At 46.4% G+C, this 71,719-nt stretch overlaps 1 protein-coding gene across 1 annotated transcript; it reads left to right on the forward strand.

The window, feature by feature from the left end:
• Positions 1 to 19,112: 19,112 nt before the first annotated feature.
• On the forward strand, positions 19,113 to 50,885 carry BTC (betacellulin). The gene is made up of 6 exons (XM_075066062.1): positions 19,113 to 19,219; positions 29,130 to 29,225; positions 40,104 to 40,221; positions 46,435 to 46,581; positions 48,040 to 48,147; positions 49,514 to 50,885. The coding sequence occupies exons 1-5, from the start codon at positions 19,168 to 19,170 to the stop codon at positions 48,143 to 48,145; spliced, it is 519 nt and encodes a 172-aa protein (XP_074922163.1). The 5' UTR covers positions 19,113 to 19,167; the 3' UTR covers positions 48,146 to 48,147; positions 49,514 to 50,885.
• Positions 50,886 to 71,719: the final 20,834 nt, after the last annotated feature.

Here is a 71,719-nt window from a genome sequence, read left to right on the forward strand (position 1 = left end):
TTGCAAACCAACCAACCCCTTCCTCCTCAACTCTTTACTGGTATTTTTTTCCTCTGTTTTCCCCAAGTACACCACCAGGGAGCTGTAATGAAGGCACCTCAGGGAAAGTGTAACCTACTAACCTTGTTTAAAAAAGTACTCTCTAGACATGCAGTGGCTCTTCCATGTATTTTAATAATGGTCACTTTCCTGATTCTTCCGCATTTAAACACTCAATCTCCATACCGCATTAACTGTTCTATACAGTTACTACGAGTTTACAGCTTGGCTGGGATTTTCAGAAAATGCCAGGGTGTTACTTCATCTTGCCGGGTCTCAGAGCTGGGGCTTCATCCTGAGCCCGGACGGCTACAGAGCCCAAGCCCCATGAGTCCAAGTCAGTTGAATCAGGCTCTAAGTTGTGCCCTGTGGGTTTTTCTTTGCAATGTAGACATATCCTGAGGGCCTAACTCAACCTCCATTGAAGTCAATAAGAATCTTTCTATTAACTTCAATGGTTCATGGTTCAGGCTCTCAGCGACCGGTGTCCTGAGCCTCAGAGTCCAACTTGCTGGCACACTGATGTGGAGCTGAGACTCTCTCGCCAGCAAGAGGGGTAAAAAGCCAACCCTGAGAAAGCCATCATTGGACAGTCACAGGCCTACTGAAACCACGAGGCTCCTTCTGCCTTTCACCCCAGCGGAACCCTCAAACACTCGCATGACGCCTTCGGAAGGGTGGGTGGCAAAGCTAGCTCATTCCATAGCTTGGACTGAAGCAGTAGTTCGAAGCAGGAATGGGGGGATGCAGAGGAGGTAAAGGCTTTGCAAGCGTCATATCTCCTTTCAGTGTGATGGCACTAAATACATTAGAGCTTGGCTAGCTTCCCCGCACCTCCCGATTGATCACTCCTGCAAGTAACACTCTCTCTTTCTCCCTGGATAAGGCACCCACAACCTGGCCCGTGTTTAACTCCTTACTCAGTGATCCTGGTACTATGTATAGTCAATGGGGCTCATGACCATTCACAATCTGGCCCTAAGTTGCTTGATTTTCTCCTCAATGAGAGCAGCAGGGTGATCAACACTATTGAAATTGGGCTTCCAAATAATTTCAGGCTCCCTTTCCTGAAAATCTTGGCCCAAATTTCTGTTCACAGTTTCCTTAAGGGCTTGTCCACACAGAGCAGCAATGGGTGCGAGAGCAGCGTGATTTCTAAAGTGCACTGATGTGCTGCACGTGAACTGGCCTGGAGAAATCCGGCTGCTGTGAAGTAGAGGTTCCCAAGTGTGCACTAGCCGTAGTATTGTTGGGGAGTTTTTAGTCTGCACCAGCAGCGTCTTCTTGATGAAGTGGGCTGTAGCCCACAAAAGCTTATGCCCAAATAAATGTGTTAGTCTCTAAGGTGCCACAAGGACTCCTGGTTGTTTTTGCTGATGCAGACTAACCCGGCTACCCCTCTGATTCCTGGGTCAGTTAGTGGACAAGGTGAGGGGGTGCTTTAGAAATCCCACCCTGAATCCCATTATTACTCCGTGTAGACAAACCTGTAGAAACATGGGCATCTTTTTCCTTCTAAAGTGAAACTTGTATCCTGGAAACAGCGATGAAAACCAGGAGTGACAAACAACTACGCTGCTTGGGGGTTTTTCCCCCTCCAAGAACTTGACAAAGAGCTGCTCAGTGGCGAGGTGCTTTAGAGATGATGATGCAGCTGCCTGAGTGCAGTTGAAATTAATGTTTGATGCAGAGGATGCCCTGAAAGATATGTTCAAATCAAAGGCATGGATGCCACAGAGCCAACTACGGTAAAAAATAAAATCTGAAAATAGGGTACAATGCATTCTCAGCAATAGCCCTGGTAGAACATGGTGTTATTGAAATGCGTTGTTCTCCAATACAATTCCGTCTGGAAAATGGCACCTGTCAGAGAAGAGAGAGAGAGACAGTTCACTTTCACCTCCCTTCGATCAGCGAATCACAAAGGTAAATAAATCCCTATCACATGGCAGGGGGCCTTGTCCACTCCCTCCAGGGGTGGTTGTTGCTTCTCCTATACAAATGAAATTTAGTAGAAAACCTCCACCACAAATTAAGGCAGCCAGTTAATAAAAACACAGCAGTGGAGTCCAGGATGGAGGCTAGGGTAAGCTACTGAGGGTATGTCTACACTACGGGATTATTCTGATTTTACAGAAACTGGTTTTTGGAAACAGATTTATAAAGTCGAGTGCACGCGGCCACACTAAGCACATTAATTCAGCGGTGTGCGTCCATGTACAGAGGCTAGCGTCGATTTCTGGAGCGTTGCACTGTGGGTAGCTATCCCATAGCTATCCCATAGTTCCCACAGTCTCCCTCACCCATTGGAATTCTGGGTTGAGATCCCAGTGCCTGATGGGGCAAAAAACATTGTCGCTGGTGGTTCTGGATACAGTCTCACCTCTCCCTCCGTGAAAGCAATGGCAGACAACCATTTTGCACCTTTTTTCCTGGGTGAACTGTGCAGACACCATACCACAGCAAGTATGGAGCACGCTCAGCTCAAGACAGCACTCATGAACAGTGTAAACACTTTGTGCATTTTCTGCTTCTGGACATCAGTCTGTTACTACTCACTCTGAATCTCAATAGTTTTCTTAGCACCCGGCCACCTCTGGTTCTCAAAACAGTCCTCTCTGCCATGGCCTGGGGTGGAGCCACCACTTGGAGCTCATTTGCTGTCATTGTCAGTAGCTGGTTGGGTGTCAGATACTGCTCTCAGGAAAGAGAGCTGGTATCATCCATCAGCTTTATTTAGATGCCTTCTGGAAGGCTGGCCTGATGCTGTATGATCTTGCTGCAATTAATACAGCTGTTACTTTGTTAGATTTTAAATAGAAAGTGGCTGGCAGCCTGCCGTTTATCTCCCTCATGCAAAGGAGATAACTGTTTAACTAGCGTGTTGTCATATTTGTTTCTAATCTAGTTTCCTGGCAAATAGGGGTCTTTAAAACTACTTCAAGCTTAATTGTCTTTGGTGCAATATGCTTGTTAAAAAAGCAAACAGGATGTTAGGAATCATTAAAAAGGGGATATTGAATAAGCTAGAGAATATCTCATTGCCCTTATATAAATCCGTGGTACGCCCACATCTTGAATACTGCATGCAGATGTGGTCTCCTCAACTCAAAAAAGATATATTGGCACTAGCAAAGGTTCAGAGAAGGGCAACTAAAATGATTAGGGGTTTGGAATGGGTCCAATATGAGGAGAGATTAAAGAGGCTAGGACTTTTCAGCTTGGAAAAGAGGAGCCTAAGGGGGGATATGATAGAGGTATATAAAATCATGAGTGATGTGGAGAAATGAATAAGGAAAAGTTATTTACTTGTTCCCATAATACAAGAACTAGGGGTCACCAAATGAAATTAATGGGCAGCAGGTTTAAAACAAATAAATGGACGTTCTTCTTCACACAGCACAGTCAACCTGTGGAACTCCTTACCGGAGGAGGTTGTGAAGGCTGGGACTATAACAGGGTTTAAAAGAGAGCTAGATAAATTCATGGTGGTTAAGTCCATTAATGGCTATTAGCCAGGATGGGTATGGAATGGTGTCCCTAGCCTCTGTTTGTCAGAGGGTAGAGATGAATGGCAGGAGAGAGATCACTTGACCATTACCTGTTAGGTTCACTCCCTCTGGGACACCTGGCATTGGTAACTGTCAGTAGACCAGATATTGGGCTGGATGGACCTTTGGTCTGACCCAGTATGGCCGTTCTTGTGTTAGCACTGAAGTTTTTTGTTCTGCCATAAGTCTCTGAACTGGTGATCCTAGTGAAGCCTTGAAAGGTGTATTATGAATTTCGAATAATGCTAAAGATGGATCCATTGGATCTATAAGGGCCATGTAAAATATAGACTTCTTTGCCCTATCTCCCCTGCTTCTCCTCTCTTTCTCGCTGACTGTGCATTGTAAGGGCTTGACATTATGTGACTGAACCAGTGCATCAAAATTGCTGAACTGGCTCATGAATTGTGAGCACTATCTGTTAACTCACTGGAAGCCCATTGTGACTAAGCAGCAAATCACATGTTGTTACTTTGTGATTCAAGGTGTCGTGTGATAGTCAAGTTCCAAAACACATGAGTAGTAATCCTCTAATAAAGAGGTAATCTTATCTTTCCTTTTTTAATTAAAACACAAGTCAATATTGATTCAAGGTGATCACAAATCTCACATCTTTGCAGCTGTTCTTATATATTGCAGCTTGTATTTACTGCAGATTTTACACTTGGAACATCAATGGATCTTAAATCATTTGGGGACTTTTGAAATGTTATCCATTATACTCCATAACAGCACTAACACGTGGCCAGGAAAGACATCTCAAGCTACCTGCCTTCCCTTCTCTGTACCCAGATGGGCACTGAGGATAATGCTTAACATTTCTAACCTCATGCCATGTGGTACTGTCACAGCATCACCGGGCGATGCTCTGGAACTGCTCCATACAAAGCCGGTCAGGACACTGAGGGAGCCTCCTCTCTCTGAGCAGACTGTCTCCAGGGCAAGAAGCTTACACAGCTTCGACCTTCCTGGGTCTGACCTTGGAGCATTCACCATCCCCTTCCACACCGTGCGCTTCCCATAGCGAGTCCACTCCAGCTGGGTCCTGGGGAAACCACAGGGTCCTGCATCCCCACTTTGCAGTCAGACATGACTCTCAGCCAGCCAGTAAAACAGAAGATTTATTAGATGACAGGAACACGGTCCAAAACAGAGCTTGTAGGTACAGGAAACAGGACCCCTAAGTCAGGTCCATCTTGAGGGAGGGCCACTCAGAGGATTCAGGGGGCCTGGGGTCTTCAGTGGCGGGGGTCCTTCTGCTCTGGATCTTCGGGGCACTTCGGCAGCAGGTTCCGGAGTGAGTGAATGACCCACCGCCGAACTGCCGCCGAAGACCTGGAGTGGAAGGAGCCCTCGCCGCTGAATTGCCGCTGAAGACCCGGAAAGGAAGAAGCTCCGGGTCTTTGGCAGCGGGTCCGTCACTCGCTCCGGGTGTGTTCGGTGGCACTGAAGGACCTGCTGAAAACTCTCATGGGGGCCCCTGAAAACTCTCATGGGGGCCCCTGTGGGGCCTGGGGCAAATTGCCCTACTTGCCCCACCTCAGGGCGGCCCTTCTTGGGGGCAGGGAGGCCGGGCCCCAGGTCTGGGCCTCCCTCTGTTTCCCCAGCCAGCTCCAAACTGAAACCCCTTCCAGCCCCATCCTCTGGCCTATGTCTCTTTCCTGGGACAGGAGGTCACCTGATCTCTTTGTTCTCCAACACCTTCAGTTGGCACTTTTCAGGGGAGGGGCCCAGGCTATCAGTTGCCAGGAGACAGAGTGTCAGTCATTCTCTGTGCAGACAGCATCACACTGGCCCTCTAAGGCTCTGCAACAATCACACGCCCTTATCCCACCACCTAGATACTTAAGAAAGGCGTAGGGGAAACTGAGGCACCCACACAATATTCAGAGAAAACATTAATAACATTCCCACTTCATCACATACTGTGGCATGACATTCTTTGTATAAAATCCCGTCATATGTGGCAATTCAGTCTCTGATCCTGTTAAGCATGGAAGAACCTGGGCTTTTTCTGTTGACTGTCCATTTAGGATAACTCTTTCCATCTGTTATAAGATTGGTTTAATTTGCATTTCTGAGGTTGTCATGTCATTTCAGAAATAGGTAAGACAAGGGTCATATTTACTTCAAATTCCTCTTTCAGTGGCTTCTTGCTTTTGCTATTTATAGGTGCGCTTGAAAGCATGTTGGCTATAAAAAACTGGCTAACCAAGCTTGCATTTTAATGAGTACTGTTGCAATTGCATGGTCCTCGTTGGAAGCCCAGACTGTGCTTTATGCAACGGCTTTTGTAATATTTCTTCCAGTGGTTTGTGATCTTCCTGTCTTGATCGATTGCTGTGCAGAAAGCTAATTACTAAAACTGCATGCATCTTAAACTGATTGCCAGCATTTCTGTTTCAAGATGAGCACTACTCTGTGGTTTTAGTCAATGCATGCCAGCAGTGAACATGCTGCAGGATAGCCCCATACCCATGTGCGGTCTCATTCGGTACACTGGCGTCCCATAGAATTTCAAATCAAGGCCAGAATCTCAGTCCTTATCTTCAAAGCGCTCCATGACCTGGGCCTAAGTGTCATAAGTAGATAGGTAAGGTAAGGGTTAAGTTTCTTTTACCTGGAAAAGGTAACCAAACACCTGACCAGAGGACCAATCAGAGAACTGGATTGTTTAAAAGTCAGGGGCGGGAATTTGTATACTCGGGGTCTTTGTTGTTTCCTCGGCTATGAGTAAACAAGTTTCCTTCTAACTCCATCTTATCTCAAATATTCTACTAAGTCTGTGAGTACAAAGGGAAACAAAGTAATTCGGCTATGAGGAGCTTTGTGTTATATTTACAGATGTGGATTGCTGGGTCTTTGTTGCTTCCTCGGCTGTGAGGGCCAAGCTATCTTGCTGATTCCAATCTTCTTCTCATTCTACTAAGGGGCAGTGAGTACAAAACGGGAACAAAGTAAAATCGGCTATGATATGCTTTGCTTTGTACTTACTGTGTGTGATTGCTGGTCTATTTAAATTGGCTATTTTTTAAATCAGACTGGGTTATTCAGATTTTCTTAAGTAGGAGCCTGTATAAATGTTTATGCAAGTCATTAGTCTGTATTGTCTCTTTTTCTATATAAAGCTTTCTTTTTTCAAAACTTGTGGAAGTTTCTTTTTCTAGTAAGGCAGAGAAATTGAAACCTCTGTATCAGGTATCTGTCCCCCTCACGGGAAGGCAGGCACGGGGAAAGGCAAAGCCAAGCTGTTGGTATTTTGCATCTCAATTGTCCTGAGGGAAGAACGCTTATCTCTTGGGAAGCAGAGAAACAGGTTATCTGGAGGTCCCCCCAGGGGAGGGTTGGGGACACCAGAGAGAGGAAAGGGGGGTCAGGCCCTATCAATTCCTGACCTGGTGGCAGCCTATCAGATCTAAGCTGGAGATTAAGCTTAGAGGACTTCAAGCTAGTACCTTATATTTGAACTCTAATGTTCAAATCGAGGATTAATACTATGACACTAAGATGTCTAAAATATTGCCTAAAGCTCTGATGAAGAATTCAGGGTGGACCACGCTGCTCCTCTGGCACAATTGCTCTCTCTACAATGAAGGTAAAGCCAATCTGGGCAAGAGAAAGAGCTTTCTTGGGGACTGGTCTGAGACTGTGGAATGAACTCCCACAGGAACAAAGAGTCATCACAAACCTGGCCACCTTTGGTTTCTAGTGCAGGACCTTGCCTTCTCTAACATAAATACAGAGCAAAATGTTTATTAAAAAACCCCCAAACTTAGAAAAACAAAATCAGCTTCCCTCTGTTCCCCAACCGCCCCCCCCTTTTAATCTCCCCCCAACCAAAACAAGACACTCCACTGCACTCACTTCTCTTTCTGAGACAGGGTTGCCCTGAGGGAGGGGGCAGGTGGGGCAATTTGCCCCAGGCCCAGGGCCCCGCAGGGGTCCCCACAAGAATATAATATTCTATAGTTTTGCAACTTTTTTTTTATGGAAGGGGCCCCCAAAATTGCTTTGTCCCATGCCCCCTGAATCCTCTGGGCAGCCCTGTGATGAGAAACCAAACCACATGTAGTCATGCTGATTAATGCACTACTGGAAGGTGCTCAGATATCTCAGATCCTCTGGTGATGAGCATGGTGTGGGAATCCCTGTACACTGGCTCTCTGGTATCTGGTAAGCTGGCTTTTGCAGAGTATGTGCAGCAGAGGCCAGGAACCGGCTCTTCGAGTCTGAGAGCTGCTGCTGCTTCATCTGCAGCTGGAAAACATTGACTGGAGTACAAGTGGAAGCTACAGTGGCAATCGGACCAGGGCTGTGCTCCATGTTTGCAAAGGATTTCACTGTTTGCTGTTCCACGTTTGCACCTTCACTGTCTGGGTAGTGCCAGTCTTCTGTCAAGTCGCGTGGCAGTTCCAAAACTTTGAACTGAGGATTCATTAGTGCAGCAGGTACATAATTTCCAGATTTGATCATGTTTAACTTGGCATCATTCTGCAACTGTCCAATCATTTTTGGAACCAGAGCCAGCATTTCTTTACGGTCATGCATCGTGTCTAGCAGTAGAACTCATGCAGTTTTGGCCAGAGGCCAAATTGCATCTTTGGGGCTCTGCCAGTGGCTATATTAAAAGTTCTCATCTTCATGTTATGTTACTGTTCCCTATGTTCTTCCACTCTTCTCCACGTCCCTTCTTCACCTCCACTCCTGTGAGCAGATTTGCAGGAGGGGGGATTGAAATCTTTTTAGAGGAGTCCAGGGGTGTTCTACCTTGGGAATATTATTTGTAAACATTTATCAGGTGGTGCAGATCAAAAGTAAAAATGTGCATTGACTTCATGAGCAAAAAATAAGTCTTTGTTGGCAGGGATAAAATTAGCAGCATGCAGAGGGGGGTTCTTAGATCCGGTGGTGATGGAGGAGGCATATAAGAAACTGCATCAAAATGGATACATTGGGAGAATTCTGTCACAAGCAAGGGGCTCTCCTTTATTAATTCAGACCCTAAAATGGGTGTCTGGATACACTAGAGAAGGGTTCAGGCAGTAACTGTGTGTGCCTCAGTCACCGGGCCAGATCCTCCCTTGGTGTATATCTGCATCGCTTCAGTGGGGTTGACAATTTACATCAGCTGAGGATCTGGGCCCTTGTGTTTTGTTTATGGCAAGAACAAACCATCGTGGTTTTGGATCCTATGGGGAAGGGAAAGTATGTATTTTCTAAGTTCCAAGCACGCTTATGAGATAATCATAGATGAAATCATTTGCTTCCCTTTTTGAAATAACTCCTGCCCTGTTTCCAGCAGGGGAATCGAATAGACACTATGCAAACCCAGGCTCAAGATGACTAATCAACATACCGTATAAGAGCATGGAACATACCAGCCTCCAGCACAACAGTTATGAATGGTATATGGATATATTACAGATGGGATTTTCAAAAGCACTAGACATTAGCTTCACTCTGCTCCCAATGAAGCCAGGGAGAGTTTTACCATTGACTTCAGTGAACTGCTGTTGAAGCAGTGATGAGGCATCTGAAAAACTCACCCATAATATATAAAGTTACCAATATAACCAGCCCCGAGAGCAGCAAACACACACAGGTGCATATGGGTAAAACAACCCCTAGTGTAAGCAAGAATGTGTCTTTGCTTTGTGGGGGCTGTGTTTTTGGATGCAGAAATGCATAGATCAGTCTGTAAGAAACCAGCCCCGAACACAGTGAAAATCCACACACTTGGAGTGTGTTTCAGCTGATGAAGATCCAGACTTTCAGATGCTTCTCCAAATTTCTCCCGCTTGTTACCAAGCCTATAACACAGCAACGCAAGAATGAGAGAAAACATGCAACAGATTGTCACCGCCAGTGTTTGGTGTTCTACAAACAGAAATCATGAGACCTCTGCCCCATTCCCTCCCCCGCCACCAAAAAACAAGTTAAGGTGACACAATTGGGTGCAAATTCTGATCGTATTTGTTCTGTTGCGAATCTGGAGTAACTGCTCCACATTCAGTGGAGTGATGGTACAAGCGCCTTGTAACAGCAAGCAGAATTGTCCTTCTCTGTACTGGATGTTTTCAGATTCTAATGTAGTTAGGCCCAAATCCAGCCAATGCAGGGTCCTTCCTCAGTCACATTCGTTCCTGCAAATTCTGACCCTGTAGAGGGCTTCCATGGGTTCCTGGAAAGGAGCAGATGATGCCTTGGTAATGACTGACATCCCATTCAGGATAGGCAGTGAGAGATCGTCATGCAGGGGTCTCCTCCACACACAGATTATGGATAGGAAGATTCCCAACCTGCCGCCTCAGTAATTTGCACTTTAACCCAGTAAGGAAATGAAAGTTCAGGCAGGAAGTACCCTTGTTTTGCCATGCTTAGATGGAATGCAAGCCCACATGAACTCAGATCAATGGCCCAAGTTCACACTGCAGAAGATTTTAGTGAGAGAAATTTTTTTTCTTCAAAAATGCATTGTCCTTCTGTAGTGCAGAGTTCATCCGTGGAACTCACTGCCACAAGGTATAGGCCAAGAGCTTGCAAGACTAAAATAGAATAGACCTTTATATGATGAGTGTATTCAGAATCGGAACACTAAGTATTAAATAAACAAGCACTTTAGAGGAGATGCAGCCCCTCCTACTTCAGGGCACAAACCAATCTCTAACTATTGGAGTTAGGAAGTAATTTCCCCTAGGAATAGGTTACCCCAAAACTGCCTACTGTAGGGCTGCTTCCTCTGAAGCATCTGGTAGGTGACTAGCTGGCCCACTGGTCTGATTCAGTGTGTCAGGCTCAGATCCACAAAGGTATTTTGGCTCCTAATTTCTCTTGATTTTAATGGAAATGGGGAACCTAAATACCTTTGTGGATTTGGGTCGCGGGGTGTAATCCAGTCCCCAAAGCAATCAAATGGAGCAGCGTGTACGGGTGTGAAAGGGGGGCGCCAGATTAGGGAGCAGCGTTTGAGAACACAGACTACAGTTGGGATTCGGCACGCTATTTAAGCATGTGCCGAACTTCGAGCAAGTGAGTCCCACTGAAGTCGAGGGACTACTCACTATGGGCCCCCATTCGGGGGACTTGCTCAAAGTTCTCTAGGCTGTGGAGTGGGGGTGGGGAGCATGGCCCGACCACTTGTAAGCAGTGGTCCTGTTATAAATCAGTTTGGCAGCTGTTGGAGTGGTCCAGCTGCAGGTTTGCAATGCCACTCATATATGATACGGCTGCCCCTCTGTTCAGACAGTGGCATGGGGAACAGGTCTCCCCTTCCCCCCACCCCGAAATACCTGAACTGGCATGGCATCACTGCTACTCCCGCCCTTACAGTTAAGCAGGTACCTAAGTACCTCAGTTGGATCAAGCTAGGGTGACCAGACAGCATATGTGAAAAATCAGGACAGGGGTAGGGTGGGGGTAATAGGAGCCTATATAAGAAAAAGACCCAAAAATCAGGACTGTCCTAATAAAATCGGGACATCTGCTCACCCAAGATCAAGCTCTGTGAGAGGACAAGAATTTAATGATAGCAGCTGGAAATGACTGCAGAGCAAAATGTTAGCTGTACTGTCCAGAAAACCTCCTGGGAGCAGAGCTGCTTACCAGCATGTCTCTGAGCACTCAGCAGCAAGCTAGACCTCAGTGCCGCTGCAGGAACCTCTGGGAGCTGCAGCAGACTTGAAATGTTGTGACTGCTTCATCGGTAGTAGTGCGCACAGGATTTGACTGCATGGCCCCTGAAATTCAGTAATGCAATCCCTGCAGCAGGGCCTGTGTTTGATAGTAAATTGCAGGAGGAGCCTATCAAGAGGAGGGAAGAGAAGTGAGGAGAGCGTGTACAGGCTGTGACCTGTCGCACAGGTTACCCTCCTGCCTTGATGAAGCCGCAGCACTGTGGCTTCCATTAGTCACCCTGGGATGAGGCCTGGGTGTGAGCTGGCACCCTTGCAATGTTGTGAAAGGTGGCTGTTACAATTGCAAAGCTTTCCCCATGTCCTGGGTGTTAGCAGCCAGCGTGTGGGGAAGGGCAGACGTGGTCAGTAAATCTGATGAAGCTGGGATAGGGAGAAACAAAAGATTAAGAGTCCCCTGTTTGCCGGCAGTCCCCCACAAACCCTGGAGAAAGCCTCAAAGCTGCAACCAGGCCTGCATATTGCTGCTGTTCCTCGCCCCCCGCCCCTGGAACTGGAATAGCCTCAAGAATGACTCCCTCCTAGGGTGACCATATGGCCTAATTTTATGGGACAGTCCCAATATTTGGGGATTTGTCAGATATAGGTGCCTATTAATCCCCACCCTAGTCCCAGTTTTTCATATTTGCTATCTGGTCACCTTACCCCCTGCATAGCTTTCTGGGGCATTCCTATATCTCATATTGATCCCTGCTGTGGTGAAGAGGCTTTTAGGATACCCCTCCATACCCTAATGAAGATCAGCCCAAATGAGCAGACTATAGTGCCTAGTGGGGCAAGGGGCGGGGGGGCTCCCTGTGCCTCAGTTTCCCCATCTGTGCCATGGGGATGATGATACTGGCCTGCTTTGCAAAGTGCTTTGTGATTGATGCATGAAAAGTGCGATAGAAGAGCTGGATATTATTATTATGTGACTCTGTTTAATTAGCCCCCAAACGAGAAAGCTAACAGAAAAAACTCAACTGGAGGAGGGGGTTGTCTTATTGTTGTTTGTATGTATGTATGTATGTATGTGTGTATGTATGGTGCCCTGCACATTGGGGCCCTGTTCTCTAATTGTGGTTTCTAGACATGACTGAAATACAAATAATTTAAAAGACTACTTTCAGATTTCAGATACACATTTTTAAAGACAAATTTCCTCTGGTTGTAATTGGTAAAATGAACAAACTACCTTTGCTGCTGCTGTTCTTGAAACATTCATAGGGTTTTAATTAGCAGTTTGCCATGAATAAATCACCCACTTCCAAATGCTCTGGTGCAGGAGAAATGGCTTTTGGGGAGATGTGGTTTGGCATTGGTGACTTTAATTACAGTCAAAATGATCTACTCCCAAGATTCCCCCTTGTGACCCAATTTGACAGTAATTCGCAGTCAGATGGTCAGGCGGTTGAGGCAGTGGCAGCCTTGCAGAAATGCCTGGCGCAGGCGTAGAAGTATCATCAGTTCGCTGCTTTATCCCGCCCAACAGGCGCCGGTAACTCTCCTTGGAAAATGTACCTGTGTTCCATGTCTGTATTCCATTTCTCAATAAATGCGGGTACGCTACTGCTGCTGATCCATCTTCTGGAGCACACGGCCACAGAGCAGATGCTGATTCATTTAGGGAGGGGAAAAATCTCATCAGAGAGAAAGTCCAGATTGTAATTAAGAAATTATACAGTTTGGATTTTATTTTATTTTTTCCTACCCTATTCCCCCTGCCCGCCATGCATTACAAATCTCCACTGACATTAATGAAGCTCACACAGGGCTGGAGGCTGGCGAATTTACGGAGCTCACTTCCCACATCTGAGCGTCACATTCTGGCAAGGATGTGACCACAAAAGGAATTGATATGTTTTGTTCGAAGCCAAATAGTAAATGCCTCCAATAGTTCCTTTTTCCAAGCCCCACACCAGTGTAGGACGGACTTACAGTGGTGAAGGGAAAAGTCCCCAACCTCGTTATGTTATTCTCAGTGGGTAGAAATCAACATCCTCAATTTCCTCTCAGGTTTGTGCCAAAAAACCCAGTGTTTTATAATGAAAATGCTCCCCCAGTTCTTTCTCCGGGGTCTTGAATGGCACCTAGCACCAAAGTAGTTGAGAACCTCACAATCATTAAGGGGTTTTAGCCTCAAACTGGCCCGGGAACATAAGAACAGCTGTACCGGGTCAGACCAAAGGTCCATCTAGCCCAGTATCTGTCTACCGACAGTGGCTAATGCCAGGTGCCCCAGAGGGAGTGAAGCCAACAGGCAATGACCAAGTGATCTCTCTCCTGCCATCCATCTCCATCCTCTGACGAACAGAGGCTAGGGACACCGTTCTTTACTCTTCCTAGCCATTTATGGACTGAGCCACCATGAATTTATCCAGTTCCCTTTTAAACACTGTTATAGTCCCAGCCTTCACAACCTCCTCAGGCAAGGAGTTCCACAAGTTGACTGTGCACTGTGTGAAGAAGAACTTCCTTTTATTTGTTTTAAACCTGCTACCTATTAATTTCATTTGATGACCCTTAGTTCTTGTATTATGGGAATAAGTAAATAAGTTTTCCTTGATCTACCCACATGGATACAGTTTAGCATCAGGGCAACAGGTTGCTATAGATGTCAAGGAGCTTTGAAGTAGTTGCTATGTATCTCACAGAAAAGATTTGCAAAATATCAGAGCCCTGCAGGTACTAATTACCTTAAGAAACCTGCTGAAATAGGGAAGTGTTAAGCAGAAGAGTGGCATTATATAGGTTCCTAAACCAATCTGTACACCAGTATTCGAGATGTGGGCGTACCGTGGATTATATAAGGGCAATGAATATATTCTCTTGTTGCTATATCCCCTTTTTTAATGATTCTAACATCCTGGTTTCTTTTTTGACCGCCTCTGCACACTGCTTGGACATCTTCAGAGAACTATCCACGATGACAAGGAAAGTAGTAGTGTCCCCATTGTACAGATGGGGAACTGAGGCACTGAAAAATTAAGTGACTTGCCCAAACTCCCACAGAGAGTGGGATTGAGCGAGGCATGAGGCTCTTTTGACTCCAAGTGTTCTGTCCCAGTCGCTGCACATTCCCAGCTAGAACTTTAGTGTGGCTGCTCTAAGGACTGGCTGTGAGGGGACTGAGGACAGATGTCATGCTCTGTTAAGACCAGTCCTGCAAACTGCTCAGTGTGGACAGACCCCTGCCCCTGCTCAGGGCCCCTCTGAAGTCAACGGGGCTCTGCAAAGCACAGCGGTCAATCCGCAGTGTCACTTCCAGGATGGGGGACTTGAAGGAGAACAGGAATCGTGTTTTTTGTTGTTGGTTTTTAAAGAAGCCAACTCTCATTTCTGGCACTAATCTTTGTTACCAGTACTTGGCACTTCCTAAACCATTTTCAGAGGTGGGATTTCAAAAGCACTCAGGCTTGGCCTGACTTTGCTCCCTTTGAAGTCAAGAGGCAATTTCCTGTGGACTTTGCACACTTCATCCTCAAAGTGCCTAACAAATAATTAAACTGGCTACCAGCTCAGTGGGGGAAAACAGAAAGAAACGATGGGCTCTGGGTATGTCTAATGCTAGAAGAACTAAGTTCCAACTTCCACCAGTTGTACAGAGGTGGTGCTAGGTCATGCATGAAGACAATTTTCAGGTGTTTTACGGCTATATCATGAAAACATGCTCTGTTGTAAAATTACCCTCACCTCATCAGTGCAACACTGACACCATTGCTACCTAGTGCAGGTGCAGGGTTGTGAGAATTTCCTTAATGTAGACTGTGATCTGAAAGCACCCTAATACCAGAGGGAAAGGGCTTCCTGATATCAGTGAATCTCAGCTGGTCTGACCAGCTGGGGGTACCCCAACTCACTGTTGTAATAATCTGTATCTAAAAGGTATCATGCAAGGGATCCGATGCAAACTGGTAACCTGCTGCTCATTAATATTATTGCGTGGTATATGCAGAGCTGATATATGAAAAATGATAAATATATGATGGAAATATGGCCTTAGCATGTGTTTGGCAAGTAAGGTGGAAGTCACCCTGCCCTAGACAAAGGAATGTGGTCCTGCCTGCTTGAATGTGTCCAGCGTAAATTAAGCAGGGAGAGACAATGCAAGAACATTTACATAAAAGGTCAACAAAGCCATCAAACCAGCTAGTGGGGGAGATAGTTAAGAAGCAATCTTGACCAGGTGAGGAGACTGCACAAATTAACATGTCATCAGCTTGCTGGTGGACCTCCCAGTAGGGCTTCTTGCCTTTGAAAACAAAGATAAAATTTGGAGGCTATAAACAAAGAGAAAAAGCCACTTTGGCATTGTGATATTGTCTAATTAAAATGTAACCATGCAAATCATTATGGCTACCACTGTTATATAATTGCAATGAATCTTATACTAAGAATAATACATGGCCAGAAAGGGTTAAACAGCTTGCAGGATGAATGACCCAAAGCCAACCATTAAAGTCATGTTAGAATGGTAATGAGAGCCATTCAATGCTAGATAGGCCAGAATTTTGGAAAGCAAATCTATGTTGTTAGAAGTTAGAAGTAATACTAATTGTCTGTGTGTACTCATAAACCTTAGCCATGTGAACAGACAGTTCCTGTCTGTCACTATAACTATTAATTCAAGGATCAAAAGGAAATATTAACGTTTAGCTCAGTGGTTCCCAAATTTGGTATGTGGCTTGTTCAGGGTAAGCCCCCTCTGGGCCATGAGATGCTTTACCTGAGCATCCGCAGGTACGGCTGCTTACAGCTCCCAGTTGCTGCAGTTTGCCATTCCCAGTCAATGGGAGCTGTGGGAAGCAGCGCAGACTGGACCACTGCTTCCCGCAGGTCCCATTGGCTGGGAATGGCAAACCGTGGCCACTGGGAGCTGGGAATGGCTGTACCTGTGGACGCTCATGTAAACAAAGCATCTTGTGGCCCACCGGGGGCTTACCCTGAACAAGCCACGAACCAAGTTTGGGATCCACTGATTTAGATGAATCTTGGGTGAAATAATGTCATTGTCTGTATGTCTCTTTGAAGTTAGTGATGGACTGCCTAATGGATAAATTGCCCTATGTTAATTTATGTAACTAATTACTGGTGGTGCTTAGGAAACAGAAGGCTACATCAAAGGTCTATTGTTTATCCAGGACCGTATGGTCAAGCAGCTGCTAGAAAACTGTATAAAAGATCCTTGGGTCCTGATCCTGTCATCTCAGATTTGCTTAAGCTTCATCAGGGGAAGTTTGAGTTGCAAGACTGAGATCCCAGTTAAGCTGGAACACCCTGAATTTGATATTGATCACTGGACTATAATTTATGGACTAAATTCTAAAAGAACTCTTTGCAACTACAGAGTTCACCAGCTCGGCTAGGGATCTGAACCTCAATAATTGAACTCAGGTCTGTATATATATTGATCTTTTAACCATACTCCCTCTGTTTTCTTTTTTTAAATACATTTTAGTTTAGCTAATAAGAATGGGCTGTAAGCAGGTATTTGGGTAAGATCTGGTATATTCATTAATGTGGGAGGTGATGTTTCCGATCCTTTGGGATTGGAAGAACCTTTTCTTTGATATGATGAAAAAGATTTTCAGTAATCTTCATTATTCTTGACTTGGGTATCTGGGTGGAGACCTGAGGCTGGGAACTGTGGTGTTGGCTTCTGGGCAACCAATGAGGTAATAAAGAAACTGTTTTGTGCCGGCTTGGTAAATCTAAGTATTGAAATATCCACAAGCTTTGGGGATTGTCTGCCCCATTCTTTGCAGTTCACCCTAACTGAGTGATCTCAGCTGGCTCCACTGGGATCCTGATCACAGGCATCCTTCTCCCAAGGAGTCAAGGAAACCAAGTGCTTTGAGCTCTGTATGTTGGGTCCTGGCTAAAGAATGGACCAGCCATGCTGCAAGAATGACTGTGGTGGCAAAAACGTCTTTGGACTCTTAAGTTGTGCTTTGGTCTCAGAAGCATATTTTTACTTTTTTTTTTTGTAACCATTTATGTCCTTATACCTCATGTGTGGTATCCCTTAAACCTATGTCCTGGTTTTCCCTTTGCCATAAGCCAACACAGTGCTTTGATGGAAGTGGCGGGTTTGTCAAGTCCTGTTAGTCAGCTTCTGTGCTGTCCCTGTAAAGGAGCCAGGTTTGTGGGTGTCACAGTCTGAGGGGCTGAGCACTGCAGAGCAAGATGGTTTTGGGGAGAACTTGAGCCTGGGAGCGTGTTAGTGGCACCCTGCATGGTGTAACCAGGCCACTGTGCTATGCGCACCCTGCTGGCATCAGCTGCTCTCAGCCAGAGTTACAGGGCAGGCGGTAACAAAACCTCTGACTGGGTTGAACTTCAGAGCGTCACTTACATCCCCTCCTCCCCAATCCTTTTTTCTCTGTTCGGAGGTGACTTCTCTTTCCAGTTATCAGGTTGGCATTCGCTATACAAATGGGCCTACTGCAAACTCACTCCCTGCTCTGGATCGATGCCAAACCATCGACACGTTTGTTTTATTGCATCCTATTGACATAATAGAGATTGTATTAGGGAGTAATTAGTTGATCAACACAGCAAACCCAGAACAGTGTCAACCCCAAATAGTGAAAAGTCCAGAGTCATCCCCCCACAACTCAGAAAAATGGTTTAAACACATGACTTAATCCCTTCCAATTTTTTTTTGACTTCTGGTTTTTAGCCTTCAGAGTTCACTTGCTTTGTGTTTTAAACACTTCTCTGTAACCAGGAGTGCTAGAAGTGTATTGGTTTAGCTGAGATTCTCATGCTATCTCTTCTCTTGGCTCCAGCAGCTGGGACTTAAAAAACAAAACAAAACAAAACACCAAATCCCGCAAGCCATGAGGTAAAATCATGACGGCTGGCGAAAGAGAAGCAGAATTAAAAAGAAGGATGATGCCACATCCTCATTACTAATATCCATCGGGCGTGTACGCAATCCAACCCCCCTCTGTAGGGGACTCTAGGGTATAAAGACATATCTGCACACGGACGTGCCCCAGTTTAGCTAAAGGTGTGATTTCAAACCAGTTCTCTTTTACATGCACACACCCACACCCTGTGTCCACACTCTTATCGGTGTCTTTCATCAGCTTAGCTTGAACGGTGCATGTGATTTTGTGCCCCCCTCCAACCCGCCAAGTACAACCATCTCACGAACAGGTGTGATTTTACACCAGTTCTGTTTACACACACACACCCCGGCGCGGATGGACACAAGGGTCTTTCATCAGCTTAGCTTGCACGGTGCATGTTACACAGATATGATTGTGTGCCCCCCCCATCCCAAGTGCAGCCGTTTCACGAACAGGTGTGATTTTACACCAGTTCTGTTTACACACACACACCCCCCCCAGTGCACGGATGGACACAAGGATCTTTCATCAGCTTAGCTTGCACGCGGCATGTTACACAGATATGATTGTGCACCCTCCCCCAACCCGCCAAGTGCAGCCGTTTCACGAACAGGTGTGATTTTACACCAGTTCTGTTTACACACACACACCCCAGTGCACGGATGGACACAAGGGGCTTTCATCAGCTTAAGCTTGCAAGCTGCTTGTTCACCCCGGAGGCCCTGAGCCCACCACCCGTCCTTCACCCGCTGCCTAGCGCAGCCCCTTGAGCGCCCCCTGTTGCCTGCGGCGCAGCGCTCGGGGCGCGAGGCCGGCAGAGAATTGCCACGAGGCCCCGGGGCTCGCGACACCCGGCCCGCCCGGGAGCCAATGGGAACCGCGCCCCGGGCTGCCGGCAGGGGGCGGGCTGCGCTGGCCGCGCGGGTTCAATCCCTGCTGTGGCCGGGTTTATGTGCGCTGCGGGGCGCACGCTGCCCGGGTGCTGCTGCTGCTGCTGGAGCCGGAGCGCTGCCGCGGCCAGGCGGCTTCTCCCCCACCCCCGGGGCTCCGATGGACGCGGTGGTCCTGGGCAGCGGCCCCGGGCTGCTGCTGCTGGCGCTGGGTAAGGAGGGGACGGGCTGGGGGGAAGGAGCAAAGGGCAGCGCCCACCTGCTGCTGCTGCAATGGGAGGAGGGTGGCTCCAGCGGCGCTGCTGGGAGAGGGGAGTCGCCCCCAATTCAAACGCGGCAGATGGATTGAGCCGGCCCTTTCCGGGGTGCCCAGCGGGGGCTTGTCAGCCTGGCTGTTTGCACGGTGACCTCGCTGGTCCTCACCCTGTTTCCAGGGGTTTGAGTCTTTCCGCTTTCGAAATCTGCCCTGTGCAAGAGCGGGGAGGGGGCTATTTTTAGCTGTAGAACAAACATTTTATTTTAAGGCACTTGAGGGTTCAAGTTCTTTGTGCGTTGAAATGTTAGTAAAAGCAAACCAGCACTGCATGGTGTAGCTAGGGTTTTGTCCACCCCCCTCCCTCCCATGCCCCTGTAACTCAAAACTGGGTTATTTCTTACACTCTGGCGCTGTGGGTCCGGATCAGGGTTAGAGCACTGAGTGTATCTGGCTACAAAACGCCTGATGTGTCCTGTTTAAAAGCTGCAGTTTTCTGCATAGACCCTTTGAGAGATTTTCAGTTAAAAACCTCATCAGGTGGTGATGGTGGTGGTGATAGGGGGTGTGGGTGGGATGGCTGCTGAAAGGATGTGGTCAGAGCCGTTAGTGGTCCAAGCAGGAGATACCAGTAGACTATTGGGCTCCTTGACAGAAGTAAGTGAAGAATCAGTCACCCTGTAGATTAAGGTGCATTTATAAATGGCACGTGAAAGGTTAATAAGTGATTAATAGGTGTCTTAAACTGGTTAATCAGTTGTTATAGTCAACACCTGGGTTATAACAATCAAGAACAGCTTTGACTGATACACTTCTAACCATGTAGAACGCAGTATTGGTGTTGGTAACACACATATATAGTATCTCTTAATCCTTATTAGCCATTTATATTGAAGATATTCTTCCTAAAGTGTGGCCCCCAAATCTTCTGTGCTCAAAACATGCTCTGTTTAAAGCTTTCAGAAAACAAAAAAACCAAACAAACAACCCCCTTTAGATGTTTGATGGCTCTTAACATCTGAGAATAAATAGTAAAGGGGTTTTTGGCTAGCATGGAGGTCGGTAAGCAACGTGTAGTTTTTAACAGAATACATGTTTATCAGTTAATGCTTGAATAGCTGCTTATTAACCTAAAATGCATGGCTGAAACATCACAGCTCTTCCAGGCTCCTCTGAGTGGTCCTTCTTCCATCTTTCAAAGGAGTCATTTAAATGATTGTTTTAAAAAAACACCAAGAAAAATCTCATGAAAGGGGGAGAGAAAACCCAACCTAAAATAAGATGGAAGAAGCCTGGTAACTTTGAAATTAAACCTGTCAGAATGAGCCCTATGGTAAATCTGAGCCGCTGACTTCCTTGCAAGTATTTGAGGGATGGATAGATTTACTGAGTTGTTAGCAAAAGTGATGATTTCATGGCTCCCCCACTCTGCCCCGATATAATATAAGCCCTAAAGATGAACTGTAAAGGATTTTTACAAGACTCAGACTTATCTCCTATTTTAGTCCTTTAAGATGTATAAAGAGGGTCCAAGAGTCTTATTTAAAAATGTTTTTTGTTTTTCAACCTTAGGCTTTGTCTAAGCTTAAAAGCACTCTTACACTGGTGTCACTCTGTCACACTAGATTTTTCTTTGCTGCCTTAACTATACTGGTCTGGTTAGAGCAGCAACATTGTCTAGTGTAGACAAGGCCATCGATATGGGTAGGAGTGTCAATGCTTTCGATGGCAGAGCCAGTGGAGGCCTGGTGATGTGTGTTGCCCTCCCCCCTTGCCAAACCTTGTTAACAAGCCCAGCTTTGTCCTAATGTGTTGCAGAGTTTTTGGAGTTGCAACTGGCTAACAATCACTTTCCTTCACAATTGCTCCACTTTGCCTTTGTGCTGCCGTTTCACTGCTTGTCCGGTCATGACAATGTCTTCCAGGGGCATTGGGACCTGAAGAGGAAATCAATTTCCAACAACAAGCCCTTCAAGCTGTCTTGTACATGATAAAGAAGCTAGAAAGGGCACAAATTCATAATATTTCCCCTGTGCATGTTCTCTTCGGTGGGTTGGGTTGTCCTCACTGTCTGCAGAATTACAGTTTTCAATTTGATACGTGTGGGCCTTTAAACCTGCCATTCTGTCCAGCATTAGTGTGAGGTGTGGGGCTTTCAATGTTCATCTTTCCCATCAGGCTGAAGATCTGTTCTCTGAGTGCGTGTAATATGAGGGGAAGCTCCCCTGCATCATCATGAGGCTGTACTCCACGTGTGGTGTTAGATACGTATTTCTGTGGGCACTTGGGATGGAATTAATCCTCCGTTTCCAATCTTCTGAGGGCTCCCATTCGCAGGATCCAGCCCCGAGACTTCAGATGATCCCGGTTGGTCGTTTCGAAAATGCCTGTGCTGTTTCCTCGCAGTGCATGTCTATGGGCTGGTCTACACTACGGGGTAAAATCGATTTTAGATACGCAATTTCAGCTACGTGAATAACGTAACTGAACTCGAATATCTAAAATTGATTTACTCACCCGTCCTCACCGTGCAGGATCGATAACCACGACTCCCCATGTCGATTCCGGAACTCCGTTGGGGTTGGTGGAGTTCCGGAATCGATATAAGCGCGCTCAGGGATTGATATATCCCGTCTAGATTAGACGCGATATATCGATCCCTGAGCAATCGATTTTAACGTGCCGATATGGCGCGTAGTCTAGATGTGGCCTATAACAATCAGTATCAATGGGAATGGAGCATGTGGGTGGAAAAATAAACCCATCTCACCTGTGTTTTCATGGCAGGGACTCCATTTTAAAGGCTTTGCTTTACCTAAGGCTGGATTGAAATTTTCTCGCCATCTTGGGGTGGTGGTGAAGTAAGCTTTAAAGGTCCTGTTTTGTTTTATTTTTACCCAGATGAAAGTTGCTCTATAAAATGTTGTACCAATCTTCAGAGAAGTGCTGGGTTCCCGCCGGTTTTATGGAGCATGTGGATGCCACACAGCCTAGTTCCCTATCCAGAATTCTGGGCTTTTTACAGGAGTCTGATAACCAACAGCAGAACAGGACACTGTTCCTAATACCTTCTTAGTAACTTCATTTAAATAAACAACTATGGCATTTTATATGTACGTCAGCAGGGCGTGACGAATCCACTTAGCCAGAGAGAGATCCTGCTGATGGCAAAGGCTTCATTGTGGGAGGGCTTGGGAGGGTGGGGGTGGGAATTCATGGTCGAATTTTCAAAAGGAGTTCACTCCTAGCAGCTGCCAAATCCATCCACCGCATATAGGTGCCTTAATGTCAGCGGAGCTCTTTCTTGCCATATGTCTCCAGTCCTTGGGGTTGCCGAGAGAACCTTCAGATACAAATGTGCTGCAAACCGATGCAGCCGTGTCTGCCTGAGCCGGCAGAGAGACTGCTGCACTACCTGGTGCGGGGGCTTCTACTGGGGTGAGGGAACAGAGCTGTCCCCCATTGTTTACAATAGGATGCTGGGGAGTGGGGCTGCTACTGTTGCTTCATGGGGGGTGCACATCAGCAGAGGGTTCTGTGTAGGGGACCTATGAACTGAAACTGCTGTCACCCCAGTGCATACAGATTTATTGGCAAGGGTGGGGCATGGATAGGGGTCAGCATTCAGCTGGTGGAAGAGCCAGGTCTTCAGGGCCAAAGCAGTGGTGGTGCCCAGACACTGAGCAGGATAAAGTGTGAGTTGGGATGGGGGATGTGTGAGTGCCTCTGGGGGATTTGGGATTGTGTGTCTGGGGTACCAGTGTGTCTTTGCCTGATGATTACGCTTAGTCCGGGGGCTTGTAGACTCTGAGTAACTTTTCCAAGTTCTATATACAAGTGGTAACTTACTTTCTTTTGACATAAGGTGACCAGATGTCCCAATTTTATAGGGACAGTCATGATCTTGGGGGCTTTTTCTTATATAGGCTCCTATTAACCCCCATCCCCTGTCCCGATTTTTTTGCACTTGCTATCTGGTTACCCTGTTTTGACATAGTGTGTGCAGTGTTGTCTGTAGTTGGCTCTGATTTCTGTCTGAACATACACTGCCCCTATCCTGGGCAGGGGGTCAGAAATGTTTATTTCCTGGTATTCCTGCAGTGACAGTCTGCCAAGATTGCCAGGCAAACCTTGAATTTGGATCTGGGTCCTAAGCATTCTCAGTAGCCTTAAAACCCATAGAAGCTAATGCCTAGTGATAAGCAGGGCATTCTCTTTTGGTGTTGCAGTTTCTTTTTAGTGAAATCAGTGCAACAAATATTTTAATATTTTGCTGGCTTCGGGCTGCTTTCATCCCTACCCTGATATGCTAGATTTCAGCTCACCCATTTTAAATAAGACTTGTAAGTTGAAAGTCCATTGTTTGTACAGAGACGAGGCATGCGTTATTCCATCTACCTTTGAGTGGAAGTCTCAAAAATTGGGACTGTCCCTATAAAATCGGGACATCTAGTCACCCTAAATGGAAGGGACATGAGCCTGGCACATCTAGGTCCTTGGGGAATGCATGGCAGAGGGGAGTACTGCCTTCTCAGCATCAACCTGCTTCACTCCATACGTGCCGTCTCATTATTGGTCCGTGGGGTTTGGGCTGCATGGGTGGGGCGGGGCTCCGGGATTTCTGTGCTTTTGTGGCATCCACTTGGACCTTTAACACGCCAGCTGGGGTACAAGATGCGTTCCTATGGGTTTCTGCACATTCAGTGATTTGTTACTTCCCAGCGTAGTGTAATTGAATAGAATTTGCTCTCCTCTGGGCTGTAACTGTCCCGCAGTTTGGGTATTTTGGGACTGGCAAGCTCTGAGTACTCTTGTGTCAATAAAATTAGTGTGTGTGCAGACACTGTCATTAAGAAATTATGCATAATGTACCATATTGTTTTGTTATTGACTGGCAAGTTAAGGAAGTTCTTAGGGGGTTTGGCAGGAACATTTTTTTTTTTTTTTATTGTTGCTGGAAGGCTCAAAAGAGTTGACAACAAACTCGGTTGCTTTGGGGAACCCACACCCTCCAGCTAAAGTTTGTGGGGCGCTACCTGTCCTGGACTCCACTCATAGATGTTAAGGTCAGAAGAGACCACTATGTTTAATCATCTAGTCCAGGGGCAGGCAACCTATGGGACACATGCCAAAGGCGGCACAGGACCTGATTTTCAGGGGCACTCACGCTGCCCGGGTCCTGGCCACCGGTCTGGGAGGTTCTGCATTTTAATTTAATTTTAAATGAAGCTTCTCAAACATTTTAAAAACCTTATTTACTTTACATACAACAATAGTTTAGTTCTACATTATAGGTCTATAGAAAGAGACCTTCTAAAAACGTTAAAATGTATAACTGGCACATGAAATCTTAAGTCAGAGTGAACGAATGAAGACTTGGCGCACTTCTTCTGAAAGGTTGCCGACCCCTGATCTATTTTGATCTCCTGGATAACCCAGTAATTTGTGTGGCAGGGGGAGTTATTCTTTTCTTCTAAGTAGGTGAACGCCACTGACTCCAGTAACTTGTGATTGGACAACAGTCCTATGAAACCTGGAACCATGACCCCCTGTAATCAGCCTTTTAGAGCCCCTGTCTCTTCACGTTTACTCTGAACAGCCCTCCCACTGGCTTCTGAACAGAGGGGCAATGTCTTGCCCAAGGTGTCACAGCAGGTCAGTGGGAGAGAGTCAGCATCACCCCTCTCTCAAGCAGACTGAATTTAATCCAACCAACTGTCATCCAGGTCCTTATCTCTGCCAACCACTGGAAGAGCAAGGGACTTTTGTCATCCTAGCCAGGTGACTCGGGGGGGGCAGGACTGGGCCCTAAGCACAGAACTTAAAATGAAGTTAGTTAAACTGAAAGCTTTAAAACAGCAGTGCCCTGGTATAGACTGGGTGAGAAATACTTGTTGGGAAAGGCTTCCTGACATGGTACTGGCTCTGTATGTAACACATGGGATAGATCCTTGTCCCATCTGCTGGAATGTGATGGCGCTTGATTGCTGCTCTATTAACAATTCAGGAGAGAAGGGAGTTCTGCCCAGCTACAATTACACTGGTTTTGCAGTGGCTTTATTTTGCTATTCTGCAGTTCCTGAATTTGAGTGATATTAGACATTTAAGCCAAGATTTTCATAAGCGACTAACGGTTTTGGCTGCCTCCAGTTTTAGAGACCTAATCTGAAAGGGGCTTGATTTTCAGAAAATGCTAAGTGCTGACTCTTTGAAAATCAGGTCGCTTTAAGATGTGTGAAAGTAGGCACCCCAGATCTGTACTCAGTTGGCTTTGTAGCGCTGCAAGTGCATCTAGGATAATGATTTAGGCCCTGATCCTGCTGTCGCTTAAACTTATGCTAAACTTCACCCATGAGTAGTCTGACTGATGCCAATGGAACTGCTCCTGTGTTTGCATTCAACAGGTGGGCAAACATCAGGGGATTGAGGCCTTAGCTTCTATGTGGATAAACTGTCCAGCTGTGAGACTGAATGATCCCGGGGTGAGTGTGTGAGCAAATGTTGAATGCCAAGATTTTAAATTTGGTCTCTTTCGTTCTCCCAGTGATCTTGTCTTAGTGTTTGTTGTTGGTGATTGAGTGGAAAATATCTGTGTAGCTCTTGCTCTTTTAAAAAAAATAAAAACAGTTGGGATAATTCTGCCCCTGTGGTTCGAGCGGCTCCATTGTCTGTGGGATAGGGGAGCTGTGCCAGCAATTTGCATTGCCTCCATGAAGCTTGGCTTTGTGAGGCTGGAAGCAGGCGGGGCTGTGAGGAACCAGAAGGTATCCACCTCTTCCCCCCACTCCTGCCCGGGCGGAACGGGTGTGGGGATGCAGAAGCTACTGCAGTCTTCCCACAGGCTGAGAAGCAGCTCTGCTGGTTGAGAGGGGTGATTCTCTCCTCACCCATGTCCCTCAAAAGCAGGTGTGTGCTGCTGCCTTCCGTGCGGTCTGTGTTGCTCTGGCTGTGGGTGTGGTGGTGTGGAGTAGGTGCATGTGCTCGGAGTAGGTGCTGCTTTGCAGCCTCCTGCTTTCATGACTTCTCTCCCCACTCGACTGCATTCATTCATGAGAGGCATACCTGGAGAGGGTGTGACCTGTTCCCAGGGAGACTGAAATACACACAGAACCACCTGCAAAGCAGTAACTCTGCCCTCTGTGCAACAAGCTGGTTGGCAGACTAGCCCACCAGAACGTTTATACGCAGTCGAGACTTTGCTCTGGACGCAGTGCTGGGGAAGGGGAGGGAGCTCTCTTCTCATAACAGGTGTAACTTGTCGCTTCTCACCTGTTTCCCCTCGACTGCCCCTGGACGCTATTATGGCAGGTTTAAAATAAGGAAAAGAATTTTCTCTTGCCCTTCCCTTGCAATTATCCTAGATCAGTGACTGAGAACAGCAAGCCTGGTAGAAAACTCAGCAAGGCATGTATGTGAAATATGTGATATGTTAACTATCTGGGTACTGTATTCTGTATTTCCAGGATCATGCGGTTGGTCTGATGGATCGCTTCTCTTTCTAACGGTGGTGATCTCGGTGTGACACCCATGCTAAGTAAAAAGGAAAACAGATCTATGATTGTCTTGACTGACTTTTAAACAGTGGTATAAAACTATGCATAAGGATAACCTACTATGGGCAAGGAGCTCGGGGATTGGATTCTTCAAAGGCACTCACTAGTGATCTATCTCTGGTAAAATTCCCATTGACATCAATAGGAGCAGAGTTAGAAATACACGGAAGGGTAGGATTTTAAAAGTGACTAGTGACTTTTGGATGTCTCTGTTATTAGGAATCCACCTTTTGAGATGCTTTGAAATGGTGTCATTGTCAGAGGGTTGGCTCTCCCCATTGTCTGAAGATCAGGCTCCTTCAGGTGTCTTGAATTGAGGTACCAAAATCACTGGTCACTTGCAAAAAGCCCCCCATATACAGTCCCGCCTCATGACTTCCTTAAGGATCTGTGGCACTCCACTCCCACATCTGTTCCTCTGTGGAGAGGAGAGAAGGTTGTTTCAGTCTTGTCCTTAATTTTACAAGATGTTCAAATGAAACAATTAGGTCCACTGACACAGCAGGTCATCAAGCATCTCTAAGGATAAAGCTTGATGCATAACCAAAGGCAATTGCTCTGTTTGAAAAGCTTCATGAGCAGTCATGTAGCAATCCTAGTTCTGACTTAGCTGCTAATGGGGGATCTGACCCCCTTTTGGGTGGGACCCCTAGTTTGAGAAACACTGATTTGGGGCACCTGGCATTGCCCACTGTCGGAAGACAGGATACTGGGCTAGATGAACCTCTGGTCTGACCCAGTATGGCCGTTCTTAAGGGCTTTATGTGCTTATTTTCCATTTTTAAATACATATCCTGTAGTTTTTGTTACAACACTGTGGAATTTCAGGGTTTCTGATATTTAAATCTGAAATTTAAGACTTTTAAAATGTGAAATTTACAAAAATGGGCCCTGAAGTTAGCAGGGCCATGGTAATAAGTAGTGGAGCTCTGTAGTGCTGCTTTCTCTCTCCCTGACTTTCGGTCCCTGATCCTGCCCCTGACACAGGTAGGATGAGAAAGGAGCCTCTTGTGGGTTTCCCCACAGCAGCGAAGGGTGAGTTGAGGGAGAAGGGAAAGGCAGCTGGGCTTGCCTGCTCAGGAGAGGAGATGAGAAAGAAAAGCCTCTGTTGTCAAGGCTCTGCCTAGAGGTGCTAGGGGCTCTGGTTCCAGTAATGAAATACTGCTTCTGCCCAACCTTCTGCCTGCATCCCTGCCGCATGCAGCATTATGAGGAGCAGGGCAAATGAATGTCTGCTGCTGCATGCTGCTATCCCTCTGTCAGCTCTGAGCAGGGCAGGAGAGGGTGTGCTGGCTAGGACTGCCAGGGGGCCAGAAGCTGGAAGAGGAATGAGAGATGGGGAGACACTAGGATAGGATAGTGGCAGCAGTGGTACCCACAGGTGCTGTGCATTTGCCCTTCGGCTGTTTCTGTCCTTTGCGGTGCTGGAAGCAGCACAGACCTGTACTGAGCACCAGTCCCGTAACTTCCTGCCTTTCCCACGGGCCCCAGTGAGAAAACGTTGGGCCACAGTGGCAATCTCTCTGCCCCACAGAGAGAGCCTGACCCTCTGTTTTCTGAGCTCAGGCCCCTCTCACCTATCCTGAGCTTGAAACATTAGCTGCCTGTGTCTTTGCCTCTTGCTGGCCTTTCTGGGAGCCTGCTTCCTTGTGCCATCTCCCTGCCAGCTGAGGGGGCAGGCGTGCCAAGGCCTCTCCCTCCATGGCTTTCCTGTGTGATAGCATGGGACCCTACCCGATCGTTGCAGGGCTGGGCGTGGTGAGGCTTAAAATGTTAATGATGAGATATTTGCTGGAGTGAGCCAGGCACACTTTCTCTTGCTTGTGCAGGGGTCTGGCATGCAGGGCAGAGAGGCCGTGTTGTGCAGTTCCAAGATCACCCTGCTTCACTCAGCACGTGTGCGTTGATTGCTAGAGTTTGGGCTTAACAGGAATTACGTGGCCAAGGAATCCATCAGACTGCATGAGCCTTAAAGAGTAGTGATCTTCCCTCTAACCCAGTCGTTATTTTCCCTTCACTCGTTGGCATATCGTTGCTCTTGTCCTAAGGTTCAAAGTGATAAAAGTAGGAGACGTTGGTGAGGTTAGGTCCCCAATGAAATGTGCTGTGATGTTGCTTGGAGCTCCATTCCACTCCAGAGGTGAGCAGAGGCGATGCACAGGGGCATGGTCGGGAATGTGCACCAGATTTGTAAATTAGGCTCAGGCCTTTCTAATTCCTAGCTAGCTATCGGTGGTGGCATCTACCCCGTGCCAAACCAGAGCAAATAGAGTCCTTTGAAGACCCTGGAGTAACCTCTTTTTGTTTTAATTCAAGGCCTAGCAGTTTCCAGCTGTGTGGGTGCCGGCTGGAACGTGACTGCTGACTACGGAGTGAAGAGGTCCATATGCAACTCTCCGGAGGACTGCGCAGGTAACTCTGCATTATGACAAGATACCGATTCAGGTTAAAAGCAAACCCAGTGAGTTGAAATGGTACAGTCAGTATAGGTCTCAATGGTGCTTTCTGGCCTGGTGCTGCAAACAGCCAAGGCATTTTCAATGCTCCAGTGTCCATCCTGGGGTAGACAGACCTGCAAGGTGCAAACTGATTCTGCAACAGTGTTTTGCCGCCTGAAAATGCCTGTGTCTTTGCCGCCTGAAAATGAAAGATAATGTTAACGAGCCCCTAGCTGTCTGCCTTGGGGATGTGGCCGCACTGTGTACAACTCCTGAAATTAAGCTCTTTACGCTGCAAACTGTTCTGGATTCAGTTTTGCAAACCATTTCTCCCGGGCTCCATCGAAGAGCTAATTGTCCTGTTCCTGCTGCACATTGAGAAGGTTAACGCTGGCCATGGTGCCACTAGACTTCCTTATGATCATGCTGTTTGTTGCTGCATCATCAGAGGGAGAGTTCAAAAGCCCTTACCCTGAGCTGTCATTGGGCAGTGGTTCTGGAATGTGCTGCTGGCTTTTCAGGCCTTCTCAGCTGCATTTAGACTCCACTCACATGGATAACATGAGCTGCATCCAGGAAGGGAAATCTTTCCCCACCCCGCTTCCCCTCCGATCTGGTTGCTAGGACTGCAGTGTGCCAGAGAGATTTTCTTATGCTTTCTGCGTGTCCTTCATCCCAGATGTTTTTCAGCCTTCGGATATGTACACCTAGGCCCCATTGTCTCCAGTGTAATTTATACACCAGACCCAGGACTGTCTTAAAGAAGCATCAGAACTGCGATTGCCCTAATGTGGGTCTATTGCTTTCCTGACATGTGCGTGCCCATCTCTTGTGAGCATATATCGTAGCAATGTGGGTATAGCATCATGCTTTTAAAAATGCAGGAGACTTGAGGGAAAAATCCCTTAGGGAGTTGTCACTGCTTCCCAACTCATAGTCTGACTCCCTTAGACTTTATATATAATATGGGCAAAATCAGACATAGGAATTAATTGAATTGTGGTGACTTCCTGCCACCCAGTAAAATAGCAGAAGGCTACTTTCTGCTGGGATCAGGTCAGATGGGTACATCTTGGTATAATGTTCTAGTTCTTTTCTTTAGGTTCAGTTTTGTGCCCTTACTCCCCACCTATTTGGAACAGAGCCCCCAAATGAAATTAACCAAGATCTCCCCAGTGCAGCAGTGGTGCTGCTTGAAGATCTTGTTAACTTGGCTCTACCTGGTGTGGAAACAAGGGCTTAGGAGGGATGTCACTGACTATCATCCTGGCCGATGGGAGGAAATGGGACACGTGCAGGCAACACTTGTCTGGCAGCAAGATGACAAAGTATCAGCCACTCGCACAAAAAGGATCAATGCAGCAAAAATTTGGTATCTACTGAAAAGAGACTTTAGGATTTAAAATGGTTTATTCTTTATTTGTATTTAAAAAAATAACAATATAAAGGTGGGGTTTTCTAAAGCACTCAGCATGGGCCTTACTCAGCTGTCATCAAAGTCAGTGGGAGTCTGACCTTTGATTTCAGTGAGAGCTGAGTTAAGCCAAGGAGATGTGAAAATCCCTCCTACAGTTGTCTTGTTACAATTTGAAGAAAGAGAAGCTAAAGCAGCGTGCACACTTGAGACTTTGTCAATGGGCCACGCTTATTTTTATTGGTAATGTGTAGGAAGAATTTAGAAAGGCCTTTAGAGAAATACTGGGAACGGAGAGCAGCAGTATGTTAGAGAGGCAAGTTAGATTCGTTTCAGCCTTATAACCGACGAATTATGATGCCAGGAAACTCTGACAGTACGGAATGCATTGATAATGAGAGCCTTAACGAGCTGGGGAAACTCAGTGCATTGACTGTAATGGAATGATCTAGGATCTGATTTTCAGCCAGTTTGCCATGCCCACACTAGAATGTTTTCCTCTGGCAGCATGGGATTTCCACTTCGGACACCTGTTCTCCCTCCTCCAGTCCTGCACTCATAGCAAGATCTGGCTGCTGCTGGGGTACTGTCCTCTCTTTCAGGGAGACAGAGACGTGTGGCTGCAGTTCGGGCTGCTGTTTTGTAGGCTGGTATTACAACTTAAATGAGAGCAGCGTCCGTCAGCTGCTTCTTGCAAGGCAAACAAACTCATTTCTTTATGATACACCCAACAGTTTAAAATAAACACTTAGGCCATTCCTGATGTAAATGGGATCTGTGATCTGGTGGTGACACATTCGAGTCCAGTAGCCAAATGCAAGCGCTGTGTGTATGTGACTTCTGAATTTCAAGACGCTAAATTGAAAGAAACTGCCTGATGACACCGTGTCACTGTTGAGCATTTTGAAATCTGAGTATTTATTACCACCTTCTCCTGCTTTAGAAGCCAGATGACAGTGAAACCACTTTCATTGAATTTCAATTATTTTTAATGAAAACGTCAGTAATATTTTGTCATGGAACATAATTAGCTAGGAGGTACACGTGATGTCTGTATCAGTATACTTTGCTAATATAGCCCCGTCCTCCCCACTCGAACTGGGGCAGAAGGCATATTTTTGTACTCAGAGCGCGCTGACTTAACAAATTCTTTCATAGTCACTCATGAGAATTATTTTTCCACTCTTGAACAGTTAGAGATGCTAACATATTCTAAACCAAGCACACATCAAATACAATGCAAGAGATCCCTAAAGAAGAAATGAAGCCTAGGATTGTCGCAGGTGCAATGAACAGAGAAGTCATTGGTAAGAAGCTGGAGGTGTGCATCAGTCCCTTAAGCCCATTGAAGCACACAGAGGCAATAGTAGTCTGGCACCAGTCAATGCCAATGACGCACTTACAACTGGAATTTGCTAAATGCAAGAATTTGAACATTGCTGGCCTGCCGGGTTCTGTGACACTATACCAAGGATAGACGAGATGCTGCTGGTGACCAAAAAGCACGTACAGGTTGGTCCAACAAAGGTATTTGACACCAGCCTTATCTATTCAAGAGCGATAGGCCTACAAGCAAGTTCACGAAGGGTTGACTTCAAGAATATTTTGTCCTGTATCAATGTCAACATTCACTGACTCTGGTGACATGAGGATTGCCAGGCTAAATCTAACCTAAAGAAGCAGCTGCTGACAGAGGTATCAACTAGACATACTTCAGAAGAAGTCACCTTCGCAGCAAATGATGTGTGACTTGTCTTTGACAGGGGCAAAGACTTCAGCACAAAGAGAATCTAACTGAGCTACAGAAGCAAGCAGAGTGCGTCAGCTGAGTACAAGTACACAGCTGCCTCCACTGACAATTGTCTTGACAGTAACTGAAAATAAGAAACAGTTGATTGACATCATTTTGTGCAGAACTTGTTCAAGACAAGAAGTTTCACCAGTGACGCCCTAGCTGGTTATTGCAGGCAGACGGAACATCCTCCCAGTTGAAATAAACCAGGCAGGTGTGGCGATCAACAGAGAAGATCTATGGCCAGCTTGGATGAGGAAGCCAATGGCATCCTTGCACAACAAACAGTGCGGGTTGCAACAGAGCAACCACTGGAAATGTCAGTGTTATTAGGTGATGCTGATGTACTTGCCCTACTCTTGCACCATTAGCTTGAAGAGTGCGTAATGTTTGTAGTGATCATGGAACCTCCAGTCTGAGAGAACTGTAATGGACAGCTGTGCTACTGCTGAGCAACACTGGAACATTGTACCAGGACTCCTAGCTGCCCATGCACTCTTAGACTATGGTACAGGAGCATCCTATTTTGGCCTTGTCAAAGGCGCTGTGGTTTCCTTCTCTGCTGGGCAGCCACATGTTTCCTTCTCTGCTGGGCAGCCAAATTCATGACTGCATGCTACAGACACTCAAATTGTGCCACCGTGTCTGAAGCACGGTAGACATCATCGGCCGCACAGATTGGCAAAGGTACTGTGTAAACGCCAAAGCTCTCAGTTTCTTATCATGAGCTGTGAAGCATTTATAGGAAAACGTCAAACAAGCACATCTTCAGATGTGTGTGGGAAAATGTTTTGGCTTCTCTTGCACACTCGATCCACTTCAGCATGGGTGGATATATGATGACCGTTCCAAATCTGTTTCCAAAAATTGTACCAGACAATGTCTCACTTGCTCCTCCAGATATTCTGAAGTTTATCAAGTACTCTTGTGGGTGTGGTACCATGTAAATCTGTGAAATGTGGATATAACAGTGCCAAATGGCCTTGTACCATATTCTGTGCAGGACATGGAGGTGAAGAGTAGTGGGGTGTGTGTGTGTGTGTTGCAATTACCTGACAAAATCAGTGTTAGCATTTGCAGATGAGAATGTCAATTGACAAGTAGTGACCAGTATTGGAATAAATTGCCTAGGGAGGTTGTAGAATCTCCATCCATCAGAGATTTTTAAGAGCAGGTTAGACAAACACCTGGCAGGGATGGTCTAGATAATACTTAGTCCTGCCATGAGTGCAGGGGACTGGACTAGATGAGGTCTCTTCCAGTCCTATGATTCTATATCAGGACACTCAACTGTAGTTTGAATGAGAGAGAACCCTAGTCGTCATTTATGATTCCAAATGAAGCATTTGGGTAAAATTATTATTAGAATTATAACTTTGTGTATGTGTAATATTTGTTGACTATTTTTCACATTAAAAAGAGTGGGCAGTGTTTCAAATGAAGATTGAGGTCTGTGCTGTAAACCTCAAATCCCCTCCTCATGTACCCCTGTTATTCACATATGTATGGTTAGTGATTGATATTGCAAATGTTAAATACATGCATTTCAGGTGTTAGAAGTCTTCTACCTTGATTTTTGTATGCCCCACATCATGCAAATTCTTGCTGATTATGGGGTGGTGAGAGTGAGATGACGTGTCGATATATCAAAATGCTCAGCAGTGCTAGTGTCATCAGGCAGATTCTTAAAATGTATGATCTTGGGATACCGAACCCACCAAAAAGCCTTGTGTGACCCCGAAAGCAAGGCTGACCCAAGTGGCTGCCATGCTATCCCCCCGTAAAACAGTCTCTTGGGCTACCATCCCTCTCTTGCAAACAAGGAAGAGAGCAATTAGATTTAGGTATCCTGGCTAGTGAGAACATAATCCCATGGGGTGCTGGTGTTGTGCTCTTAAGAGTATTGCTTAGCACTAGCATGGTAAGGCTGCACTCCAGACTAATTGTTCTTTTGTACTAGAATTAACTTTTAACCCTTGTGATGATTACTTCTGGGAGGGAGGAGAGCTTCGGTTCTCTGCTACATCATTTGCCTCCTGCTCTTGGCTAGGGAATTCAGGTGTTCACAGTTCAATTTGCAGGTAAGTTTGCTTTAGTGAATAGGAGAATACAAGAGCTTGGCATTTCATGCATATTTAACACAAGTTAACAGCTGGTAAGCTCAGATAATCAGAGCCAGGTAGGACCTTCCTAAAACTCTAAGCTTGTTAAATGTTAAGAATTACACCAAAAAATTGGTGGAGAGGAAGAAAAGCTCTATAAACTTAAACTGGCCAAATAATTCACACTGAATAGCATACAACACGTTTGTGGAGTCCCCCCTGCCCACCCCATTGCCCCCATTGGCATGTTGTCCTGCAGCAGGTTATCAAATTTTTGAATGTCTGTCTGAAATTCTTCCTGAATCTCTTGAGAGAATAATGCACAGGCTGTGCAGGTTGTTGTCTGTGTTCATGGTGTTCTGAGCTGTGATGGTTCTTTCAATTTCGTGGTGATATTTCTTGTCCCTGACTGGGTGACTCATTTCACGAATGGGTGCACCCTGGGACTCTCATAACCTAAGGTACAATTAAGAAATAGGTATTGAGTAATAAATAGTCAAATAATACCTTTTCCAGGAGTACTTGCAATAATGAGGTTCAGGCATTTGAATATTCATGGAAGCAAAAATGTTCAGATGTGTCCCACAGAAATTGTTGGTTATTGCTGTGCCTTTGTCTCCCTAATCCGCATCTTCCCTGTCCATCATGCATGCCCTTTGCTCCTTTCTTCTTCTCATGTTCACTTCTGTTCCTCTAGCTTCTTCCCTCTGCCCTGTGGAGTGTGGTAGCACTTTTGTGCTGCTGGGACCTCCCCTGAAATGTCTCTGGTGATGACTTCCACTCCTAAAGAGCATAGGAAGATTAGGGGTTCAGTGCCAGTTGACTGAACTCTTGGAGGAACTCTGCAGGTGTCCGAAACAGGGGGACTCATTGAGAGAGGCCATTTTCCTGGATCACACCCGTCGTACAGTGAATTATTGAAGCGTGGAGGGTTAATTTTCAAGCACTCGGAAGAGTCCCTGAAGTGGTGTAGATGTTTTGGGGTCCATTGGAATGCAGCATTAGTGTACCGCGGTTAGTGACACTTGCTGTGGGCATGGATGGATGGATGGTACGGCAGAGGAGTGGAGAAGAGTGTGGTGTCCATCTTGCCCTGACCAAGTCTGGCTTTCATGGTATAGCGGACGGTGGCTGTTCTTTGGCATGGGTAGAAGCACAGATTGGTTCATGCTGGTAGGCAGAGGATTTATGCAGCCACTCGCTTGGCTGTTGAGAGGAGACTCATTATGTTTGGCAAGAATTATGGCCATTGACCAGCAGGAACATTAGAAGACTGAATAATGTTGTTGTCTTTTATACAGTAGTGACTGGAAAAAGGTATGCATGTGCCTTCTCTTATAGTGTAGGTGCTTTTTGAGATCAGTCAATGTAACCTTAACCAGACTAAACCTGTAACCTCCTCAGGCTGAGTAGCTTCCCACCAGGAAACTTAGGAGCAGTTAGAGGCCAGAATTGAAGCTGGCTCTGCTAGAACTGCGGTGACCGGGAGCTTACAGCACTTAAACGCTCTGCCCAGGGAAGAGCTGCGAGACTGGGGAGCCTGGCAGGTTCTGCTGGAAAAGCTGGTAACCTCCCAAGGCAGGTAGCCAAGATTATTTTTCTCTTCCTCCTTTCAGTGAAATGCCAGGGAAATCTCTTTAACACAGTATCAGGCCCTCCAGAGTCAGGAAATCCCACTCATAATATGGGGTCCATAAAGCCACGTTGTGCCTATGTGATAATGTCTGCTCCTGGTTTTTACACGTAAGCTTTAGAATATTAATGCTGTGAGTTTTGTCTGTGGGAGAAGTAGGATGTTCCTGGCAGCTGTTGCTGTGATTGGAGTAACTTGGACAGCTGGGATTTCCTGACCTGAGGGTCATGATTGTTAATGCCCTGTCACAACCAAGCACTTACTTTTTTTCTTATTTTGCAAGTAATTTTTATTATTCACTTTGTGCTGGGTGATGCTATGGGGCCCTATCCTCCTGGTCCAGAAGAGCCATGCCAGAGCCAAGGGGAACATCTGTTCATGTGTGTGATGGCTCCTTGGCTCTCACAGCATACAGCTGTGAGTAGGAATACATCCCTGTGCCTGCCTCTCCAATATCCTAATCAGTGTATAGAGCCGTGCTCAAATCCGGACCAGCAGAGCTCAGTTACCCAACCCACCACCCCCAAGTACCCGCCCAGGGTTCCAGTGACAACCGTGTCTAGGGACCCTGTTGTAACATGGTTAGTAGGGTTAACCATGTTAAATGAATTCTCGGGTTAACTGTGCCCCCTTCAGGATACCCCTATGGGTCTCAAGTCTCCAGCCATCTATGGGTGGAGATCGTCATGCTGTCTGGAGTGGTTCACGACTGAGTGTGCCAACCACAGGGCGCACACACCAACCTGGTGGTATGGTCTAAACCTAGATTTCACCAACTCAGTAATAAATGTGAACGCCTGGATCCCTGTGACAGTCGTACCATGGAGTCACGGACAGTCCCACTGGGCTCTCTGGTCTATCTTCTCACCCAGGCAAAAGCTGGACTTTGTGATAAATGGTCACTTACACCAAAAATCACAAAATATTCAGGTTTCTCCCAGTTCCAAGAGACCAGTCACTTATGCCAGGTTAGTTTGTACCTTAAATCTCACACCGAATACAACATTAGTTTCCTATAGGATTGGCTACCAATGAATGATTTATTAACTAGGAAAAAGAAATGAGTTATTTATCGGTTAATGCAGGTATCCTATATGCACAACCGAGTTCAGTCTATGGTTCCAAAAGGTGACATTGAATCGAATGTCTTTTCAGGGCTAACCCCGGTTGACCCTGGGGATCTCTCCTTTTTGTTGCTTAACTCCAGCCCTTGTAAGAGTTCAAACAGCAAAGAGATGAACAATCTTTGTGTCTGTCTTTGTTCCCTCTTCCTACCTTCCAGCCAATGGGACGAGTCCTTCTGCATGTTCTTCTTCATGGGTGGATGGGGCAATCAAAAAAGCTTTTGCCCTACAATGGCCCAGTTTAATAGTCCTGGATGGGCAGGGGAAGCTACTCTTCCCGTCTGTAGTCACAAGTTCAGGGCAGGCATTTTTACAATTATAATACACTTATATTGTACTCTGTAACATGGAATAAAGATGCTACAAGTAAGATTAATGCAGCAATTTACAACCATTTTCTAGAGTATAAACACATCCTTACAAGTCTAACTCCTGTCTTGAACGATATTAACATATAGGTGAGCTGGACTGGTTTCCAGCTATGAATTTGTCAGTGCTCAGCTGACCACCTACAGGCTTGGCAAGAATTGGCACCTGCTTTACTAGCGTGTCCGGATTCCACATCCCTCTCCCTCCATATGGTGGTTTTAGGATTGCATCTCCCTGCCATTCATTGTGCCTTCCCCGCAGCAGTCCTGACCTCAGTCCAGCACACGCAATTCTGCTCTCTCCCACGTGTGTGACAGCATTACCAGCAACCTGCAAGCGTTTACAGAGCACAGTCTGTTTACTTCGGACAGAAACAACTAGAGAAAACATCGCACAACAGTAAACAGTCAAGACACATGCTAAGCTTACCACATGTTCCCCATCTTTCACTTGGAGAGGCTGACAAGTTCCAGTCCTTCCAACTGTTCAATAGGGTTTTGCTCTCTCTGTTAGAGGATCAGAGTGGGGGTCCCTGAGTCAGTTCACACCGCTCCTTTATACCAACAGCCCATTCTTTTCTTGAACCCAGTCTGAACCAGTATATGCAGTTCTGCCTAGGGGCCATACTTCAGTGGAGCCGGTTACCTGTGTGAAAACTTGTAGTAATTGCCCTGGCTGATTTTAGTTCCTGGAGGAAACCGTAACCTTCTCCCCGGGAGCTAGAATACAATCCCTGGCTCACGCAAATACACGTAACATTTATTGCAGCACAAGTCTCTGGGTATTCTCTGTGCCTGTAGTGTCTGGCACCTCTCACTGTACTAGCCTTTTGAAGTTTCCATGCTTTGAAGGTCTGCCTCTGGCACGGTAGTAGTTATTTGCAGTGCCTAGAAACCCTAGTTGCGGATCGGAGCCCCACTGCATTAGGTACTGCATAAACTCAGCACAAAAATTTGGTCCCTTCCTTAAACTGCTTCCCATAAGACAATAGACAAGTGGTTCAGACTGGGAATGACAAGGAAACGGTCAGACAGCCATGTTCTCGGCACGTCAGCTGCCTAGCTATTGCCAAGTTTTTTGTAGCGATCGCAGCAAAGGAGCGTTTGAAGGAGGGATCGAGAGGAAGAACAGTGAGGTGGCTCTGCAGATGTTTGTTAGGAGTGCCTCTCAAGCATAAGGGGCAGCTTGGGTGAATGCACTGAGGGATTTGTTTGAACAAGTGGGCAGTGGAGACTGGCATCCTTGGCGAGCAGGGGTGGGAATCAGCATTTTGATAGTATATGAGATGGTAAGTAGCGCGAGGATAGACCAGGAAAGGCCAGCAGTTGTTTGGCCCAATATTACAACAAGAGACACTGTTTTCAGCCGTGTAGAGACCAAGCTGTGTCCCAGAAGTGCTCTTCAGATTCCCTCTTAGCCATCATAATTTTAGCTTCTGTTTTCTCTGCCATAGCTGGATGTGTTTCTTTCAGGCTGTGAATATCTGCTGTGATTCTTTCATGGCCATGTAAGTAGCCTCTGTCCTAAGATTTTAATTTCCTTTTTCCCTTTTGACTTTGGGGTTTCTGACTGGCTCTTTGGATCATCTTCTACCATTTAGTGTCACTGAGCTACTTAGTTTTCAGGATTCCCCCCTTAAAGATTTGGAACTTAGTTATATGGCTGTCACTGTAGCTTAATGACTCAACTGTAGTTACTTATTGACCCAAGTCCTGGGTTACTTAGGACTCCGTAGATAATAGGCTCTCCTTTTGCATGCTCGAGAACTAGCTGTTGTTACCAGAGTTGAGAAGTAGCTTCAGGAAGCTTCGCCCTGGTATGGCATTGGAGCAGTTTCTTTGAGAAGTTGAAGCCACCCATTATAACAGTCTTTCCTGATCTGGAGATCTACTAGCATATGTGTATTCCTATAACTTGGGATTTGTATCCATACACGTTCTACTCTACTGCATGGTCCTGTGCAATCAGAATTTTCCCCTGTAGATTCTATGGACTCCTTTAGCTACGTCACTACGCCCCACCTCGGAGCTAATCTGTCCCATCGCCAGGTAGTGTGTCCCATTGACTCTTGCCATCTGACCATGTTCCTAGGATGTCTGCTGGATCAAGTCCCTCTTCAGTTGCCAAGTCTTCTAGCTTGCCGATTTTTGCTTTAAATTTTCTTGCAGTGGTGTGGATGCTTCTCCAGGTTGTTGGTGGTGGTGGGGTTTGACAGTGTGCTTATTTTGAATTAACTCCTTCATCTGACACCTTATAGCTCCTCTGGAATTTGACCTTTGGGGTTCGGGCCAGCGTTTTATCCACCTATATAACATACAGAATGGAAATGTTTTGTGAGGAGCTTGGCAGTGAAAGTTGATCGTCCGTAGCTTAAACCTGGTTTTGTGTCCTCTTGAAAACTTGCTCTTGTTTTTGCAGATAATATCACGCAGTTGCGTCGGAGAGGGCACTTTTCCAAGTGCCCCGAGGAATACAAGCATTACTGTGTGAAAGGGCGATGTCGCTATGTAATGGCAGAAGAGACACCAGCTTGCGTGTAAGTAAAACTTCCAAACCAAGGGGAAGGACGTAAAATTGCACTAGCCGGGGCTTGACACGGTGGAAATATTTCGCTATCGGCAGACCGACTCCTAACTAACTTGGTCCGTGTAGCCCCCACTTGCTTCTTGGCACTAGGGGGCTGTTTCAAAGTCTCAGGAGCTTTTTGAAAGGGTGACACAGACGCTCCTACTGAAATGTGAGAATATGAAAGTCTTGAATCTGGTTCAAGGTTGGAACCTTTCCCAGGCTGGCTGAAAGGACGCAAGCAGAACCTTCTGTGTCAAATAGTATTTAGGTTTTCCAGTAACACAGAGACACACAGGTGGTGATAGTGGGAAGGAGCCTTTTTTTGAAACCTTTCTTCTCACTGGAAATGTAAATAGAAAGCTTGGCTAGTTGTCCTCCTAGGTACTTTGAGCACAAGTTAGGGGTAAACAATTTTTTAACTAGAGATCAAAAATATTCGTAAAAGGCCTGATCTTGCTTATATTGCAGTTAATGGCAAAGCTCTCTCTGTCTTCAGCAGCAGCAGGATAAGTTTCCTAAAGCAGTTTGGAGAAGGGCTAAGATTGCATAAGGTAGCAGCCCAAAGGGTTTGATCTTTCCCCTGCAATTCTAGCTAAGCTGCTGTTAAATTTCATTAAAATATTGTTAGCCTGCTGCTTCCCAGCAATTTCCCAGTAAAGCTGCCCTTCTGATCTTTGCCGGGAAGGGACACTGGTATCAGCTTGCTCTGAATTGGAATGGTCAAAGATATGTCCAGGTTGTGACGGGTTGGACCCCCACCTTTTTGGGGTGCCACCTGATGTGCTGGGGTCCCACTGAGCCCGCCTGTTGCATCAGGCTGGGCTTCCCTCATTCTGTGTTGCTACGACCGGCTGTCAAGGCTCTTTTCAGCCCACACACAAGTAGGGACACGCCCAGCTGTAGAATCGCACAGAGTCTGTGATCAGCTCTCCATGGGAGGACTCAGCTAGGGGAATGGGCAGCACTCCTGTGTGGACACGCTCTGGATTGTAAACCCAAAATAATATTGTCTTGCACTGTATAGAAAGATCTGCACAGCGCAAGCTCCTAAAAATGGCCCCCTCCCTGAATGTGGAAGGAGATAGGCACAGCTTTTTGCCCCCCTCCCCAAGATATAAATTGAACAAACTGGGTTTTGAAATAAACAAAAAATAAGTCTATTATCTACAAAAGGTAAATTTTAAGTGATAATAAGGGATAGCAAACAGAACAAAGGCGATTACTGAGCAAATAAAACAGAACACACAAACTAAGCTTAATACACCAAAGAAACAGGTTATAGATAGTAATTTCTCGCCCTAAATGTTGTTTTAAGCAGGCTGCAGGGTGTTTGCAGCTCAGAGTTCCAGTTATGTCTCTTGAAAGGCTAGACTCAGCCCTGCCTTTCTCCAGGTGTTTTTAGCCATCTTCCTTCCTGGGCGGGGAAGCAATGGAGAAGAGCCATGGTTGACTTACTGCCCAGACTTAAACAGAATTTACAAAAGGCAGGAATCCTTTGTTTTTGGTGGAAAAATACCAGCAGTGTCCAAGGTGGTACTCCATGCCAGGTGACTTCATCACGTGACCCTACCATGTCAAAGCAACATCTCAGCAAGGTGGGAGATTAGTATCTTCAAAGTCTTATTGTTCTGCTTAATGGCTCTTCCAGGCTGATTGCCGATTGTCTGGTGGGCATTCCCCCAAATACACATACAGTTGTAATGATTACGTAGTCAATATTCCTAACTTCAGAGGCAGAAATGATACATGTATACAAATTGGATAAACACATTCCGTGGAGTGTAACCTTTCCAATGATACCTCACAGGACCTATCTTGCATAAAACATAGCTTAGTTATGCCAGATTGATATAATACAATATTTCTATGAAGAATATGGGTATGATGTGACACAGGTATCTTGTGTGTTTTTTCTAACCACATTTTTGTCCTTCATTCAGTGTTATCACACAGTGCAATATATTTCTCCATTTGCTGTAATTACCTGGAGTGAATTGTCCAAGTTGAACAAAATTATCTTACAACGAGGAGTCCGATGGCACCTTTTAAGACTAACTGATTTATTAGGGCACAAGCTCTCATGGGTAAAAATCCTCACTTCTTCAGGTGCATGGAGTGAAAATCCTCGTGTTTTTGAAATACCTTAAACTGTTGGTGGGTTTTTTTGTTTAGTTTTTTTTGCACTTTAAGAATTGGATGGGAAAGAGGTGGACATATTGGGCATTGCACTCTTCAAAATGTGTCCTCATTTTATATCCACTTCCCGCTGGGAAAATGTGGCCCATAACACTCCAGTTTTACTGGTTAGGTCTCCTGCACATGATTACTCTTCCTTGCTGGGTTAAAGTCTTTCAACATACAGTTCCATTGTACGGAGAGTGCCGTAAGGAGCAATAATGATATCCAGGAGAAGCTGGTGACTGACTATATTGGGGGTAGGCAACCTATGGCACAGGTGCCGAAGGCGGCACGCAAGCTGATTTTCAGCGGCACTCACAGTGCCTGGATCCTGGCCACCGGTCCAGGGGGCTCTGCATTTTATTTAATTTTTAAATGAAGCTTCTTAAACATTTTAAAAACCTTATTTACTTTACATGCAACAATAGTTTAGTTATATATTATAGACTTATAGAAAGAAACCTTCTAAAAACATTAAAATGTATTACTGGCACGCAAAACCTTAAATTAGAGTGAATGAATGAAGACTCGGCACACTACTTCTGAAAGGTTGCCGACCCTTGGACTATATAATCTAAGCTTTCATCTTGCACAGAAATAAAAGTAGCTTTCAAAGCTGATGTCTTAGGTACTTATCTGGCCTCATTGCCGTAGTATGAGCGCTGCACATATCTTCAAGGCCCGCAGGAATCTGTGTGGTGCAGGGACCTGAACCTGAGGCCTCTCAAGTCCTACTCTGTGGAAGCTGATCACTGTGCATTTGCCCTGGTGATTTTGGAAAGTAGGGGAAAGTTTTTCTGCTGTCCAATCCAAGCCGCTCCTATTCAGGACTTCCTCACCAAGGTCCCAGCTCAGCAAGAGAACACATGGTTAGCCTTAAGGACGTGACTAGTTCCACTGACTTAGTGGAGCAACTTGTGCTTAAAGTGAGAGCATAAGAACCTGGCTGAAGTGGGGGCTAGAGATCCTGCTTGCCTCACTCTTATGTGTGCACACTGAGGCGTGGTCTGCACTACAGAGCTAGGTTGACTCAAAGCAGCTTACATCCACCTAACTATGGAAGTGTCTATGCTTAAATTTCGCTCTTGCCGATGTAACTGCCCCACTACGCTGACTTAACTCCACCTCCATGAGCGGTGTGGAGTCAAGGTCAGTGTAGTTAGGTCACCACAGTGTCTGTGTAGACGCTGTGTTGTTTCTGTCGACTGTTAATGGCGTTCAGGAGTCATACCACGCTGACAGTACAATTGAGGCAAGCGCTTCTGGTGAGGACGCACACCTCTGACACAAGGAGCAAAATGTACATGCGCAAATGATGCGATTGCTGCGGCGGTGGTAGTGTAGACATGGCCTCGCTCACCTGGTGGCAGAAAGTCAGTGGCTTCCCCATGAAGATTTCGGGGGTAGGAACAAAGGTCACTGTTCTTCCCCCTGGCAAGCCCTGCCCCCCAAGTATTCCAAGAAGGCAGCTGCACAGGTACATGGCGAAGGTGGGATGCAAGGTTTGAACAACCTTTTACTCTCCGTTCATGAATGAGGGGCCAAGATATGTATGAGTCTCAGGTTTTGGCCTCTGAAATGTTCGCACAGCCCCTTGCCTGCTGGGCTTTGGCGAACTGGCTGGGCTTTGTACTGGAATGGCTGTTAGAATGATGGATGCATGCTTCATGTCTGTGCCTTGGTGCTTGTGGTTTGGGGGATTAGTGAGCTTCAGATAATGCTAATTACCGTATCCACACTAACATTCCTCTGATGGTTTGTGGCCTGCTTGGGTGACTGTGCATTTGTTCAGTGTTCACTGTTTGTTTGCTCTGCCCTCTGCAGGGTGCCCCAGGGACTATACAGTCAGAAGTGCCTGCAGTCTGTGTGCGGCTGACTTTTCACGCTGTAGCTCTACCACTCCCACCAGTACGAACCGTGGGAGAGTGAGTGTAGATGAGCCACAGGTGTTTATACCACTAGAGTCAGCTAACCCTGTTTGAACACATCTAGGTAACACGGTGATAAGATGAGGCTCACTGGGAAAGGTAGAGGTGACTTAGTGTGCTGATGGGAACTGCAGATATCCGGCAGCAGGATGAAAGGTGCAGCATTTCTAGCATCAGGGCCAGTTCCAGGCACCAGCCCAGCAAGCAGGTGCTTGGGGCGGCCCACGGAAAGGGGCGGCTCATCCGACTCTTCGGCGGCGGGTCCCTTACTCCCTCTTGGAGCAAAGGACCAGCTGCCGAATTGCCGCCAAAGACTGAAGCAGCCGCGGTAGTGCTGCAGATCGGGGTCACAGCTTTTTTTTGTTTCTTTTTGCTGCTTGGGATAGCAAAACCCCTGGAGCCGGCCCTGTCTAGCATGCTCACACTGCGTGGGGCTTTTCCTGCCTGACCGTTTTCAGCAGGAAAGGGGGGTAGAGATGGGGAGAAGACCCAGTGTGAGCAGGGATGGTTTTTGTATTGCCCCAATGTAGCTACACCGTTTGCTGCGGCACCGGTTCAAACCCAGGTGGTAGATTTGCTGTATTCAGGTCACTTATACCCAGCACAGCTGCTAGTCTAGTGCCATCCTCCCAGTGTAGACAGGCTCTTTCAGATCAACCTCCCACTGATGCTTGCCTTCCTGTGGGCAGGTGTGTGTGGGGCGCTGCTGTTGATGGAGGGACGTTACAGTGGATTGACCCCACAATACCTAAGGGAGGAAAGCAGAGAGATTCAGGATGAAAAGTTCTGCCCTGAATTCCTCTCCCTGTGTGTTGTATACGCTCTCTTCACTTCTGTACCTTATGTACTGTGGATTTTATTTGCCTCTCTGAACAGAAGGCATGGAATCACCTTCACCAGACAGCTGGGGAGGTGTTCATGTTCAGTCCACTCTTTGATAGCACTTCATCAGTGGGACTGGGACTTGGCTTGTCGTGGCTGGCTCACAAGTCAGCTAATGAGGTTACCCAGCCATCAGTTTCTGCAGCAAAAAGATTTTCAAGGCCCAGGGTGATTTTTCGCAGCTGTGTCATTTCACACCGGTGGACAGTGACTCCCCATGTTCCAAGCCGAGCGTAACGCAGCACCCTTGCGAATGCTGCAGTTAACCTTGAGAAATTTGAAAATGTAGTGAAATCTGCCCAAGATAATGAACCTTTACTAGCCAGTCTGTTCCCCAGAATAAACTGGGTACCCTGCTGCTGTAATAGGAGGTTGTCTCTGGTTGGTATCGATTCGCGTTGGTGCACGAGTGGTCTCCAGGCAGGTTTGCGCTCTCCCTGCCTGCTGTGAGTGATGCTGGCAGCACGTGTTCTCAGTGGGGCGCTCCTTGGAGAGCCAAAGCCCAAGACCCTGCAGGAAAAATCAAACCACCCATCTCTGATCACCAGCCCGGGTCCCTCACCCTGATGAGTTCCAGGGTCCAAGGGGCACCCTGTGCTCAGGGGTGGCGTATTAACACTTTGGATAGTACCTGCCCCACCAGGTATGTATGAGCAAGCTTGAAGCTGAAAAAGGTTGTGCTTGGCTTTAGCCCATCCCTGATCACAGCTGCAGCAGCCTGGTGGCAGGGTTCACCCAAAGGCTCCTTTGGGCCCTGGGTTTTGATACAGTGGATAGTAAGTGATACAATACCCCGATCCTGCAAAACCTTACTCATATAGGGCTGGATTGTCACAGCCCTTGCTCAGACTATGGCTCCAGGTGTGTGGTCCCTGCTCCGCCTGATACCCCCACCAGATGGTGGAACCCTGGTTGCCGTAGGAAAGGAGGTGAAGTAACATAGTGATTCCCCAGAGCAAGGGGGAGGGACGGCGCGGGAGCCACCCTTCATGCTGTGCTCTGCTCCTGGGGCAGCATGACTATGCGCTGCCCCTTGCACAGGGCAGCCGGCGAAGTTACGATGCAGCCCTCAATGATTGGGTCCGTGTGCGCGTATGAAGGACCTGGCCTTTGATTCCCATTCCTGTGACCTTTGGGTTTTCTCATCGCAGTGTCAAGTCTTTATGTTGTCCTGCTTTCCCTCCCTCTTGCAGCTGCGAGAAAGGCTACACTGGCGCAAGATGCGAGCAAGTGGACATATTCTACTTGAGAGGAGATCAAGGCCCCATTGTAGTGATTTGCTTGATCGTTGCAATGGTGGTGCTGGTTGGCCTGATAATATGCATATGCATATGCAGTCAGTAAGTATGCTTGTGTGTTTTACATCTCTTTGTTGTGAACACTAGCGAGGTCTGTCTAACTCCTCCATCGCTTCTACAACAGGGGGTTTTGGCCTGGAAAGGAAACATCAGGGATTCATAGTCATAGATTCTAGGACTGGAAGGGACCTCGAGAGGTCATTGAGTCCAGTCCCCTGCTCTCATGGCAGAACCAGTAGCCTTTTGAGGAATACGTCAAGGGATGCGCTCAGGATGGTTCTCATCGTGGCTTTGCAATACAGTTGATTTCTCATTGCTCCTAATAACCCCAGGGTGCATCTACACAGCAATAAAAGACCCGCAGCACACAGTCGCAGAGCCCAGGCCAGCTGGCCTGGCCTCCTGGGGCTTGGGCTGTGTGGCTAAAAATAGCAGTGTAGGTGTTTGGGCTAGATCCTACGCTCTGAAATCCAGCCAGCGGGGCAGATGTCAGAGTCCAGGCTCCAGCCCAAGCCTGAACATTTCACTGTTCTTTTTAGCCCCCACATCTCAAGCCCAAGCCAGCTGACACTGGCTCTGTCCCCTTTGATTACCCATCCTACAGCACTGCAGTGGCTAGTAGCTTTGTCATTGATTTCAAGGGATGCAGGACCCAACCTGACAGATGAAAACTGTTGTTGGGTTCCTGCCAGCACTGGATTTTTCTGTAGGGTAGCTGTTGGTAGTGTGGTGGTGTCTAGGAGCCCCAGTCGTGGTCCAGGACCTCATTCTGCTGGGTGCTGTGCAGGCAAACAATAGGACTGTTCTTGCCCCAGAGATCTTACACGTTTATTTTTGAGGATGGTGGACTCCCTCTTACTCCACCAAGAACCTCCTGACTGATGACAAAAGGAGTAGCCCCTATACCAGGCCTGTTAATACCTGGAACAAGCACTGAACAGGACAGAAGTTATCCCTTGATTTGGTAAACAGGCAAGTGGCAATGAGAAATGGGGCCCACGAATGACCAATGAATTGAAGGTGGAGGCAGTGGGTTTGAGTACATGGGTTAGAACTCCAGTCTAGCTCTTCCCTGGATACTCTCTGTGGCTGTGGACAATTCACTTGACTGCTGGAAGGCAGCGTTCTTGTACCAATTTAATTATAGCCGTTTCTAGGAAGGCCTGAGGCTTCAGTGCTGTGCTGAATTGGAGCCCCAGGACCCTTTTCAACCTCCACTGAAGTCAGTGGGAGTCTGCATTGATTTTTGGTGGGGGTTGGAGGAGAGCCGACCTCAAGTTTGTTCATCTGTAAATTTGTAAAGACTACTAGTTAATGATCTTTTAGGTGTGCTGGGAAGGTTGATCATGTTTTATACAGGACTCTGGGGAGTGCTCTATGGGTCTTAAAATATTATTTTAAAGGGTTGGTGGGGGCGGGGGGAGTACATCTGATTTGAAAGAGTGAATTTCTGCTACTAACCAAGCTAGCTTGGGTTAATCGCTGACTTCCCTCTACAAGTCACTGTCGGAAGCGCCGCAGGAGGAGCAAGGAAGAAGAAATGGAAACGCTAGAGAAAGATTTGCCTACCAAACAGGAGGGTGTCCTGGAGACGGACATTGCATGAATGTGAGTTAGGCTGGCGTTTGGATGCAGAAAACGAAGCCCTGTCAACGTCCGGTTTAAACTCCACATGCAGCAGCTGGGTTAGGGGTGACTCTGTTAAAAATGACCCCAGGGGCATCTCTCTGTTTGCCTCCCAGTGACTCCGTACCAGAGTTGCTCAGTTTAAAATTAAAAAGTAGATCCTTTTTAAGAGCCAGCCCTGCCAACCCGAGCTGGGCTGTGAAAATCAAGTGATGTTCTTTCCAGCTCCTGCCCTGTCCCACATGGGGCTTCTGCAGGCCAGAGTCATCCCCTCGGGTTCCCCTCAGCAGCTCCGTTTCAGGGGCTGGGGATGGACAGGAAGGAGGGAGGGTGGGGTTGAAACACAGTGAAAGGTCTGCAGAGGGGAGTAGGGCTGGATCCCCTGTACTCTCCAGCACCTGTGCCAGGGCAGAGGGGAGTGAAAGGAGGGACGTGTGTTGTCAGTAGAATGAGGAAATATGACTGACCAGAGACGCTTTCCCCCACGACCCCAAGAAGAACCATGGGTGCCAATGGTGCCTCCTTGTTCATTAGAGCAGAGCCCCGCTACAAACACGCCTGTCGTTAGCGGGTTCCAGTATAGTGTCCCTGGCTGTGACTCTCCCTCACACAGAGAGAGAGAAGAGTGTGGAAGCCCCCTGACATAGGGAACGAAAGGGAGCAATGGCCCAGGCTCTGTGGAGGGGCATTGCAGGCTTGGGGAAGCGCCAGGGTTGGGGGTCAGGAAGGTGTCCACTGAAAACCCCTGTGGCAGTTAGTGCTGGCAGTAACTTGTGGGAGGTCCTTTGCTAGTGTAAGCCAGGCTGTTGTGGGGGCTTCCCCTCTTTCCCAAGGTTCTCTGGCTTCATCAGTCTTGCCTCCTTCCCCTTCTGGGCAGGCCTGAACTCCTCTCACCAAGCAGTCAGTGTTAGCCTAACCCCGCTCCCATGGAAGCTTCATCGCCAGCTCCAGTGGAAGCAGAGTTAGGCCAGTACTGAGTGATCTGAAAAATCCTACACAAAAGACACCTCTTCCCCCTCCTTTAAAGCCTGGGTGCTCTTGCACCGAGTTCTGAGTGCATGTTTTACCTTCTTACGGACTTCCCTGTGGCAGAGTCGCATTGCGATAAGGGGGTGGTTCTCCCAAAGTCTCTGTAGAATCCAGCAGCTAGTCGCGTATTCCCCCCCCCCCCCCCCACAGCAGCTCATTTCACGTGTCATGTTTTGGCCCTACGCAGGTTGACCTCCCCCTGCCCACACAGAAACTTTTGAATGTTTTTTACTCAGAAATAACACAATTCTAACAAGCCAGGTCTTCATGCTGCTGTTAATACATCTCTCTCTCTCTTTTTTTTTTTAAACCTCTACAGGTTACTGAAGGCACCTGCAGGCAGGTTCCAAACAGCACAATGTCTTGCTCCATTGGAGAGGGACACAGAAGGTCTATTGCCTGGATAATAAATGCAGATAAATGATAACAGGTGTTTCTACATTGTTTATTTGTAGCTATGTCTTGTGAAAACAGAGGCCACAAATGCTATTGAAAGTCTTCTCCTAAATCTCTTGGCCTTAGCTACACTTGCTCAAAACGTATTAACATTTATCAGGATAACCAATAGGTTTTTTGTAACAAATTACTGCGTTATGGTTCTGGCATATGGAATGAGTATTTTGTGTCAGGGGTTCCCAATCCATGTTACTGTTTGATTACATGCCATTGCTCCCACAGGACCCTGCCTCATTCAGTGCGCAGGATGGACGGTACACTAGAAGAGAAACACGGTTATGTAGTGAAGGAGGCTGTTGTCTGGCGGGCCCCTGCCTCACTTGTTGCAACTGAAAGGTGTGTAGTGGATGAGGCAGGCCTTGCAGGGAGAGAGGGAATGGGCTCCTGGGTAAGGCAGTTGGATGTTGTCCTGGAGAATTGGATTCTAGCCCTTCCTTTGCCACAGAGTTCCTGTGTGATGCTGGGCAAGTCTCTTACACCAAAATGCTCAGTTGGCCATGAATTGTGTGCCTCACTTTCTAGGTGCCCTGTTTGAGATACCTGGGACCAGAGTTGCAGATGTGCTGAGCACTCAGATCTGCTGCTGGAGTTGTGCTTTCAACATCTCCAATGCTGTATAATGCTAGATTTTCTAGAAAATCAGGTGGTAGGCCTCTCAAACTGGACATCCAAAATTAGTGGACACTTGATAATGACCTTCATCTCTCTGCTTCGGATCCCCAGCTGTAAAACTGTAGTCCCCGTCCCTAAGCACAGAGGCACTGGAGCATGTCAATTTAACAGCTGTAAGAACTTATTTTTTTAACTTGGGCAAAACAAAATTTTTCCTAATCTTGTCATCAGAAACAGCTGAACCATTTTAGCTGAAACTTTCCAAAATAGAAACACCCATCATGGAAAGTCTCAGACCAAACAGTTAGTCTTACAAAGTTACAAGCAACTGAAAACAATCGCATAATGGAAAGTAGGAGGCACCCTTAACTATAGGTAGGCATGACAGTGTTAGACTTATGATTTTGACAGGTAATAACTAAGTTTATTTTTAAGATTTTTTTTCCCCCTATTTTTATCTTTTTCAGTTGTGGGAAATTATGGGAGGGCCAGACAATAAATATTTAATCAGTAGACATTGAGATTCAAAATGCTAGTTTTATAACCATTAAAACACATTGTCAACATCACATACCAAAATATACAAAGTAAATATCCTAACATTAAACTCTTAAGTTCTCAAACAGTGTTTTGCTTTCTTGCCTATATGTAAAGGTAGATGATAATCAGTGGATATATATTTTTTTCAACCATTTGAGTGTGTACAAGCATGAGTGGCAGGTATTGTAGGCAGGGAGAGGCCGTGCCTCCCCAGATAGCCTGGCATGGCCCCGCCCACACTCCACCAGGCTCCCTGCTGCCTGCTGTTCTCTTCTGTGGCTGATTGGGGGTCGTGGTGCACAAGACCATGACAAGCCGCAAAACTCGTCCTCCCGGCGCTGGGACTACGCTGGAGCCAGAGGTACTCCTGCAGTGCAGCCTGCCTGCCTGCCCAGTACTGCAATTACGCTGGGGCTGGGCTAGGGATGTGGTGTGATGTGCTCCGGTGGGGGAGCAGAAGGGATGGGGCGGAGGGGGAGGGGCCGGTGGCTAGCCTTCCCCAAGGACGCATTCACCCGCTGCCCAAATGGACATGGTAATCCATATTTACCCGCAGTTACTGGCAAAAAAATCTCATCCTTCCAAGCTTAACTATAGGTGGCTGGGATCAAGTCGACCTGTAATTTATTTTAACTTTTGACACATTAGTGGTTGTCTGCATATTGAGTAACACATGGGAATACTGGCTGGATAACCGTACTCAGTAGTTCCCAATCCCGCTGGAAAGATATAACAAGTGGGGTTGCGCAGGGATATGTTTTGGGACCGGCTCTGTTCAATATCTTCATCAACGACTTAGATACTGGCATAGAAATTACGCTTATTAAGTTTGCAGATGATACCAAACTGGGAGGGATTGCGACTGCTTTGGAGGACAGAGTCATAATTCAAAATGATCTGGACAAATTGGAGAAATGGTCTGAGGTAAACAGGGTGACATTTAATAAAGACAAATGCAAAGTGTTCCACTTAAGAAGGAACGATCAGTTTCACACATACAGAATGGGAAGAGACTGTCTAGGAAGGAGTACAGCAGAAAGGGACCTAGGTTATAGTGGACCACAAGCTAAATATGAGTCAGTGTGATGCTGTTGCAAAAAAAAAGCAAACATGATTCTGGGATGCATTAACAGGTGTGTTGTGAGCAAGAGACGAGAAATCATTCTTCCGCTCTACTCTGCACTGGTTAGGCCTCAACTGGAGTGTTGTGTCCAGTTCTGGGCACCGCATTTCAAGAAAGATGTGGAGAAATCCGAGAGGGTCCAGAGAAGAGCAACACGAATGATTAAAGGTCTTGAGAGCATGACCTAAGAAGGAAGGCTGAAAGAATTGGGTTTGTTTAGTCTGGAAAAGAGAAGACAGAGGGGGGCATGGTAGCAGTTTTCAGATATCTAAAAGGGTGTCATGAGCAGGAGGGAGAAAACTTGTTCATCTTCCCCTCTAAGGATAGAACAAGAAGCAATGGGCTTAAACTGCAGCAAGGGCGGTTTAGGTTGGACATTAGGAAAAAGTTCCTAACTGTCAGGCTGGTTAAACACTGGAATAAATTCCCTAGGGGGGTTGTGGAATCTCCTGAGATATTTAAGAGTAGGTTAGATAAATGTGTATCAGGGATGGTCTAGACAGTATTTGGTCCTGCCATGAGGGCAGGGGACTGGACTCGATGAGCTCTCGAGGTCCCTTCTAGTCCTAGAATCTATGAATATTGCCTAGAAAATAGCCAAAATAATGCCGTTGATTGGTGCATCTGAAAGTGGCTCATCAATGGAAGAGAATTCTGCTACTGGATAGTGGTCCGTTGCAGCACTGTAAACTCTCAGCATAGAAAATATGTTTGAAGCATGGGTGAGTTGATGCAGTTGTAGAGCTGTAGCTACGTTCACACTGGCTTAGAGAAGGGCCTACTGTGCAGCACATTGCTCCCTGGCACCATCCCAGTGAAGCGAGTTATCCTGGGGATGAATTGGTGCCATCGCTTTTAAAAGGCGTTCTGTGGAGATGCTCTCACCGCATGGTGCTCTCGCAGGTCGGACGGCGCTCATTGGGCTCACGTCCGTTGTGTGCTGACTCATCTTCCGGAGGGGGATTTCCGTGCTGTCGCTTGAGAGTACGTACACACTGAAAGCAGAGTCTGTTAGGGAATGGTGTCATTAACCTACATCAAGACTCCCTCACCAGGGCAGAGTGCCATACAAGATGGCTTCTGTCCCACAGAGAGGTTTTGTTTTCAAAATGCTTAAAAATAAGTGCCCTAAGGAACCCAGCAGTGAACATGTCCAGAGCAACTTTGGGGACCCTCTCCTCTGAGGGGAACAAGTTGGTGGCTGCAGTGTGGGTGCTGCTGCCACGTTTAAAGCTTCTAGTGCTGCTTTGAGAGTTTGCTAGTCGCCAGTGAGGATCACCGCGCACACACAGGAGCTACAGTACATAGTAGGGCAAAGCTCTCAAGGACAGCAGGTACCGGTCCACGAAAACAGGAGCTGCCTTTTGCATGCAGTAGGCAACACACTAGTAAAACAGGCTCACCTTTTTTCCATAAAGGGAGGCAGCGTGGCTGAGTGGCTAGAACCCTGGCCTGGGACTCCAGAGACAAAGGTTCTGTTCTCAAGTCTGCCACTGGCCTGCTGAGTGACCTCCAGCAAATCCCTTTCCTGCACCTCAGTTTCCCCATCAGTAAAATGGGAATAACAATGCTTAATTCTCTTGAAAAGCACTTCAAGATCTATGGATGAAAAATGCTGTATAAGAGGTATTATTAAAGCCAAGGGAAAACTGTACATTGTCTAAAGTAACTTTTTATTTCTGGAGTAACTGTGTATCTGTTAATACACAGGAGCTTTGAATCTTGGTCCTCTGATCCATGTTCAGTAGATGACATCTGCGCTGTTGGGATATTCCTCATGACCCCGAGCCCAAAGCATAGATGGGCTTTAACTTTCAGCAGCCATGCCTAGGAGGTAGTGACACTAATGCAACACGTGTTTTCAAGTTTGCCTTTATTTTCATTATCTTGTGAGCCAAACGTGTGCAGACAGAGAGTGCCTTGATAGATCTGCTCTGGAGGGTAATGGAAATAGAATGGGAAGCAATAGCGTTTAATAGAGCTCTGTGATCCCCACTCCAAGAAAAACAGAAGTCTTTACTGACTAAACTCTGCTCTGTAGGATCACAGGCAATACCCTTCTCTTGTATTTTGACTGATGGATCTTAACTAGCATTTTGTGAAGTATTCTGTCACTTGTGGCTGAGTTTTAGAATTCTCCCAAGGCATCGCTTCTAGTTGGGAATCTCTCCTTCACTTTGTCAAGCGTCTACTGTGCAATTGCACCGAATCCTGTTCTCAAAGGAGAACGCTGCCATTGCTACGGCGACACCTTTCCTGGTGCTAGCATTGAAAGCGTTGCCAGCTGTTAACATGCTGGTTGGACGTACTGTTAGGCAAATATAGTGTGTTATAACTTACGCCAAAGCGGTACGTACTTTATTCAGTGCATTCTTGCCTTGAAGGGTGGAACTGTGGAAACTGAACAATTTCTTCTGTGTGGCGATGGCTTCTTCAAATCTCTATATTAGGAAAGTGAAGCTGCAAGTGCAGCATTACAGTTTATCTTAACAGGTAAATTATACTGGAGTCCATCAGCGATTGGGCAGTTGAGATTGTTTATCTCTATGTGCAGTCTGCTTTAAATATCAGTGTCATGCAGTCACTGTAGAAGACCAAAGATGTTCGTAATAGTCTATGCTAATTTAAATAGCATTTTGGTATCCTGTTCTTACGCAAGATTTGTATTAAAGTGGGTGGGGGGTGGGGAAGGAACTTGCATTCCTCCCCCCAATTCTTTAAACATTCATTTTTTTTTTGTTCAGCACCTTCTGTAAAAGCTTGAGCTATGTGATTCATGCTTGTAGCAGACAAGCAGGGCCCTTACAAGCAGTTCCCGATAAATGAACTGAGTGTGCCAGTTAGTGAAGGGGCTTTGAAGAGTGACTAACTGTATGCTCGTGTTTAAACTTTTCTGCCTTTCTTGTTTTCCTAAGACAGGAATCTCTTCATGTTTAAAATACTTTCCAAATGTATGTCCTGCTGTGGAACTGTTTGAATCCACCTGTCTGTAGCACAATCGCATAATGCCTAAATGAGTGATGTTCGCATATGGAGCCAGGAACCCCTCCTGCTCAATTCAGGGTCTGAAATCAGTTTGCCACTCACCAGGTGAGGCAGTCAATCAGCTTCATGGAAGGAGCGGGCCCCTACTTGGAAGATTCCTGAAAACAGATGGGGTTAATCTCAACTAGATGCATGTAAGACATCCGTCCTGAACACCCACTTCTAAAGCAGACGTTGGCTTTCTGTTCAATTCAATAGCCACATCTAACGGGACCATTTTTGCACAAAGGATGGTGTATGCAAGCAGCTGCCTCACTATAAACCTGAGTCGGTTTTTAAAGGTACTCCTGCGTCTGTCAGGTAAAGCCATTTTTCTTCTGTCCTGGATTTCAAGTCCCTCCCCCTTGGCAGTGGAAGAGGTGTCACCACAATACTGTCTTCATATCAGCGCTGGCAAGTTCAAAGCATGCACACAATGCAATCAGTGCTAAATGCAGATGTGTGTACCATCTTCCATATGCTCTGAGGTAGATTGCTTAAGTAAAAGCTTTATTGAATTGAACTTAGCAGGAGGGGATTCAGCCAGTCCTGGTGATTTAACTGATTCATTGCTGCAAAATATGCCTGAAACACACTGAATGGCCTACTGATCACATTCCATTTCAGAGCAGCAATACAGGACTATGCATAGGCCAGCATCCGATGGTGCATGGTTAGGACAAAGAGGAACTCAAGCAAAGATCTGTTTAAGCAGGTGTCTCTTATTAAAGTAGGGAAATGGGACAATTCTCTGCAAGGCAATTAGTTAATATACTACTCCCACAGCTGTTCCAGTTATTAATTGCAGTAGGCAATGTAAGTGACTGAATTGGGGCTGCACATCACTTGGCTTATCTCCACTTGCAGCTGGAGCATGGTTTACTAGCCATTGCTGATCTGGTATGTACAGGTAGGGGTTTTGTATTGGTGCGATCAAGGCCCAAATTTGGAGGACCTAAGAAGAAGAAACCCCCAAGTCTTGCACCGTTTGTGCTATTCATTTGGGGGAAATCTTCCATTGTTTCTCCATCACTAGCAACAGCAGTGATGGCCGTGGAGTACTTGTGGCACCTTGGAGACTAACAAATTTATTTGAGGATAAGCTTTTGTGGGCTACAGCCCACTTCATCGGATGCATAGAATGGAACATATAGTAAGAAGATATATCTGCATAGAGAGAACGTGAAAAAGTGGAAGTAGCCATAGCAACTCTGAGGCTAATTAAGATGGTGAGTTTATCCCTATTGTTGAGGATAGCTACATCTTAATTTGGTTTATTGTGCAAAGTACTTTCATAGAAATGTGTGGCATTCCTGATCTATCGAGCACAGAAGTACGAAATGCTGCACATAAGGTAAGGTTATGGGGAAAACTGTTGTGCTGTGAGAGATACTTTGTGTTACTCCGTACATGCACAGGGCAGGCAACATAACATTTGCCATTTCCTGATTCTCTGGGGTGCTTCCCTATGTAACCTTTTGTAGTTGTTTGTTTCCCCTGTGGGATATTTAAAAATAGTCATTTTTGTCATGTTTCACACTGCTACAAGTGATTCCGTTATGCAGCCTGTTCCAGCACAGAGAGATTCTATCTGAGCAGACTCCATGTAATACAAGCCTGGGTGTGGTTTTTTTCCTCCATGCATTTAAAAAAATCTGCAGGAAGGAGCTGTTGAGTTTATGCTGCTAGAGTTTCCCATGCTTAAATTGTGTGTATATGTCCAGGCTGCTTAAAAGAACTTACTTTGGGCCCCATGCTGAATCCATTCTCCTGAGCGGTTTGCAATAAACAGTGTGTCATTTCTTCAGACAGAAGAATGTTTGCTGTAATGCCTCTTACATCCGTTAGTGTTTCCTTTGCTTCAAACACCCTCAATCTCTTTTCTAACAGCCGTAGAAACTTCCTGTAAATTCAGGGTTTGGTGGAAAGCCTGACAAGTGAGGACCATATCGTGTCACTCCAGTGATGACGACTTGTCTGTGGGCTTGACATCCAAAGGTTGGAGCCTCTCCCAGTTTTGGGGCTGGGTTCTGAACCACCACTGCTGACTTTAACTCTGCCTTTGCAGTGGCCGATTGAGAGAACTGCTGTGTGCTAACTCTTAGGAAAACCTTGTTTTGCCCTGATTGGGAATGGTGATGCCCTCTCACAAATTCAAAGCAGGTCTGCAGCCCTTGCTCGGACCAGTTTTCTAGGTTGCCCTCAGGTAATGTAGGCCTTTTAGCTCTGTCTCCTTCTTCATAGTAGTGCGGTGCCAGAGAACAATTTCTTCTAGCCAGTGACTTCCTTCAGAGTCTTAACATCCTCCCTCAGGACTGGACGCTGTTACTTTAGCAACTTTGCAAATGGGCCATTCTCATTACCAAACAGTTCTTTTCCTCCCCTGCTGGTAATAGCTCACCGTAACTGATCACTGTCCTTATAGTGTGTATGGTAACACTCATTGTTTCACGTTCTCTCTTTTCCACTACATGCATCCGATGAAGTGAGCTGTAGCCCACGAAAGCTTATGCTCAGATAAATTGGTTAGTCTCTAAGGTGCCACAAGTACTCCTGTTCTTGTTACTTCAGTGTTGTTGACTATTTACCTTACTTCTCCCGTGGGCCCACTGCTTTAAATGAGGCTACCTAGAATAACATGAGACCGAAAAATAAGAGAGATTTTAATCTAGCCCTGCACGCAGGAGCTTTTGTAACCAGCACCTCAGGTATCAGTTGGGCAAATCTCAGGTCCAAGACCTGTAGTTCTAGAGAACCTGATGCATCGTCCATAATCTAAGTGTCTAATCTCCAGCACCAGGCCGTCACGAAGTTGTAATTACAAGTTATGACTGAGTGATGCATAGAATAAAAAAGAATGTTGCCTCTCATTCTTTACCTGGGACATGTTAATTGCACTTGGTTAACGGAGCAAGGATGGAAAATAAGAATGGTAGTATCCATCTGTGTCTTACCGAAGGAAAATGCAGCCAGGATTATGCCAGTTGGCAAGACTAATGAGTGAGGCTGCTGCAGAGGCTTCTCACTAAGTCAGGAGTGAGTGTGGCAAATGTACCATCTGAAAAATGCCTGGATGTGATATGGCCATGATAGGTCACCTTGAGCCCCTGGCTCCAGTTTGCAACTGAATAGTTTAGTAATATTGACATTAGGGTGCTACTGTAAGGAGAACCTTTTCCTCTGGATTCTCACTAAGTGAGGAGCTCTCCTTTTTCATTTCAGTAGTTCTTCACCCCATTAATGCTGTAATGACTAAACCCTAAAGCAAGATCTGACTCTAGAATGTGGATTTATATTTCTGTATGTGACCTGGCGAGGTGCCCCAAACCTAGCACCTGGCTCACAGCACTGAAAAGGTTGGACCACCCTGAATGGGCATCGATTGCTGCAGGTTGTTAGATGTGAATAAATTGCTTGTAACCAGCCAAACACCAATCACTGTGATTATAACCTATAATGGACACTGTTCATGCCTGTAACACGCTGATAAAATTTGCTAACCCTTTATATTAAGATTCTGCTTCTCTATGGTTGACAGAGTGTAATTCGTGGTTCATTATAATAAGGTCTGAAGAAAAACAGTAGGTTTAAGATGCTGGCCCCAGGCCCTCATTTGCTCTAAATAATATTTAGAACACAGTGTCTGGTTAGAGGGCCGGTCAGCAGTTTGGACTAAAAGTGGCTTGTAATGTTCCCAATAACCAAGGTGTCCCTTCAAATGATGAGTCTCGTTTTTAGAAAGGCTGTTCTTCCAAATTACTGGCTTAAGTTTGCAAGAGAGGGCTTTGGGAGCCCACCTTGAAACTGTCAGAAGATGATGAGCACCCGCCCTCTGAAAGTCAGCCCCCTGCTGGGTGCAGGGAATTTGGCATGCTTTGAGGCACTAGCTACCCTTGTGCGTCAGGCTGCTGCAGCTTCCAAAAGGGCAGTCGAGCTGGGCCATTGGCTTCCCTTTAAAAGAGAATCGCAAACACCAAAGTTTCTTCTCAGAGCAGGATGTTAGAGTTGCTACCTAGTGGCCAGATTAGCACCTCACGCTGTGCACTAATTCTGTAGCAAGATGTCCTGCAGCAGGAGTAAGGATGACAGAATCTAGCCTAAGGGCCAGTAATAAAACCTATTTTTAAAAATATTTTCTATTCTGCCTATTTGAAAAATGAGACTCAAATGCTTGATTCCGGTTTCATTATTCAGTGGTCGCTGTCTAAATCATTAACAGTGTTTCTGTAACACTTCTGCAAGTCTTGGATTGCTGTGTCTGGTCATATGGCAAGAATCAACCTCATTATTCGACCCTATCTTCAATGAGTTTTTGTAGCCTCCCCACTTGGAGTTCTGATAGGGAGTCATGTCCTCCTGAAGTGCCATCTAGTGGTTCATTTGTAATAAGACACTGGTTTAATACTTTTTGGGTAGAAGAAGGCCTCAGTCCAGCAAATTAGGCTAAATAGAGACTGGAAGTGGATGGGTCACTGCAGCAAGTAATTTTCCCTCTGCTGATACTCACCCCTTCTTATCAACTTTTGGAAATGGCTGAGGTTCACCTTGATTGCATTGGCCTTGTTAGCACTACAAAAGTAATTCTCCCCCTCTTGATATTCACTCCTTCTTGTCAACTGTTGAGAATAGGCCGCTTCCACCTTAATTGAATTGGCCTTGTTAGCACTGATCCCCACTTGGTAAGGCAACTCCCATCTTTTCATGTGGTGTGTGTGTGTGTATGTATGTGTGTGTGTATATATATATATATATATATAATACTGCTTACTGTATCTTTCACTCTATGCATCTGATGAAGTGGGTTATATCCCACGAAAGTTTATGCCCCTATAAATTTGTTCATCTCTAAGGTGCCACAAGGACTCCTCATAGATTTTTGCTAATCCAGCAAATGTTGACCTTCATGCAAATGAGTGGTCTTGCTGCCTGCAACAGAGTTCTCATACTTTGCAGCAGCAGGCCTACCACTGTTCACGCTAGCACTTAAGATTTCACCAAGCAGCCCCCTTACGGGTAGCGTAGATTGGCAGCCAGCATTTTAACCAGTGTTGTCTGAGCGTGCTCAGCGGAGATGGGGATAGCAGTGGTCTAAACACCAGCAACAGCCTCCATGATCACTCCCGCTCATGCTACACATAAATGAGAAACTGTCAGGAAAGCAAAAGTGCAGACAAGGCCTAAACAAACACAGGGATTTTTTTGAGTGCATTCCCTGAGCCTTCACTCTCGTTGAGATGCATGGTAAAGAAGTTTCAGAGTAGCAGCCCTGTTAGTCTGTGTCCACAAAAAGAACAGGAGCACTTGTGACACCTTAGAGACTAACAAATTTATTTGAGCATACAGAAGTGTAATCAGTCCAGTAACTGCAGATTCTACAGTATTATATTCTCTAGTTCTATGTATTTTTGCTTTTCATACTAAGCTCAGTATGTTGTGCGTGTGTATAGCTCACAGGCTGTGAAGGGCCATGTAGAACTATGGTTTAGTAGAAGTATAATATATGGACCATATAATATTGCAGAAATGAAAAACTAGCCTGGAGCTAGACCTGACTCTCTCCTACCATGTAGTTCAGACAATAACCAAATGATGAGGGTGCTTTTATAAAACATTTCCTAGGAGGGAGGGAAAATGCTGGATCCTGTTTCTTAAATGAAATGGACTAATGCCTTTCAGGCTGAGGTTGATAGTGAAGTGGAAGGAAGTTGAAAATATCATTGTGGTGCTTGGCTTTGGCTCTTAAAATTCTTAGTTGATGGAAGTGGGGACAGCATCAGGCTATTACTATTTCCAAATGCAGCTTGTGTTTCACCGGAAATTATAAGAGGCTCTGGAATGTTCAGGCTTCATTGCTCGGTGGGCGAAATGCCACCTCCTGCAATGGAATGTCCAACAGGTCCCTGGTACAGCTACTGGGAATGGCAAATTTACATACTAAAATGTTGTTGCAAATGTCCCGTATTAGTATCATAGTAGCACCTGGAGACCCCAACTGAGATCGAGTGCAAGGTGCTGTATGGACTCACAGTAAGAGAGTGTCCCTCTCCCGAAGAGTTCAGGCTAAAGAAGCCAATTCATGGAATTATTGGCAGCTTTGGCTTAGAGCCCTGATTCCAGCAGCCTGTTCCCAGCACAGTGGCCTGACGCCGGCTTCTACCAGCCAGCTTACTCCTTGTGGGGTGACACCAGCAGCCCTTCCAGTCCCAAGTCTCCCCAGAACTTCCTCCTCTGCAGTGGTCAGGCCCTTACTGGGCTCTCACCCCTGGAGTGACAGAGCACACACACCAACCTAGCTGAAGACCCACCCCTCAGTTTCATATGCTGCACTGAGGTGGGTTGGTAATAAAACAAGACCAAGTTTACGCTCAGGACCAGAGGTTGAAGTGATCACCAGTAAGTGACAGAGAGAGGAAAAACTACAAACCAAACACTTCTAGTGACTAAAATGTAATTCTAATGAGTTACAACCTTTGTCTCCATGTTTTCTTTCTTACTTTGAGTTCTCAGCATCCCCTGTCCTCCAGACCAGAGGACCCAATGACCCTAGGCTCGAAGGGTGCTGTGGCCTCTTTGTTCCCTCACTGACGGAGCCCCAAATGGCTTTTTGCTTGTCTTTATATGCCCCAAAATTCATTGTCTCTCTCTCCAAGAGGCAGGATGACTTCTTGCTGTTCTTCCCTTCCTGGTGATGTCCCATCCCCTTGCTGATCATTCTGTATACAGGGTTTCCATTTTGATGATTCCATAGTGCTTAATTTACATTGAAGACAGGTAGCTAGCTACCTTCCCTCCTGTCTGGGAGAAAACCTGTTTCTCCTTTTGTTTGGGCATGGACTTCAAAGCCTTAATATCAGTGAGCATCCATAATTCCTCACTTAGTGTTTAATATGCACATTTCACAATGATACTGATCACCAGAGTGGCACCTGCTTTCGTAAGCGACGTTACACAATACATGTTTATAGTACAGTAGTAGTATATACAATCAGTTGATTCTCTTAGAAATTTTTGCTCATGTCAAAGTAGTGGATAATGGAAAACCAGATGCCGTAATTAATGAGGATTTCCAAAGGGTCTCTGCCCGAGTCCCTTAAAAAAAGGCTACTGGAAAAAAAACTAAAGCTATGTCTTCACTGGCAAAAATGTTGGTTTCAGCCATGGGATCACTAACTCTCTAGTGCTGACGTTGCCAAGCTGCCTTGTGGCAAAAATGACACATGCTGTGTCCCCATTTAGGATTTTACAATGAGATAACCTTGTGCTATTTCTCTCACCATTCCTCAACACCTTTTGGGTTAGTGAAGACCAAGCTTAAATAGTCATAGTGTGGGAGGCCAAAATATTGTCCTGGATCAGAAACTTGCTTTTCTGCTTCAACCAATCAATAAAGGGTCAATTTGTATCTTAGCCCAAGTTCAAGTGTGGTTGCCACGAGGGTCTATGCTAGGACTGTGTTTTGTTTTAATATATTTAATGATTTGGAGGGGGGAGATGGTTGCAGTGGTGAAATATGCAGATCATGAACCTAACTAATTGTGTTGAGACCTAGTTAGACTCAGCAATTTCAGAGTGACCTAACCAAAGTAGTGAATGCAAAGTAATGCACATTGGAGGAAATTGTGAGCTGCTCCTACACCAGGCTAGATTCTGAGTTAACTGTAGCCACCTGGGACTGGGGACAGCTCCACCAATACCTTTCCTCAATGTGCAGCATCAGTCCAAAAACAAACAAGCAAGCAAACAAATTATTGGACGTATATGGGATGGGATGAAGAGAACAGAAATTATACAAACGAATAGCCTGCCTTCATTTGAAAAACGTTTGACTCGAATGGAACATAGTAACAGGTACTGCTTTTAAGGTCAGAAGAGGAAGCTTTGGAGGCCAGTTACCCTATTCCAAGTGTCCTGGGAAAACACATGAAGGCTGGAAAAATAATTGAAACTGTGTTTGGGAGAGAGGAAGAGGGTCCTGCGGAATGGTTAGTCCCAGATCCTCAAAGACATATAGGCTCCTAACTTTGATTTCAATGGGAGTTAAGCACCTAAATACCATCTGAGGCTCTGGGCCTTTCTGTTCGAGCATTGTTCCTCTAAATGCCTGGGACTGTGTAGAGTGGGTGGGGCAAGGCTCCCCTCTCCCCCAGCCAGCACAGACAGGTGTTTGAGGTTATTAGACTCAGGGGAGTATCAAGAGGTTGGTTGTGTGGTTGGCTGGGAAGCTGATTCAAGAGGAGGTTGTGAGCCCAAGCCATGGGGAATGCAGTGGAAGGAGTGGGCTGATAGGAAGATGCTGACAGGATACGGTCCTCAGCAAGCAGGTTGTGGAAACCCTCATCTAAAGGGGTGAGTTTCCAGGCCGGAGAGGCCATACTTAAAGAACACAGTCCTAGCAGGAGGCCTATGGAAACCCTGAACTTAGGGGAGGGTTTGCAGGTGGGGGAGGACAGGACTGGAACCACACAGTCCTAGGAAGGAGGGCTGTGGAAAGTCTGAACCTGAGGTGGATGAAAGGGAGCTCACTTCAGGTCCTAGCCCATGCTGAATAAATTATGCCCAAGAGTGGGGGAATGTTGTAAAGACTCTGAGTGGGTCATTTCCAGAAACCTGTCTGGGAAATTGAGGCAGGGTGTCTGCAGGACCATCCCAGGCCATTATGAGGCACTCAGGAGTATCACTCATCTTCAGCACCCATCTCAAAACCATGCAGACACAGAGTGTTCAGGGCTTCTGGGCGGCACTGTGGTAAATGTAAATATGGGTAATGAGTGATTAGAGGAATGGAAGCACACTTGTGAAAAGACAGGGCTCACTTTAGAGGTGACAGGAGGTGTTAGAGAGGTATGCAAAATAATGATGGGTGGGGAGAAGGTAGATGAGGGACTCTTAGTCACCCTGTCTCAGAAGAAGGGGACATTCAGTGGAACTGAAGGGTGGCAGATTTGAGATGATATGAAGAAACCCTTTCACATGACGAACAATTAACTTTTGGAGCTTGCTGTCCCAAGGTATTATTGAGCCAAGAGTTTAGCAGGCTTCAAAAGGAGGATCAGCTGTTTATGTAAATAACTACTGTTGTAACTTGGCTTTCCTTAGGTGTTCTGGAAGGGATGTAATATAACCTCTCCTGTCCCTGCCAACTTCTAACTAATCGGTGTTTAGGAGGAAGCTTTCCCAGGTTATCCCTTAACTGCCTACTGCACTTTCTGAAACATCTGGTACGTGTCACTGCTAGAGTCAGGGTATGTGAGTTAGATCATTAGTCTGGTGTATTGTGGCAACTTCTTTGTTATGGTTGGTCATGTGACAGTCATTCCTCAACTAGCTATGGTTTACAAGAGCTGCCTACGGGGTGTGTGCACTGCAGAGCTAGATGTGTAGGGTGAATCTTCGCTGCACAGCGAACTCAGATGATCAGCACCCATCTGAGAGCAGCCGTACTGGAGTTACTGGTGCTGCACTGTCCCAGGAGTGCTGCTGGGGGCCTCTGGGGGCCTAGCTCATGGTGCTTTGTGCTGCAGTAAGCTGAGCTGCTCTGAGCCTTTCCCAAGGACTTGTGGGGGAACTTGTCTGTCCTCCCAGGTGCACAGTAGGGATGGTGGGAGGGTGTGACCAAATGCACCCCTATAGTCACACCCTACACACTAATGCCTTGTGAGGAACCATCTGAAAACTAATAACTCGCTGGCCAATAATGTCCTGATGAAAAGTATGAAGCAACATTATATGTAATGTTATGAATTCTCTCTGTATGGTATTGGTAGCACAGATTCAAACCCACATAGACCTGCGTAACCCCTCCTGTCTAACTAGGGCTATCTTAAACAAAGGAGTGCATGTGTGTGTGTCTACCCAAACTTTCATGTATGTAGCAAACAAGGTTGTTGACACATCAAGAAGGAGACAAGGCAAATCTGCATTTAGGTGTACACAGGGGAGAAGAAAAAGAACATAGGGTAACCTTTATCCCCGACTCCATGTTGCTTTCTTTTCTGAATAAACGTTGCTTTGAGGGGTAATCCTCAGAAGGATCCACATTAAAGGGGGACTGGACTATAAAAGTGAGAGGCAAAAATGTCTCAGGTATTGCTCTTTCACCTAAGACAAAGGCCCCAGGCTTGGGAGGCATCCTGACCTGAGCATTTGGTCAGATCTGTTGCTGGGAACATGTGGGAAGGATTTTACCTTGAGCCAAGTCCAGTTTTAAGTTTTAATTACTAGAAAGCATTTTATCTTTGTGTCTTGTAACCTTTGCTGACTTAAATACCTTATACTTGTATACACTTAAGACCCACTTCTTTGTAGTTAACACAAATTCAAAAAGTTCATTTATCAAAACTAATCCAATGTGGTGTGTAAACTGAATGTTTGGTAACTCCAGTTAAAGTAGCAAGCTGTTGTGTATTGACCCCTTACAGGGGCACTGGACCTCTGATATCTGCACTCTCCAGGAGAGGGCTGGAGAGTGCAGAACACATTTGTTTGGAATGTGTTGGGGTCACCCTGGCGGTGGTAAGAGAGGCTGCTGGAAGCTGGACTGTGGCTGGTGTGTGGCTGGCAGGTTCTGGCTATATGCAGACACTCAGGGTGTGACCTGCATGCTGGCAGGCTGTTCGTGAGTGGCCTGGGTTGGGAGCTGCAGCAGCAAAGCATTGGGAGGCACCCATGGTTGCAGGCCAGGTGGTAACACAACCTCTCACTGGTCTGGATTGCACCCCAGAATGTGATAGAATTTTGGAGGAATATCAGCACTCGACTGGGTGAGCCTACTTCCTACCTGCAAAGTTTACCCTGAGTGAAAGGGGAACCTGGGCTCTAACTTGCCCCCACCACATTCAGGTGAGAGGGTTCTGTGTGGGCAGGATAGGGGGTTAGGCAATACCCCAGTAAGAGCCTGACTTCACAGTACAGTGAAGGCAGATCCCTGCAGCCTGATTTTTGGGGGTTCCGAATACCCACAGCTCCCACTGAAGTCAATGATCACTGGTGGGGCAGAGAGACCCTTGGGAATGAAGGCAGGCGCCATTAAAATCAATGGTAAAAACTCTTTCAGCTGACCTTAGCTGGAGCAGGCCTTTAGAACTTGCCCGTTGGCGCTTCCCTCCTTCACGTTTGGTGTGGGTGAGTGTGATGCTACGTAGGGTGACCAGGTGTCTGGTTTTTGACTGGAACACCCGGTTGAAAAGGGACCCTGGCGGCTCTGGTCAGCACTGCCAATTGGGCCTTTAAACGTGTGGCCAGTGCTGCTGCAGGGCTAAGGCAGGTTAGTCCTTACCTGTCCTGGCACACGCTGTGCCTCAGAAGCGGCCAGCAGGTCTGGCTTCTAGGAGGGTGGGGCCAAACGGCTCAGCATGCTGCCCCGAGCACTGGCGCCACACTGCCATCGCCCAGGCATCGCAGCCAGTGGGAGCTGGGGGAGGGGCAAGAGGAGCGCTGACCAGGAGCTGTCCAAGGTAAGCCCATGCCCCAGCCCTGAGCCCCCCAAACATAGACCCCCTCCTGCACCCCAACCCCCTGCCTCAACCTGCAGCCCCCTTCTGCACTCTGAATCCCTTGCCCCCCTGGCCTGGAGCCCTCTCCTACACCACAAGCCCCTCATCCTCAGCCTCACCCCAGAGCCTCAAGCCCTCACCCCCTCCCACACCCCAATTACCTGCCCCAACCCAGAGCATCCTCCCAAACCCATCATCCCCCCCACCTCAGCCCAGAGCCCATACCCCCTCCCACACCCCAACTCCCTGCCTAAACCCACAGTCCCCTCCCACATTCCGAATCCCTCAGCCCCAGCCTGTAGCCCCCTCCTGCACCCCACCTCCCTGCCCCAGCTTGTAGCCTTCTGCCCTCTGAACCCCTCATTTCAGGCCCCAGCCTGCACCCCAAACCCTTCCCTCAATGAAAGTGAGTGAGAGTGGGGGAGAGTGAGCCACTGAGGCAGGGGGAATGTAGTAAGTGGTGGGTGATGCCTTGGTGAAGAAGCAGGGCAGGGCCTCACAAAGGGGCGGGGCTAGTGTGTTTGGTTTGGTGTGATTAGAACGTTGGCAATCCTCATGCTACCCAGGGTACCCTAGACTGTGAGGCCCCTTGCTACCACGTGCCCTGGGTATCAGGAAACCACCATCAACACAAGCCCTCCACTCTAGGTCTTGCAGGTCCCACTGTGTCTACAGGTCAGCTCCCTGGAGTGTCCAGCCCTGGTTCACTGGAGACTCTCAGTATTCACAGGTTTACTGCTTCCAAAGAAACAGTACCCCCCAACTTACCAGTTCCACCTCCAGTCACTGGTCTGCTGGACACACAGCACTTAGACATGTTTATAGTAAGATCAGCTATAAGGTTATTTCTCAGAGAACTGAGATTCAAGAAGAAGTGCTGGAAACAAATGGTTGCATATAAAATTAAACCATAAAACACGTTCTAGAATCAGGACTTAATTAACTAGTTCCTATCATGGCTTGTAGAGTATTGTTGGCTCCAAATCTTTGAAGCGCAATATGGCCAGGCTGGCTGTGATCCTCCTTTCATGAGACAAGCGGGCTGTCCACTTGCCGCCTCGATGTAGGATTCAGTGTGGCGCTCGGCACTGCAAAATAGACCAGACCAATACCTTGTCTTTACTTGTAAACAAGCCACCCCCTGCTGTTAGTTTCATCCTGTGAATTGCCTCTCATCTGTTTTGTTTTGCCCAGCGCTGGCCTAGCCCGCCCCTGGGGCCCCAATCTCGGAGCCACTAACTACTATAATGCACAACAACCTCATGGAGTAAAGTACTACTCACCATAAGGCAATGTGGGCCAATGTTGTCTCAACGGTTGCTGCCATTCAGGAACTGAACGAGTCTCCGAAGGACCTAACCTTTTTACTACTGACTCGCCAGACCTGTAAAAATGGAGAGACTGAGCATTTTTATATGGCTGTACAAAGACAGTCAGTAGTAGCTGTACAACATTTAACTCAGTGTTTTCCAGTACCTCTTGTTGCACACTGCAGTTGTGCCGACTGAGGCTTCTGTTTCATGTCCAGGTTACAACTAAAAACTTAAGCCTTTGCCTCTTGTCACCATACTTGTTAGTTTCTGCCTGCACCTACGATGCTATTAGGTAAGACATGAAAATCAACCACACAGATCTGAAGCTAAAGGAAAGATGCTTGTTGATTTTTTGGATCAGGTTCTTATTCCCCCAATTTAAATTAATTTGCAGAGTGTCAAAGTTAGAAGGAAGCTTCTGTATAACACAGAGGTCTTCTTGGGTATCTCCTGCAGTTCCCAGCTGCTCTGACATGAGGAATCATTGTTGTACTTGATGCTTGCAAACAAGGCTGTTTGCTTTTTCAGCTTGAAGTGAAGATGTCCAATGAACCTTTTAAAAGTTGCCGGGACAATGTGATCGCAACATGACCGTGTGCTGGGCAAGTGCATTTGAAGGTCGTTGTGATGTGCAGTCATTCTCTGGGGCACTGGGTGTAGCTGGAGACTAACCCTGACTTAAAGGAGGGAAAGTTAATCATAAAACACACTTGAAAGCAGGAGCTGATACGCACCTGGTGTCCAATGTGCCACGGGACTTGCCCTAGGAGTTGATTGGGATGGGCTATGCTGAGCGGAACAGTAGAGGTAGGAAAACCACCTGCAGCCCCATCAGCCAATCCATAGGGGAGGTTTCTTTGAGCAGTGTCATGCCTTCAGCACCAGGAGAGGAAAGGCACAGGACCTTCCCCTCCCCTCCTGCACTCCTGAGGTTTCAGTTGCTTGTTTCAAGCCATAGTGATTCCATTTTAAAATTCAGCCCCCACTGAGCTGTCTGCCTTCCTGCCATATACTGGCGTAAGCAGTGGGCTTTTGGGCATTGATCAGACTGAATGAGCTCCTCTTTTTGCACAAGTTAGAGTTCATCAGTGCAGATCAGCTGCCTCAAATTATAGCTTAGCAGAAGAAGCGGAGCTGACAACGCTTCCCTGTAGAAATGTCCCTCTTTGATTGTATTCACATTGGTCCTAGGTGCTGTTTGTGGTTCGTGGCCGGGATTGTTCAGGCAACAGAGAGGGGAAACGTGCAGGAAGGAATGAGAAGAAACGATTCTGAAGAATACCACAATATTTCAGATCCTTTGCAATAGTGATGGGAATGACCAAGCTCCAGTGCGACTGCATTATTAGCTGTACAGGTTCAGCTGATTGGGCGTATTGCCTGTTTTAGACTGTACTGAACCCAGTGGAGAATCAGACTCCACAGATGGCCACTTTGTTCCTGTAAAGTAGCTATGACCTGAAGCCAAAGGAGGAATGGTCCAGGCTGGTTATTGGAAGAGCCCTGTGAAATGTGGATATAACATAAGCTTGGTTTGTTTTTGTGTTTTTTTTTTTCAAGCTGGTGCTCTTGGACTTTCACTGAGATTCAACCAAAACTCAGCCAGTACCTGGCTTGCTGTCACCCTCCTATGAAATGGGTGAGCTGTGTAACTTCAGCCTGGAAAGTCACAACTTTTCTCCCCAGCTACTCCTCTCAGCCTGCTCCTGACAGATCCCTGCCCCCTTTTCATCTCTGTGGGGTGCTGACTGAGGGCCTGGAAAGTGATCATGGAAGGGATTGCTGCGTACACAGCAGCCAGCATCCTGCTCCCAATGGCTTTGCAGGGTGACCAGCTGGCCCCATCCCAGGCATTGAGAGAATCTGGCTATTCAGCTGCTGTCTGAGACAGTGGGAAGGCTGGTTAATTCATCAACCAATTAAAAATGAATGGTTGAGCTCCAGCTCCCCTCAGATGCCCTCCTTTAGCAGCCTGAGGCCTCTTAACAAAGGCATCAAACCGACTCCTCAGTCTAACAGGTCCTCCTCCCTTTCCTTTCCTCACCAGCTTCAGCATTCTCATTAGGTGACATCACCAGGATCTGCAATGGTTCACTCTGACCAGTTCATCACCATCTGTCCATTGCTTCTCTGATGTCTTTCCTCCCTCCTACCATCAAAAGAGAAAAGCCTGAGTAAAGACTGCAACTCAACTCTCATGGGTTGTCAGGATGGGCCCCAGGCATTTAAGAATTAGATTCACTTTGGATGCAGCAGCTCAGACAGGTGATAGTAGAACTGGCTGACCGGAAGATACACCGGTGTCCCTGGTTCCAGTGAAAAAACAAAACAAACACCAGCTGTGTAGATATTTTTGCAGCTCAGAATGCTGGGGTTGGTTCACTAGGCTTCATATGAGGTCTTATTACATTGGAGCATTCAGATGACTTCTGCGTAATCAAATGTTTGTGAATCCCAAGAGCTGTACTGAACTTTCACACAATGAGCCTGTGGAACTCATTGCCACTAGGTATCACAGCAACCGAGGGCTTAGCAGGATTGAAACAGGGCTTAGACATTTACATGGAGAATAATAGACAGAGTTTTAATAAATACTAAGAAACCAAATGAGTGTTTGGAAGGGAAATCCAAACCCTCTTGTTTCAAGGCATAAGTCACTCTCTAACTTGTGGGGGTTGGAGGAATGTTCTCTAGGGCCAGGTTGTCCCATAACTATTTATTGAATAGTTTTGCTGAGCCTTCCTCTGAAGCAAATAATGTTCAGAAGTTTCTTGGCTCCACCACTTAATCAGGGTGACATAAGATGAGCTTGACCAATTATCTGCCCATTCTTCAGGAAAAATACCATGGGGCACCATTCTGCAACAAATCCACCTCTGCAAATAATCACCGGTACTAAATAATCCACACAAGGGTGTAAAGCCAGGGTTTGTAGGCTGGTTCTTGAACCTCAGATCTCTGCCCCTTGAGCTGAGCAGCTCAGCAGCAGTGACACAGGGCTAACAAATCCATATGTTCTTTAAGGTTCCCCCTCTAGCAGTCAGACTGTTCACGCACATCTCTGCTCACTACAAGTAGGTACATAAATAACTTTGAAGAACGTTCATTATAATTAAGCAAATACAGCTGGTGGAGAAGTTTACATCTCCTGGAAAACAATATGGAAAGTTAGCTGGCTAGTAGGAGATGAAGGACAGAGAAGAGTCAGTTTCCTATTGGGATTATTTATTTATTTATTTTTAAGTGACCTGTAACTCAAACACAAGACACATTCTCTTCAAACACAGCTGAAAAATTCTCCTGCACTTACAGAATAAGCCTAAAGAACACCTTAGAGACTAAATAAATTTGTTAGGCATAAGCTTTTGTGGTCTAAAACCCACTTCATCGTATGCATGGAGTGGAAAATACAGAGGAAGATGTGTATATACACACACAGAGAACATGAAAAAATAGGTGTTGCCATACCAACTCTAACAAGACTAATCAATTAAGGTAATAGGTGAGAATAGCCCACCTTAATTGATTAGTCTCATTAGAGTTGGTATGGCAACACATTTTTTATGTTCTCTCTGTGTGTATATATATCTTCCTACTGTATTTTCCACTCCATGCATACGATGAAGTGGGTTTTAGCCCATGAAAGCTTATGCTCAGATAAATGTGTTTAGTCTCTAAGGTGCCACAAGGACTCCTGTTCTTTCTGCGGATACAGACTGACACGGCTGCTGACCTGTCAGAATAAACCTAGCAATTTTGAAGCCAAACCACTTGCATCAGTCAATTTGTGGGTCAAAGGGTTTATCTGAAACTAGGGCTAGTACCAGAACCTGGTTGTAATCTCTAACTACAGAGAACTTCCTGTTCTATGAAGTTAGACAAGCCAGGGGGACAATTCTTTCCTCGGTGAGAAGTAAAGACCTGGGTACTTTGAAGTGCGCATCGCTTCTGGGATATTTTCTGTA

Source organism: Chelonoidis abingdonii, chromosome 5, assembly GCF_003597395.2.
Source record: "Chelonoidis abingdonii isolate Lonesome George chromosome 5, CheloAbing_2.0, whole genome shotgun sequence".
NCBI lineage: Eukaryota > Metazoa > Chordata > Testudines > Testudinidae > Chelonoidis > Chelonoidis abingdonii.

Excerpts from the sequence above, each read along its gene's own strand:
- BTC (XM_075066062.1), top strand. The coding sequence starts at position 19,168 with ATGGACGCGGTGGTCCTGGGCAGCGGCCCCGGGCTGCTGCTGCTGGCG. Across the intron at positions 29,226-40,103 it reads CTCTCCGGAGGACTGCGCAG|ATAATATCACGCAGTTGCGT; the intron begins GTAACTCTGCAT and ends TTGTTTTTGCAG. Across the intron at positions 46,582-48,039 it reads TGCATATGCATATGCAGTCA|TCACTGTCGGAAGCGCCGCA; the intron begins GTAAGTATGCTT and ends TCCCTCTACAAG.